Here is a 71243-nt window from a genome sequence, read left to right on the forward strand (position 1 = left end):
ACCTCTATGAGGAAGAGATCATTGTCTCGGGCCGTACGGACTATCTGCTGCACCTCCTTCAGATTCATGGCCATGGGCTTCTCACACAGAACGTTCTTGCCAGCCTGCAGCATGAGCAGGGCAACCCTCAGGTGCTGTGGGTTAATGGTTCCCAGGTAAATGATGTCTGCCAACCGAACAATTCAATGTTAGTCTCGCACAATCCTTTCCCTGCGTGAAGACATTTCCCCTCAAATCCCCTCTAAAGCTTCTACCAATTACTTTAAACTATGCCCCCTGGTTATTGAACCCTCTGCAAAGGGAAATCGATCCTTCCTATCCACTCTATCCATAATTTTATCCACCTCAATCAGGTCTCCCCTCAGCCTCCTCTGTTCCAAAGAAAACAATCCCAGTCTATCCAACCATTCCTCATCGCTAAAATTCTCCAGTCCCAGCAACGTCCTTGTAAATCTCCTCTGTACCTTCACATCTTTCTCCTCTGTACCCTCACCTGTGCAATCACATCTTTCCTACAATACGGTGACCAGAACTGCACGCAGTACTCCAGGTGTGGCCTAACCAGTGTTTTATACAGTTCAAGCATAACCTCCCTGCTCTTGTATTCTACGCCTCGGCCAATAAAGGCAAGTATCCTGGGATCCTATCGAGTGGAGGGTAGCCAATGTAACTCCATTTTTAAAAAAAAAAGGAGGGAGAGAAAACGGAATTATAGACCGGTCAGCCTGACCTCAGTAGTGGGTAAAATGATGGAATCAATTATTAAGGATGTCATAGCAGCGCATTTGGAAAGAGGTGACATGATGGGTCCAAGTCAGCATGGATTTGTGAAAGGGAAATCATGCTTGACAAATCTTCTAGAATTTTTTGAGGATGTTTCCAATAGAGTGGACAAGGAGAACCAGTTGATGTGGTATATTTGGACTTTCAGAAGGCTTTCGACAAGGTCCCACACAAGAGATTAATGTGCAAAGTTAAAGCACATGGGATTGGGGGTAGTGTGCTGACGTGGATTGAGAACTGGTTGTCAGACAGGAAGCAAAGAGTAGGAGTAAATGGGTACTTTTCAGAATGGCAGGCAGTGACTAGTGGGGTACCGAAAGGTTCTGTGCTGGGGCCCCAGCTGTTTACATTGTACATTAATGATTTAGACGAGGGGATTAAATGTAGTATCTCCAAATTTGCGGATGACACTAAGTTGGGTGGCAGTGTGAGCTGCAAGGAGGATGCTATGAGGCTGCAGAGTTACTTGGATAGGTTAGGTGAGTTGGCAAATGCATGGCAGATGAAGTATAATGTGGATAAATGTGAGGTTATCCACTTTGGTGGTAAAAACAGAGAGACAGACTATTATCTGAATGGTGACAGATTAGGAAAAGGGGAGGTGCAACGAGACCTGGGTGTCATGGTATATCAGTCATTGAAGGTTGGCATGCAGGTACAGCAGGTGGTTAAGAAAGCAAATGGCATGTTGGCCTTCATAGCGAGGGGATTTGAGTACAGGGGCAGGGAGGTGTTGCTACAGTTGTACAGGGCCTTGGTGAGGCCACACCTGGAGTATTGTGTACAGTTTTGGTCTCCTAACTTGAGGAAGGACATTCTTGCTATTGAGGGAGTGCAGCGAAGGTTCACCAGACTGATTCCCGGGATGGCAGGACTGACCTATCAAGAAAGACTGGATCAACTGGGCTTGTATTCACTGGGGTTCAGAAGAATGAGAGGGGACCTCATAGAAACGTTTAAAATTCTGACGGGTTTAGACAGGTTGGATGCAGGAAGAATGTTCCCAATGTTGGGGAATTCCAGAACCAGGGGTCACAGTCCAAGGATAAGGGGTAAGCCATTTAGGACCGAGATGAGGAGAAACTTCTTCACCCAGAGAGTGGTGAACCTGTGGAATTCTCTACCACAGAAAGTAGTTGAGGCCAATTCACTAAATATATTCAAAAAGGAGTTAGATGAAGTCCTTACTACTCGGGGGATCAAGGGGTATGGCGTGAAAGCAGGAAGGGGGTACTGAAGTTTCATGTTCAGCCATGAACTCATTGAATGGCGGTGCAGGCTCGAAGGGCCGAATGGCCTACTCCTGCACCTATTTTCTATGTTTCTATGTTTCTATCTCCGTGTCCTGCGCTGCAGGGACCAGTTCCACATCCCAGGCGGTATCCAGGCTGGGAATCAAGTGGCAAAGCTCCACCGTCAGTGCGGCTCATTCATCCACCGGACTGTCAGGGGCCAATCCCCTCCCATATAAAGTCAAATTAATATTTCATTTTATTAATGTAATTTTGCGCACTCACTCTCTCAGACACTCTCTCACACACACCCTCAGACACAGACTCAAACACACTCACTCACACATTCTCACAGACACACACACCCTCACACACTCCTAGTAAAAGATCCTCTCGGAATGAGTGATCACAGTATGGTTGAATTTGTAATACAGATTGAGGATGAGGAAGTAGTGTCTCAAACGAGCGTACTATGCTGAAACAAAGGGGACTACAGTGGGATGAGGGCAGAGTTAGCTAAAGTAGACTGGAAACACAGACTAAACGGTGGCACAATTGAGGAACAGTGGAGGACTTTTAAGGAGCTCTTTCATAATGCTCAACAAAAATATATTCCAGTGAAAAAGGAGGGCGGTAAGAGAAGGGATAACCAGCCGTGGATAACCAAGGAATTAAAGGAGAGTATCAAGTTTAAAAACCAATGCGTATAAGGTGGCCAAGGTTAGTGGGACAACCTTGGCCAAACTAGAAGATTGGGAAAATTTTAAACGACAGCAAAGAATGACTAAGAAAACAATAAAGAAAGGAAAGATAGATTACGAAAGTAAACTTGCGCAAAACATAAAAACAGATAGTAAAATCTTTTACCGATATATAAAACGGAAGAGAGTGACTAAAGTAAATGTTGGTCCCTTAGAAGATGAGAAGGGGGATTTAATAATGGGAAATGTGGAAATGGCTGAGACCGTAAACAATTATTTTGCTTCGGTCTTCACAGTGGAAGACACAAAAACCATGCCAAAAATTGCTGGTCACAGGAATGTGGGAAGGGAGGACCTTGAGACAATCACTATCACTAGGGGGGTAGTGCTGGACAGGCTAATGGGACTGAAGGTAGACAAGTCCCCTGGTCCTGATGAAATGCATCCCAGGGTATTAAAAGAGATGGCGGAAGTTATAGCAGATGCATTTGTTATAATCTACCAAAATTCTCTGGACTCTGGGGAGGTACCAGCGGATTGGAAAGCAGCTAATGTAACGCCTCTGTTTAAAAAAAGGGGGCAGACAAAAGGCAGGTAACTATAGGCCGGTTAGTTTAACATCTGTAGTGGGGAAAATGCTTGAAACTATCATTAAGGAGGAAATAGCGGGACATCTAGATAGCAATAGTGCAATCAAGCAGACGCAACATGGATTCATGAAGGGGAAATCATGTTTAACTAATTTACTGGAATTCTTTGAGGATATAATGAGCATGGTGGATAGAGGTGTACCGATGGATGTGGTGTGTTTAGATTTCCAAAAGGCATTCGATAAGGTGCCACACAAAAGGTTACTGCAGAAGATAGAGGTACGCGGAGTCAGAGGAAATGTATTAGCATGGATAGAGAATTGGCTGGCTAACAGAAAGCAGAGAGTCGGGATAAATGGGTCCTTTTCGAGTTGGAAATCGGTGGTTAGTGGTGTGCCACAGGGATCGGTGCTGGGACCACAACTGTTTACAATATACGTAGATGACCTGGAAGAGGGGACAGAGTGTAGTGTAACAAAATTTGCAGATAACACTAAGATTAGTGGGAAAGCGGGTTGTGTAGAGGACACCGAGAGGCTGCAAAGAGATTTAGATAGGTTAAGCGAATGGGCGAAGGTTTGGCAGATGGAATACAATGCCGGAAAGTGTGAGGTCATCCACCTTGGGGAAAAAAAACAGTAAAAGGGAATATTATTTGAATGGGGAGAAATTACAACATGCTGAGACGCAGAGGGACCTGGGGGTCCTTGTGCATGAATCCCAAAAAGTTAGTTTGCAGGTGCAGCAGGTAATCAGGAAGGCGAATGGAATGTTGGCCTTCATTGCGAGAGGGATGGAGTACAAAAGCAGGGAGGTGTTGCTGCAACTGTACAGGGTATTGGTGAGGCCGCACCTGGTGTACTGTGTACAGTTTTGGTCACCTTACTTAAGGAAGGATATACTAGCTTTGGAGGGGGTACAGAGACGATTCACTCGGCTGATTCCGGAGATGAGGGGGTTACCTTATGATGATAGATTGAGTAGACTGGGTCTTTACTCGGAGTTCAGAAGGATGAGGGGTGATCTTATAGAAACATTTAAAATAATGAAAGGGATAGACAAGATAGAGGCAGAGAGGTTGTTTCCACTGGTCGGGGAGACTAGAACTAGGGGGCACAGCCTCAAAATACGGGGGAGCCAATTTAAAACCGAGTTGAGAAGGAATTTCTTCTCCCAGAGGGTTGTGAATCTGTGGAATTCTCTGCCCAAGGAAGCAGTTGAGGCGAGCTCATTGAATGTATTCAAGTCACAGATAGATAGATTTTTAACCAATAAGGGAATTAAGGGTTATGGGGAGCGGGCGGGTAAGTGGAGCTGAGTCCACGGCCAGATCAGCCATGATCTTGTTGAATGGCGGAGCAGGCTCGAGGGGCGAGATGGCCTACTCCTGTTCCTAATTCTTATGTTCTTGTGACACAGACTCACACACACTAACAGACAGATGCCTCGACCCCGCACCCTCCCCCAGGGCCTGTGTGGTGCAGTGATTGCCGAGGTCCCAGGAGCCCTCACCTATATTGGGATCACACGCCAGCTCCTCATACGAGCCGTAGGATTTGGGGATTTGATGCTGCTTCGCAAAGTCGCGAGCTCGCGATGAGTCCCGAGAGGCCACAGCAACCGCCTGAGAAAAGAGACAATAAATCAGCCCATGGATTACCCCCTGGTCAGGGGATGCCCTGCCCCTCCCCCAGGCACTGGCAGCCACTGGTGCCCACTTTTCCTATGTGAGTCTGGACAGCGAGTGTCAGCAGCACTTTGACTATGGGAAGCATCACATTGGAGTGTGACGGGCCCTCGCCATGTGTACCCTCAGCTGGAGGGCGGCCCATGAACCCGAGCAGGCCCTTGTGGTGCCCAGGACCCTTTGTGACTGGAGCCAGGTGTCTCTCGGTGGGGTCATCGGCCGCCCCCTGATCCTGCGAGACTCCCACCTGATTCAGGCTGGCCCCGGAAAATCGACCCCCTCCTTGGCTTTAACCCCTTCACCGCCATGTGTCTCCTGGCAGTTTCCAAACCTCCCCCGGAATAGGGAACTGGATCAGTGACAGCGTTCCACAAACCCGGGACAGGCTGCCAACAAGCTGCAACATTCATTCCCTCCCTCACTCTGTCCCTCTCTCCCCTTGTCTGTCACCCTCAGTCTCTCTCTCCCTCCCTCTCTCCATTCCCTCCCTCCCTCCCCTTGTCTGTCACCCTCAGTCTCTCTCTCTCCCTCCCTCTGTCCCCTTCCCTCCCTCCCCTTGTCTGTCACCCTCAGTTTCTCTCTCTCCCTCCCCTTGTCTGTCACCCTCAGTCCCTCTCTCTCTCTCCCTCCCTCTCTCCATTCCCTCCCTCCCTCCCCTTGTCTGTCACTCTCAGTCTCTCTCTCACTCTCTCCATTCCCTCCCTCCCTCCCTTTGTCTGTCACCCTCAGTCTCTCTCTCCCTCCCTCTCTCCATTCCCTCCCTCCCTCCCCTTGTCTGTCACCCTCAGTCTCTCTCTCCCTCCCTCTCTCCATTCCCTCCCTCCCTCCCCTTGTCTGTCACCCTCAGTCTCTCTCTCTCTCCCTCCCTCCCTCCCTCTGTCCATTCCCTCCCTCCCTCCCCTTGTCTGTCACCCTCAGTCTCTCTCTCTCTCTCTCTCTCCCTCCCCTTGTCTGTCACCCTCAGTCTCTCTCTCTCTCCCTCCCTCTGTCCATTCCCTCCCTCCCTCCCCTTGTCTGTCACCCTCAGTCTCTCTCTCTCTCTCTCTCCTCTTCTCGCTCTCCCTCCCTCTCTCTACCTGATGGTCTTCGGCCGGAAGGGTTTTCAGAGCCACCGCGAAATCGTTGCAGATTCTGCCGGCGCCGCAGATTCCCCAGCGAGTGGCCATTGACGCTGCCGGGGTTGGGGAGCGGCTGTGGGACTGAGCGGCCCGGCCGGGCCTTTATACTGAGCCGGCTCATTGTCGAGTCAGCACAAGGCACTCAACAGCCGCGTTTCGCATTTCAGATTAATGTCTGATGGGTTAAAGCGGCTTCAGAGTCCAACACATTCAATTCAAATCTGCATCAATGTTTTTGCAAATCCTCAAACACCGACCGCTTGTCGCAACTGCTGAGAATTCCCGGGTTTAATATCCCACCAGTCTCCCCCCTCACTTCCTGTACCCTTTAATATCCCACCCAGTCTCCCCCCCCCCCCCACTCCCTGTACCCTTTAATATCCCACCACTCTCCCCCTCACTCCCTGTACCCTTTAATATCCCACCACTCTCCCCCTCACTCCCTGTACCCTTTAATATCCCACCACTCTCCCCCCCCCACTCCCTGTACCCTTTAATATCCCACCCAGTCTCCCCCCTCACTCCCTGTACCCTTTAATATCCCACCATTCTCCCCCTCACTCCCTGTACCCTTTAATATCCCACCACTCTCCCCCCACTCCCTGTACCCTTTAATATCCCACCCAGTCTCCCCCTCACTCCCTGTACCCTTTAATATCCCACCACTCTCCCCCTCACTCCCTGTACCCTTTAATATCCCACCCAGTCTCCCCCCTCACTCCCTGTACCCTTTAATATCCCACCACTCTCCCCCCCCCCCACTCCCTGTACCCTTTAATATCCCACCCAGTCTCCCTCTCACTCCCTGTACCCTTTAATATCCCACCCAGTCTCCCCCTCACTCCCTGTACTCTTTAATATCCCACTCAGTCTCCCCCCCACTCCCTGTACCCTTTAATATCCCACCAGTCTCCCTCTCACTCCCTGTACCCTTTAATATCCCACCAGTCTCCCCCTCACTCCCTGTACTCTTTAATATCCCACTCAGTCTCCCCCCCACTCCCTGTACCCTTTAATATCCCACCAGTCTCCCTCTCACTCCCTGTACCCTTTAATATCCCACCAGTCTCCCCCTCACTCCCTGTACCCTTTAATATCCCACCCAGTCTCTCCCCCCCTTTAATATCCCACCCAGTCGAATCCCACTCTCCCCCTCGCTCCCTGTACCCTTTAATATCCCACCCAGTCTCCCCCTCACTCCCTGTACCCTTTAATATCCCACCAGTCTCCCCCTCACTCCCTGTACTCTTTAATATCCCACTCAGTCTCCCCCTCACTTCCTGTACCCTTTAATATTACACCCAGTCTCCCCGTCACGCCCTGTACCCTTTAATATCCCACCACTCTCCCCCTCACTCCCTGTACCCTTTAATATCCCACCCACTCTCCCCCTCACTCCCGGTACCCTTTAATATCCCACCAGTCTCCCTATCACTCCCTGTACCCTTTAATATCCCACCCAGTCTCTCCCCCCCTTTAATATCCCACCCAATCTAATCCCACTCTCCCCCTCACTCCCTGTACCCTTTAATATCCCACCAGTCTCCCTCTCACTCCCTGTACCCTTTAATATCCCATCCAGTCTCCCTCTCACTCCCTGTACCCTTTAATATCCCACCCAGTCTCTCCCTCACTCCCTGTACCCTTTAATATCCCACCCAGTCTCCCTCTCACTCCCTGTACCCTTTAATATCCCACCCAGTCTCCCCCTCACTCCCTGTACTCTTTAATATCCCACTCAGTCTCCCCCCCACTCCCTGTACCCTTTAATATCCCACCAGTCTCCCTCTCACTCCCTGTACCCTTTAATATCCCACCAGTCTCCCCCTCACTCCCTGTACCCTTTAATATCCCACTCAGTCTCTCCCCCCCTTTAATATCCCACCCAGTCGAATCCCACTCTCCCCCTCACTTCCTGTACCCTTTAATATTACACCCAGTCTCCCCGTCACGCCCTGTACCCTTTAATATCCCACCACTCTCCCCCTCACTCCCTGTACCCTTTAATATCCCACCCACTCTCCCCCTCACTCCCGGTACCCTTTAATATCCCACCAGTCTCCCTATCACTCCCTGTACCCTTTAATATCCCACCCAGTCTCTCCCCCCCTTTAATATCCCACCCAATCTAATCCCACTCTCCCCCTCACTCCCTGTACCCTTTAATATCCCACCAGTCTCCCTCTCACTCCCTGTACCCTTTAATATCCCACCAGTCTCCCCCTCACTCCCTGTACCCTTTAATATCCCACTCACTCTCCCCCTCACTTCCTGTACCCTTTAATATCCCACCCAGTCTCCCCCTCACTTCCTGTACCCTTTAATATTACACCCAGTCTCCCCGTCACGCCCTGTACCCTTTAATATCCCACCACTCTCCCCCTCACTCCCTGTACCCTTTAATATCCCACCCACTCTCCCCCTCACTCCCGGTACCCTTTAATATCCCACCAGTCTCCCTATCACTCCCTGTACCCTTTAATATCCCACCCAGTCTCTCCCCCCCTTTAATATCCCACCCAATCTAATCCCACTCTCCCCCTCACTCCCTGTACCCTTTAATATCCCACCAGTCTCCCTCTCACTCCCTGTACCCTTTAATATCCCATCCAGTCTCCCTCTCACTCCCTGTACCCTTTAATATCCCACCCAGTCTCTCCCTCACTCCCTGTACCCTTTAATATCCCACCCAGTCTCCCTCTCACTCCCTGTACCCTTTAATATCCCACCCAGTCTCTCCCTCACTCCCTGTACTCTTTAATATCCCACCCAGTCTCCCCCTCACTCCCTGTACCCTTTAATATCCCACCAGTCTCCCCCCCACTCCCTGTACCCTTTAATATCCCACCCAGTCTTCCCCTCACTCCCTGTACCCTTTAATATCCCACCCAGTCTCCCCCCCACTCCCTGTACCCTTTAATATCCCACCCACTCTCCCCCTCACTCCCTGTACCCTTTAATATCCCACCAGTCTCTCCCCCCCCTCCACTCCCTGTACCCTTTAATATCCCACCCAGTCTCCCTCTCACTCCCTGTACCCTTTAATATCCCACCCAGTCTCCCCCTCACTCCCTGTACCCTTTAATATCCCACCCACTCTCCCCCTCACTCCCTGTACCCTTTAATATCCCACCCACTCTCCCCCTCACTTCCTGTACCCTTTAATATCCCACCCAGTCTCCCCCTCACTCCCTGTACCCTTTAATATCCCACCCAGTCTCCCCCTCACTCCCTGTACCCTTTAATATCCCACCCACTCTCCCCCTCACTCCCTGTACCCTTTAATATCCCACCACTCTCCCCCTCACTCCCTGTACCTTTTACTCTCCCCCTCACTCACTGTACCCTTTAATATCCCACCCAGTCTCCCCCTCACTCCCTGTACCCTTTAATATCCCACCCACTCTCCCCCTCACTCCCTGTACCCTTTAATATCCCACCCAGTCTCCCCCTCACTCCCTGTACCCTTTAATATCCCACCCACTCCCTGTACCCTTTAATATCCCACCCAGTCTCCCCCTCACTCCCTGTACCCTTTAATATCCCACCCACTCTCCCCCTCACTCCCTGTACCCTTTAATATCCCACCCACTCTCCCCCTCACTTCCTGTACCCTTTAATATCCCACCCAGTCTCCCCCTCACTCCCTGTACCCTTTAATATCCCACCCACTCTCCCCCTCACTCCCTGTACCCTTTAATATCCCACCACTCTCCCCCTCACTCCCTGTACCTTTTACTCTCCCCCTCACTCACTGTACCCTTTAATATCCCACCCAGTCTCCCCCTCACTCCCTGTACCGTTTAATATCCCACCAGTCTCCCCCTCACTCCCTGTACCCTTTAATTTCCCACACAGTCTCCCCCTCACTCCCTGTACCCTTTAATATCCCACCCAGTCTCTCCCCCCCCCCCACTCCCTGTACCCTTTAATATCCCACCAGTCTCCCTATCACTCCCTGTACCCTTTAATATTCCACCCAGTCTCTCCCCCCCCTTTAATATCCCATCCAGTCTAATCCCACTCTCCCCCTCACTCCCTGTACCCTTTAATATCCCACCCACTCTCCCCCTCACTCCCTGTACCCTTTAATATCCCACCAGTCTCCCTCTCACTCCCTGTACCCTTTAATATCCCACCAGTCTCCCCCTCACTCCCTGTACCCTTTAATATCCCACCCAATCTCCCCCTCACTCCCTGTACCCTTTAATATCCCACCCAGTCTCCCCCTCACTTCCTGTACCCTTTAATATCCCACCCAGTCTCCCCCTCACTCCCTGTACCCTTTAATATCCCACCCAGTCTCCCCCTCACTCCCTGTACCCTTTAATATCCCACCACTCTCCCCCTCACTCCCCCCTTTAATATCCCACCCAGTCTCTCCCCCCTTTAATATCCCACCCAGTCTCCCCCTCACTCCCTGTACTCTTTAATATCCCACCCAGTCTCCCCCTCACTCCCCCCTTTAATATCCCACCCAATCTCTCCCCCCTTTAATATCCCACCCAGTCTAATCCCACTCTCCCCATCACTTCCCGTACCCTTTAATATCCCACCCACTCTCCCCCTCACTCCCTGTACCCTTTAATATCCCACCCAGTCTCCCCCTCACTCCCTGTACCCTTTAATATCCCACCCCAGTCTAATCCCACTCTCCCTCACTCCCCCACCCCCCCCCCCCCCTTTAATATCCCACCCAGTCTGATCCTATTCACTGTTTGCCTTAATTTCCTTCCCTGGGAACCTAATCTTGATTCCATTCCCCTTTTGGGTAAGACCACGGATCCCTCCTGTTTAACTTGTGCCCCCAGGAATTTGAACACTTCAGTGTGAGGAAGTTTCCTTGGATCAGCTTTGTTAATTTCCTTCAGAATCTGAAAAACCTCACTGAGCTTGCCTCAAAGACTCTCCTGCAAACAATTCATTAACTCAACACACGCTCCAGGAAGTGACTGGTCACAGCCAGAAGCTCCAGAACAGGAATGATTGGATGACCACTTGGCTGGAGTCTTGCCCCGAACCACATTCCAGAGAGGCAGCGGCCCACAGCCCAGGCACTGCGCCTGACCACATGGTTCAGCATTAGTTTATCGTTCTAATATTCAATCCCAATATTTGTACGGCTCATATATAATCGAGTTCATTCATTCACCTTTAACTACTTTCACAGAATCTGTTCCACAAACCTGTTAATCTGTGGGGAAAACATTCGTGATCTTGAGACTTTGTTTGAAGTCTGTATCTGCTGATTTTAACCTGTTTAAACTTGCAGAAAATGTACTTGGAGGTCTTGGGGCACCAGCCTGGAAACTGTAGAAGGTAAATTTAACAGCAGGCATCAGGAACACCTTGGAGCTTATTTTGTGGGATTTTAGTCTAGGGTTGGCTCAATCCAACGCAGGAAGACCTGATCGGGGGCTATATAAATGCAAGTCTTTCTTTCAGTGGTTGTAAAGTTAATGTGCCCCATTTGTCTGAAGGGTACAGTTATAGAAAACATGAATTGAAATGTTCAGAATGATTCTCCAATCGAGGACTGCTTTGTTAGTCACCCAGTAGCAGTTGTGGGATGTAAGGCCTTATGCCTGTCATGTCCGATGTTATTTGTGTGTGGGTGGAGTGCTGTTACTTGTTACTAGTTTTTATAAACAAGATTCGAGACTAACGCTGAGGTCCTGTTCCTTGAGCACCTTTGGTATCTTTACCCATGTGGCCATTCTTCATGTTTGAGCCTAGATGGTTAGTATTTCTTTGACCAAGACAGTTACAGTTGAGCCTAATCAAATAATGCAGCAGTCCATTCGGCCCATCATGCCCGTGTCGGCTCTTTGAAATAGTGATCCAATTAGTACCTCTCCCCTGCTCTTTCCCATAGCCCTGCAAGTTTATCCACTTCAAAGTATTCATCCAATTCCCTTGCCAGATGTTGACAGACGCTTTCCAGCAGGTATTACTAAAAGCAGAATTGTGGTGGTAAGGCTGGTGGCAGGGAATTCTACTGGTCCCTCGTCCCTCACCCAGCATCACAGTATCTCATTGCTGTTTGTGGGATCTTTTTCTGTGTAAAATGGGGGGAAAACCACTACACTTCAGGATTATTGTATATGAACAGTTGTTTTCAGACCACAGGAAGGTATACAGTGCTGATCCCCAGGGGTCGGTACTGGGACCACTGCTTTTCTTGATATATATTAATGACTTGAACATATGTATACAGGGCACAATTTCAAAATTAGCAGATGACGTAAAACTTGAGATAGACTTCAGGAAGACATAGACGGGCTGGTGAAATGGACGGACAGGTGGCAAATGAAATTTAATGCAGAAAAGTGTGAAGTGATGCATTTTGGTAGAATGAGAGGACATATAAACTAAATGATACAATCCTAAAGGGGATGCATGAACAGAGACCTGGAGGTATGTGTGTGTCATGTATGTACATGCTGTTTGCAGCCACCAGATGGTGTCATTGTTGGAGGCCACTGAGCAGCACGCACATGGTGCTGCTCTGATATAAAAGTCCAGCCATTTTGTGAGTCAGGCACTTTGGGCCTAAATAAAGCAGAAGCAAGGTTGTACCTTGCTTAGTTAAACAGTACTCAGTTTGAACCTTTATTGCATACATAACATTTGGCAATGAGAATACAAGGACCTTAGTTTGCAAAATGAGCACAATTGGATTTTTAGAGCGGTTTATGGAGGGAGAAGATTGGGCAGACTTTGTGAGCCGTTTGAACCAGTACTTCGTGGCCAACAAAATGAAGGGGGCCGACGATGCAGATCAGCGCCGGGCCGTGTTCCTCACTGTGTGCGGTTCAAAGATCTACAGTCTGATAAAGAATCTACTCATACCTAGTGATCCAACAGAGAAAACGTACGAGGAGCTGTGTACATTGGTTTGGGAGTACTTCAAGCCAGATGATGGCATCATCATCTTGAAATACAGGTTTTATATACACATTCGATCGGAGGGCCAGAGTGCGGCGGAATTTGTTGCTGACCTGAGACGTCTAGAGGGACCGTGCAAGTTCGGGACGGTGTTGACAGATGTGCTGCGGGACTTCTTTGTTATCGGTATCAACCACGAGGTGATCCTGTGCAAACTTCTGGTGGTGGAGGAGTTGGATTTAAAAAGGGCCATCCAGATCGCTCAATCATGTATGAAGATGGACAGGAGTTTAAAGCAAATATTGGTGAAGAACCAAATCTCAGCAAGTGCAGTAAATGCGATAGATTCGGCGTTTGGCAGAGCTGCACATGGCGGGGCCTATCCGGCTGCATTCGCGAATGATTCGGTTCGGTAGATGGCAGAGCCTATCCGGGTGCCGGACACGAAACCGGTGGCTGCCCAAAGTCCGCCAGCGGGAATGTATGCGACTTCTCTGTGTTGGTGTTGTGGGGGAAATCATCGGCACCAGCAATGCCGATTTAAGCAAGATAGTTGCAAAGGCTGTCTGAGAGTGGGGCATCTCCAGTGCAAGCAAGCTGCGAAACACCACGTGGAGGATGAGAGTCAGACTAGCGTGGATCCGGATACACAATCCAAGATGCCAGAGGAGGACGTGTATAGACTGCACTCTTTCGTAACCAAGAGTAAACCAATTTTGATTAATGTGAAGTTTAACGGGATACCGGTATCGATGGAACTGAACACACGGGCGAGTCTATCAATCATGAACGAGAGGGCATTTAATAAGCTGTGGGATATTAAGACTGCGAAGCCCAGGCTGAGCCCTGTTAACGCCAAGCTGCGCAAGTACACCAAAGAACTGATAAAGGTGATTGGCAGTGCACAAATTAAGGTGTCGTATAAGGGTGCAGTTCACGAGTTACCTGGTGTGGATTGTTCCAGGCAATGGCCCAACGCTGCTGGGCAGGAGCTCGTTGCAGAAAATCAGATACGACTGGAACAACATAAAGGGGTTGTCCTCGGAGGAAGATACATGTGACCAAGTACTGAGCAAGTTCCCCTCGCTGTTCGAACCAGGTATTGGCAACTTAACAGGAGCCAAGGCAGATCCACATGGATTCAGATGCAAGACCCGTCCATCATAAAGCTCGGGCAGTGCCGTATATGATGAGGGTGAAGGTCAAAATTGAACTGGACAGACTCCAACGTGAAGGGATCATTTCACTGGTCGAATTTAATGAATGGGCCAGCCCCATTGTTCCTGTGCTGAAAAGTGATGGCACAGTCAGAATCTGTGGAGACTACAAGGCTACAATCAACAGGGTTTCAAAACAAGATCAGTACCCGTTACCGAAGGCTGATGACTTGTTTGTGACGCTCGCCGGAGGGATGTCGTTCACAAAACTGGACTTGACGTCGGCCTATATGACGCAGGAATTGATTGAGACGTCGAAGAGACTTACGTGCATTAACACGCACAAAGGACTGTTTATTTACCACAGGTGCCCGTTTAGAATTCACTCGACTGCAGCAATATTTATGGAAAGTCTACTGAAGTCCATTCCCAGAACTGTCATGTTCCAAATTGACATCCTGATCACCGGTCGTGACTCCAAGGAACATCTAAACAACTTGGAAGAGGCTCTACTGCGTTTGGACAGAATGGGACTCAGACTTAAATGCTTAAAGTGCATCTTCATGGTACCGGAGGTCGAATTCCTCAGGAAGAAAATCGCCGCTGATGGCATCAGACCTACTGACGTGAAAACCAAGGCCATCAAGAATGCACCCAAGCCGCAGAATGTGACGGAGCTGCGTTCGTTCCTGGGTCTACTCAACTACTTTGGTAACTTCCTACCTAAATTGAGCACCTTACTAGAACCACTGCAAATGCTATTGAGAAAAGGCAACAACTGGGTGTGGGGCGCATTGCAAGACAGAGCTTTCGAGAAAGCCACCAATCTGCTTTGCTCGAACAAGCCGCTGGTACATTATGACCCATGTAAACATTTAGTTTTGGCCTGTGACGCATCGTCATATGGAATTGGTTGCATGTTACAACAAGCCAATGAGTCGGGGAAACTTTAACCTGTCGTGTATGCATCCAAAAGTTTGTCTAAAGCAGAAAGAGCCTACAGTATGGTAGAAAAAGAATCTTTAGCGTGTGTACAGTGTTAAAAAGATGCATCAATATCTGTTCCGTCTGAGGTTTGAATTAGAGATCGATCACAAGCCGCTCATTTCATTGCTTTCCGAGAGCAAAGGTATCAATACCAACAACGCTTCATCACACATCCAAAGGTGGGCGTTGACATTACCTGCCTATTATGTCATTCGCCACAGACCTGGCACAAAGAATTGTGCCGATGCTTTAAGCCGGTTGCCATTGCCCACACCGGAGGTGGAAACGCCACAACCGACAGATTTAATGTTAATCATGGATGCTTTTGAGAGTGAAGGTACGTACCCCTGTCACGGCTCAACAAGTTAAGACCTGGACCAGCCAGGACCCGATATTATTGGTGGTAAAGGGTTGCATCCTCAAAGGGGATTGGTGTGCCATACCTAAGCAAATGTGCGAGAAGGCCTAACAGTACATTTGTCACAAGGACGAACTGTCTGTTCAAGCAGATTGCATATCGTGGGGCAATCGAGTTGTAATGCCTAAGAAAGGGAGAGAGAAGTTTGTGCGTGAGTTACACAGCACACATCTTGGTATAGTGATGATGAAGGCCATCGCCAGGTCCCTTGTATGGTGGCCAGGAATTGATTCTGAGCTGGAAGCATGCGTGCATCAGTGCAACACCTGCATGTAGCTCAGCAAAGCTCCAGCGGAATCGTCGCTGAGTCTGTGGTCTTGGCCATCCAAACCTTGGTCCAGGATCCATGTAGATTTTGCAGGTCCCTTCCTGGGCAAGATGTTTTTAGTGGTGGTGGATGCTTATTCGAAATGGATAGAATGTATAATCATGCCATCCAGTACGTCCACGGCAACCATAGAGAATCTCAATGTCATGTTCGCAATACATGGTCTGCCTGACATAGTGGTGAGCGACAATGGGTCGTGCTTCACCAGTCAGGAGTTTATAAAACTTAATGGCATAAAATATGTAAGGTCAGCACCGTTCAAGCCTGTGTCCAACGGGCAAGCAGAACGTGCAGTACAAATGATCAAGCAAAGCATGAGGAGAGTAACCCAAGGGTCACTGCAGACCCGCTTGTCTTGCATACTGCTGAGTTACAGGACAAGACCCCACACACTCACAGGGGTCTCGCCTGCTGAACTCATGATGAAAAGAGGTCTTAAGACCAAGTTATTGCTTGTACACCCGGATTTAAGTAATCATGTTGAATACAGAAGACAGAGTCAACAAGGGTACCACGATCGCACAACTGTGTCACGTGAGATTTCTGTTAATGATCCTGTATATGTGTTGAATTATGGTCAGGGTCCCAAATGGATTGCTGGTATGGTCATAGCTAAGGAGGGCAACAGAATATTTGTTATTAAGCTCAAAAATGGGCAAACTTGCAGGAAACACATGGATCAAACAAAGCTGAGGCACACAGACGAGCCAGAGCAGTCGGACGAAGAAACCGTCGACGACCGGCCAACCTACCAGCAGCCTTCAGTGGACTCGAGGGTCATCAGTGAACCCGGAATTTCCATCACGGACTTACAATCCCTGACATGGCCACTGTCACCCCAACAAGTCAGCCATCCAGCCATTAGCCATAACAGACTCTGCACATTCACCCAAGGCCGGAATCGAACTGAGACGGTCAACCTGGGAGTGTAAAGCACCGGACCGTCTCAACCTGTGAAAGACTGTGATAAGATCTGAGCGGAGGATATTGTCATGTATGTACATGCTGTTTGCAGCCACCAGATGGTGTCATTGTTGGAGACCATTGAGCAGCAGGCACATGGTGCTGCTCTGATATAAAAGTCCAGCCATTTTGTGAGTCAGGCACTTTGGGCCTAAATAAAGCAGAAGCAAGGTTGTACCTTGCTTAGTTAAACAGTACTCAGTTTGAACCTTTATTGCATACATAACAGTGTGCACAAATCATTGAAGGTGGAAGGCAGTTTGAGAAAGCAGTTAAAAAGGCTTACAGGATCCTGGGCTTCATAAATAGAGGTATAGAATACAAAAGTGTGGAAATTAAGATGAACCTGTATAAAACACGGGTTCGGCCCCAGCTGGAGTATTGTGTCCAATTCTGGGCACCGCACTTTAGGGAGGATGGGAAGGCCTTAGAGAGGGAGCAGAAAAGATTTACGAGAATGGTTCCAGGGATGAGGGACTTCAGTTACGTGGATAAACTGGAGAAGCTGGGGTTGTTCTCTTTGGAGCAGAGAAGGTTTAGAGGAGATTTGATCGAGGTGTTCAAAATCATGAGGGGTCTGGACAGAGTAGATCGAGGGAAACTGTTCCCATTGGTGGAAGGGTCGGGAACCAGAGGGCACAGATTTAAGGCGATTGGCAGAAGAACCAAAGGCGATGCAAGAAAAAAAAATTTTACGCAGCGAGTGGTTGGGATCTGGAATGCATGGCCTGAGAGGGTGGTGGAGGCAGACATAAGAGCATATGAAATAGGAGCAGGAGTAGGCTATTTGGCCCCTCAAGCCAGCTCTGCCATTAAATAAGATCATGGCTGATCTGATCCTGGCCTCAACTCCACTTTCCTGCCCGCTCCCCATAACCCTTGACTCCCTTATCGTTCAAAAATCTGTCTATCTCCACCTTAAAGACACAAATTTATCCTTTAACAGGGAGTTGGATAAGTACCTGAAGGAAAAGAATTAGCAGGGCTATGGGGAAAGGGCAGGGAAGTGGGACTAGCTGAGAGTCGGCACGGGCTCAATGGGCCGAATGGCCACTTTCCGAGCTGTAATCATTCTATGAAACTCATTCTGTGGCGAGTGACTTAAAGGGGAAGAAGCAGTGATATTAGCGGGGTGACTGTCAGATTTCAGTGTTCAGTTCCATTCACAACTCTTGATAATGAAGCAGTCCATGGCAACCTACAGTGAGACTTGGATGCTTGTGCTGCTAAGTGGCAGGTAACATTTGTACCAGGCGACGACCATATAAACAAGAGAAGGCCCAGCCATTTCCCCTTGACTTGGAATAGCAGCATTGCTTGGGGGGCACTTCCTGACTCCTCAAAGCCTATCCACCATCTACAAGGGTCAAGTCAGGAGTCTGATGGAATACTCACCATTGTCTGGGATGGGTGCAGCCATAACAGCACCCAAGCTCGAAAACATCCAGTACAGAGTAGTTTGCTTGATCGGTGATCCCATCATGTAATTAATATCCACCCCCTTCGCAATGTGGCTGAATTATGTCCCATCTACAAGATGCACTGCAGCACTGGCCAAGATTACTTTTGACAGCAGCTCCCTCCCCTGTGACCTTTCTCCCATGACAGCCAAGAGCAACAATCGCGAGAACGTCATTGCCTTTAAATACCCCTCCAAGTTATACATGGACACAGCTCTTCATTGTCACTGGGTCAATCTCCTGGAATTCCCGATTTATCATTCTGAGGGCACCATCAGCCCAAGGACTCCAGCAGTTCATACTGAGGCCCACAGCTACCTCTCGGCACCGACAAATGGGCAAAAAATGGAGCCTTTCCAATGCCTCCCACAGCCCGAGAACCAATTTAAAAAACAAGATTATTGAGCAAAAATAAAGGTTAAAAATAACTCACTGAGTTCAGATTGGAAAAAAAGACTTCCATTTCTATAGCACCTTTCACAACCTCAGGTCATCCTAAAGTGCTTTACAGCCAATGAAGTACTGTTTGAAGTGTAGTCACTGTTGTAATGTAGGAAACACAGCAACCAATTGCGCACAGCAAGCTCCCACAAACAGCAATGTGATAATGACCAGATAATCTGTTTTAGTGGAGTTGATTGAGGGATAAATATTGGCCCCAGGACACCAGGGATAACTCCCCTGCTCTTCTTCGAAATAATGCCACGGGATCTTTTAGGTCCACCTGAGAGAGCAGACGGGGCCTCGGTTCAGTGCTGGTAAACAGTTTGATGATTTCACTGTTGTAAGGATTTCATTGTGTTCAGAATGGTTCTAATTTCCTTCTGCACAAACACAGAAGCATTAAGCATATGTCTAGAGATAGCGCAGGGCACTTTAATACAATGTATCGGTCGTATGATGAGCTTTCAAATCAAATATCACTGCTTCACTGCACTCTTCTCGTTGCATCAAGTTCTCCATTTTGCTGTTGTGCTCAATATGACAGGATAACAAGACAGATGGGAATGAAGACAGCGTTCCAGCCTGGATAGCTTCTCCATGCAGAAAGAGCCCAGTGTCCCCCCATCACAGTACCCAAGGTGGAGTCCATGCCGTGTGTGGAGTTGGCGGAGGGGAACAGCGGCTTGACACATCCCAACAAGGACGGAGGAGATTCCCTGGGCTGCACGACTTGGCTCACTAGCAAGAGAAGGCTGGCCCCCTGTCCCGCTGATCGGCCAGGATATGCTGCACCCAAGGACATTCAAGCAAAAATACACAATGGCAGAGTTGGTGTACGGTAAAGCAGTCACGTGACAGGACAGGAGTGTAAATTCTTTCATGTTTACCAAGTGTGATGGAACAGCAGTGTATCCCTAACCCGAACCTCCAACACAAACCATAACCCCAACCTCCAACACAAACCATAACCCCAACTTCCAACACAAACCATAACCCGAACCTCCAACACAAACCATAACCCGAACCTCTAACACAAACCATAACCCAAACCTCCAACACAAACCATAACCCGAACCTCTAACACAAACCATAACCCAGAACCTCCAACACAAACCATAACCCCAACCTCCAACACAAACCATAACCCCAACCTCCAACACAAACCATAACCAGAACCTCTAACACAAACAGATCAGCAGTAGCCTTAAAATGAGCCCAAGGTATATTTAGAAGCACCTCTCTGAGAAATTACTTGACATTTTTCCTGCAGTTTCAGCACACATCTGCTAAACTACTTCTCAAACCCTGTGTGCGATTCGTTGCCAACCTGCTCCCCATACACCCACTCTCCAAAACACAATCTCCATTCAGCTCGACTCGCTGACTTTTTCCTTCAATTCATTCTCCACCTTCCCAAATAAACAAATGTACCTCCTCCTCTGCCTGTCAATCACCTCCTCTGTCAATCAATGTCTGTTGTAATTAATGTCCGATATGTAACAGGATCCCGTCAAGTGATGGACCCTATCCTGTGACCTGAAGCAAAGACATTTCTGCAAACACAAACTCAGCTCCTGGACATTTTTTAGCCCCCTATTGATGTGTCCCATCTACCGGCGGCCCCTGGCTGCAGTGTTTACCATCTACAAGATGCACTGCAGCAACTCGCCAAGGCTTCTTCGGCAGCACCTCCCAAACCCGCGACCTCTACCGCCAAGAAGGACAAGGGCAGCAGGCGCATGGGAACACCACCACCTCCACGTTCCCCTCCCAGTCACACACCATCCTGACTTGGAAATATATCATCGCTGGGTCAAAATCCTGGAACTCCCGCCCTAACAGCACTGTGGGAGTACCTTCACCACACGGACTGCAGCGGTTCAAGGAGGTCTTGCCAGCGATGCCCACATCCCGAGAATGAATAGATTTTTTTCAAAGCTGATTGGATTCAGTCCTGTTCTGATTCTGTAACTCCTGATTCTCCAACCTTTGAATGACAATCACATTTCCAGCCTAATTTAGCTCAACAGAAGCTCGAGGAACAACACCTCATTTACCTATTAGGCACTCGATCATTCCCGGCTCAACACTGAGTTCAACAACTTCAGATCAGAACCACTGCCCCCATTTATTCAGACAGTAGTTGTTGGTAATGATCCTGCTATTGCCATTTACATCTAGATCCATCTTTTGTTTCTTAACGGGATTACCATCCCGTTTGCCATTCAATCTCTCCTGCCGTCCACCCTATCACAGACCTTCCCTTTTGTTCTTTCCCCTTTATTGCTGCACCTGTACTTGCTTAAAACCTGTCACATTTCTAACTTTTTCCAATTCTGATGAAAAATTATCGACCTGAAACATTCTCTCTTTCTCTTTCCACAGATGCTGCCTGACCTGAGTATTTCCAGCATTTTCTGTTTTTAATTTAGCTCATCTCCTGCTCCCTGTTAATTGCTTATAACAATATATATATATAATGATTATTTTTTAATAATGATATATATGATTATTTTTTTAAATCCCAGTTTAGTGCAATTTACTAAATTTAGTGCAAATGAGTTCTGAATTCTGGGCAGTTTTTCACGGAGGGCTCAGGGACCGCTGGGATCAGATTTGTGAGCATCAAACCCGGCCAGGGCCCGACAGCCAGTGGTTGAGGAGACCCTTACTGCAACATGCTGGGCAGAGGTGAAAGTTCAATGTCTGCCCAGTGCTGGGGGGAGAGGCTGCCCAGCGGTAACTAGAAGGGTCATTTCATCCTGTGGAGTCTCTGGTGAGGCAATGATCCCTGATTCCTGTAGGTTTCATCCCCAGGGAACTTGGGATGTGAGAGTGGGAATGGAACAAATTCATCCATTCAACATTTAAAGAAGGAATTCCCTGGAACCAGAGACTAATACCAAACTCCTCCCCACTGCTGTCTAAAGCCAGCGGTTTACTGTCCTATTTCACAATGAACTGATTACCAGACCCTCTCCCGAATCTGGGCTGATCCTGTGATCACTCGGTCACCAATATGTAACATTGGAAATTGATCAATACTGTTGAAATGTCTGATTCCATTTGGTCCTGAGGTCAGGACACGCGGAGTGACCTCTCACCAGTAGCCGACAGTGAGTGAGTGAAGTAGGTGATTGCAGATCGTTGCTCTAGTACTGGTGTGATTGGTCTCTGTGTCCTTCCTGTCCTGTCTACCATGTTATTAAAATGCTGCTTTGCCAAAGTTTGCCGTCTGATTGAGGTGGAGCCGCCATGAATTTGCGAAGAGTCCAAGGCTGAGTAATGAAGCCCCCCCCCCGTGGTGATTGGATGAGTCCCTTGGTGTCAGGGACACCTCCCTGCAGCAGTCAGTGAGAATGGGCTGAGCTAGTCCCCACTGAACTCTCACAGCCTGGCCCTATCTCAGACACAGTCTGGCTACGGCCTCGTTTCTTAGACCCTCTTCGACAAGCTCCTCCTGGGCCAGCCGCAGATCCGAGTAATCTTCCACCACAATTAGACTAATGTTACTGAGCGCTCTGCCTGTCAAACTCGCATTCACTCTCCCTCCATCTTGTGGGGAGTCCAGATTGGGGGACTTTTTGTGCTCTCCCAACTTGAGATTGGCTGGTTCTACCTCTAGTGTTGAACTTGGATTGGTCGGGCTGTTTTCCTTTGGAGATCGGTTGGTTCTTTCTCTTTGGTTATTTTGCGCTGAACCCGGATTGGCTGTTTCTTGATGATATCCTGAGTTTGGATTGGCCGTCGCTTTGTGGGGTCCTAAATTGAAGATGAGCACATTTTTCTGCAGCTTTGATTGCGACTCGGTGTTGTCAGATTGTGCGGAGTCCCTGGCACTCTGACTGTCCGTCACCTCTCCCTGTTCCTGCAACTCGGCTAAAGCTTTAGCTAAAAGGAAAATAACACAAACAGACATCACATTTGGGATTGAATCTGGTCAAACAATGAACTATTACAAGATCCAAACATTTCCCTCTGCATCAAGCCTCTGCCTCACATCTAACATTCTATGTACACTCTAATTCATCTTCTCATTTTTGCATGTTGGAGCAACTTTACAACTGAGTGGCTGCCCAACTATTTCATAGCAAATCACACAGTGTGGGACGGGAGTCACATATAGGCCACACAGGGTGCCTTTCCCTGAAGGACATTACAGATCCAGTTGGAAGCTTTCATGTTTACTTTTCTGGTGCCAGCCATAAATGACCAGACTCACTGAATTCAGCTTCACAACTCAGCCTGGTGGGATTTGATCTCAGCACCTCCCCCTCCATCTAGTCCAGTAAGTAGCATCACCACTCTGTATCTAACCCGTGCTGTACCTTCCCTGGGAGTATTTGATGGGACAGTGTAGAGGGAGCTTTACTCTGTATCTAACCTCCTGTACCTGCCCTGGGAGTGTTTGATGGGACAGTGCAGAGGGAGCTTTACTCTATATCTAACCCCCTGTACCTGGCCTGGGAGTGTTTGATGGGACAGTGTAGAGGGAGCTTTACTCTGTATCTAATCCCCTGTACCTGCCCTGGGAGTGTTTGATGGGACAGTGTAGAGGGAGCTTTACTCTGTATTTAACCCTGTGTTGTACCTTACATTGAAATGAAAATATTCTGGCTCCTGCACATTAGGTTGGTCCCACTTTCTAGTGATGTGCCTGTTATTTATAATTGGGCACTTTCTTGCCAAAGGTCAGATAGAGTCAATGGGTACATTGTCAATGGCACAGTGTGAATGGGTAGTGATTCAGATAAGAATCCCACCAATATTACATCAATATCAATGAGTATCTGTAGGGTTGGAACAGAAAGAGGAAGTGAAGTTTGATTCACACCTGAGGTCATCAACCAGAGACTCATGCCATAGTCCATCTCCGACGTTATTGTGAGAAAGGAAATTAGTAAATGGTTCTTTTTTGACATCATTCACTTAGCAACTTGGAATAACCAATCATCTTGCTATTATTTGCGTAACAAAAAATGTTCATAAGGCGACCATGTGTTCGGTTTTGGTGCAAGGATTGGCTGTCTGTAAATATCCCAAACTGAAGCAGACACCAGACATTGTCATTCCTCGTCCCGCCATGTGGATTTCAGTGATTCAGGAGTCCAGTGTGTTTTCATCAGTAGCAGGATCAGCCGAGAGATCCGGGCAAGTATTGTTGGTTGTGAAGTGAGCATCTTAATCACTTGTATTGCCAGACACGCAGCAACAGTTGGATGTTGGACAGTAAATGTGACAGGGTCAGAAGCCGGTTAGCAGAAGCCAGTTAGCAGAAGCCGGTTAGCAGAAGCCGGTGAATTTGGCCGTTAGTTCTGCGTATTTTACCTGCCATGACTTTGCTGCGGTGAGATGCTTCAGTCGCGAGAGCATACGACAGATTAATAATCCGATCCCTCTCTCTTTCTCCCCGGTGCATGGCTTGGTCTGAAGGGGCCCAGCTCCCAGCTACACTAGGACTAAAATTACAAAGAAATAGACATTTACCTTCTATGAACTCCTGTCCTGAACGGATCGACCCGGGCAGGAGAGACTCCGAGATCCCGAGGCTCAGGTTACAAATAGAACTGGGGTAACCGGGGCAATGAGGCATCACAGGCAACACTGACACTCACCAACTAACAGGTTAAACCACCCTGAACACCAGTAATAGTGGGTACAGGTCCCACCCTGAACCCCAGTAATAGTGGGTACAGGTCCCACCCTGAACCCCAGTAATAGTGGGTACAGGTCCCACCCTGAACCCCAGTAATAGCGGGTACAGGTCCCACCCTGAACCCCAGTAATACTAACTGGTTTGGGAGTCTGATGTTCCACAGGGATAATATAAGAGGCACTTCTGATCACAAAATCGCTGTGCAGGATCAGGAGGCCTTGTTGGCACTGTAGCCATGAGGAATGAGCCGAGGCATGAGTGTATGTGTTTGTGCAGCTAATCAATGGGTGAGTTTGAGCAGCTTATGGTGCTGTGGTTCGTGTCCGCTGGAGGCCGGACTGAGGTGTCGGATTGCCCATCAGATTGGGGAGAGGCGAATCGATTGGTGTTTGTTATATCAGGGGATCAAACTCTAATGGAACACAAAAATGAGCAGATGGGAGTCAGTCTGAAGGCCAACATCTAATACAAATAAGAAATGTTTCTAAGGCCTCGTTTTGTGAGGCAAGTGATTGGATTAGAGCACGTTATACAGATCGGCCTTCCCACTGACCCATTGTTGTGGCTAGTGAGACTCACAGAATCAGCCCTCATACAGAGACACCGCACAGATCATTAGCATTTGGACACAAATAGTAAAACAGATTAGACGGTTAAACGGATTGGCCATGGATTGACCCACAGCCATGGATTTATCCTCGGCCAGGGATTGACCCTGGGCCATGGATTGACCCTGGGCCAGGGATCGACCCTGGGCCATGGATCGATCCTCGGCCATGGATGGACCCTGGGCCATGGATTGACCCTGGGCCAGGGATTGACCCTGAGCCATGGATTGATCCTCAGCCATGGATTGACCCTGGGCCATGGATTGACCCTGGGCCATGGATTTATCCTCAGCCAGGGATTGACCCTGAGCCATGGATTGACCCTGGGCCATGGATTGACCCTGGGCCATGGATTGACCCTGGGCCATGGATTGACCCTGGGCCATGGATTTATCCTCAGCCAGGGATTGACCCTGAGCCATGGATTGACCCTGGGCCATGGATTGACCCTGGGCCATGGATCGACCCTGGGCCATGGATCGACCCTGGGCCATGGATCGACCCTGGGCCATGGATCGACCCTGGGCCATGGATTGACCCTCGGACATGGATTGACCCTCGGACATGGATTGACCCTGGGCCATGGATTGACCCTGAGCCATGGATTGACCCTGAGCCATGGATCGACCCTGAGCCATGGATTGACTCTCGGACATGGATCGACCCTCGGACATAGATTGACCCTCGGACATAGATCGACCCTCGGACATGGATTGACCCTCGGACATAGATTGACCCTCGGACATGGATTGACCCTGAGCCATGGATCGACCCTCGGACATGGATTGACCCTGGGCCATGGATTGACCCTGAGCCATGGATTGACCCTGAGCCATGGATTGACCCTGGGCCATGGATCGACCCTGGGCCATGGATTGACCCTGGGCCATGGATTGACCCTGAGCCATGGATTTATCCTCAGCCAGGGATTGACCCTGAGCCATGGATTGATCCTGGGCCATGGATTGACCCTGGGCCATGGTTTGACCCTGGGCCATGGATTGACCCTCGGCCATGGATTGACCGAGAGCCATGGATTGACCGAGAGCCATGGATTGACCGAGAGCCATGGATTGACCGAGAGCCATGGACTGACCCTGAGCCATGGATTGACCCTGAGCCATGGATTGACCCTTGAGCCATGGATCGACCCTCGGACATGGATTGACCCTGGGCCATGGATTTATCCTCAGCCAGGGATTGACCCTGAGCCATGGATTGACCCTGGGCCATGGATTGACCCTGGGCCATGGATTGACCCTGGGCCATGGATTGACCCTGGGCCATGGATTTATCCTCAGCCAGGGATTGACCCTGAGCCATGGATTGATCCTGGGCCATGGATTGACCCTGGGCCATGGTTTGACCCTGGGCCATGGATTGACCCTCGGCCATGGATTGACCGAGAGCCATGGATTGACCGAGAGCCATGGATTGACCGAGAGCCATGGATTGACCGAGAGCCATGGATTGACCCTGAGCCATGGATTGACCCTGAGCCATGGATTGACCCTTGAGCCATGGATTGACCCTGAGCCATGGTTTGACCCTGAGCCATGGATTGACCCTGAGCCATGGTTTGACCCTGAGCCATGGATTGACCCTGAGCCATGGATTGACCCTGAGCCATGTATTGATCCTCAGCCATGTTTTGATGCTGGAATTGTTCGCCTTAGAGCAGAGAAGGTTAAGTGCGGTGGAAGTAGATTCAATAATAACTTTCAATTGAATTGGATAAATACTTGAAAGGAAAAAATTGCATGGTTATGGCATAGGAGCGGGGTGTGGGACTAATTGGAGAGCCAGTACAGGCAGGATGGGCTGCCTGGCCTCCTTCTGTGTTGTAAGATTCTGCACTCCTCACCTTGTCTTCGCAATCATGGTCTTGATTTTCTCCAATGTTCTTTGCTTCTCCTGTAGTTGTTCTGGGCTGAGGGGAGTATTGGGATCCACATCGAGATATCGTGTCGTTATGATGACTTTACTCGGTTTGCACTGTAAATAAAGTAAAGTTACTCATTGCATTTATTGAGCAGGTCTCGACTCGGTGAAAATCAATAGGTCCATCTGCACACGTTTACTTCTTCACACTCCCCCCACCCCCCACCCCCCCCTCTCTCTCTCTCCCCCTCCCACACTCTCCTCCTCTCATTCACTCCCTCCCACTCCCAGACCATTTATGGCTTAGGGGCTAACCCTATGAAGTGGTGTAACAGTCATTGCTGTCAATGTTCTGTGACCCACAGCTCCATCAGTGCCTAATGGGCACTGGCATCAGTTGGTGAGGTACTGAGACACACACACCACAAGGTTCCAGGGTCTATCCTACCCGGAGCTGCGTCAGCCCATCTCAGTTGGAGTTCCTGCCCCTAAATATGTCCCACTGCCTCCAGCTGGTGAGTGTGGGTGTTGGGTGAAGGCAGAAGTATGGGAACAAGCTGCAGAACACGGGCCCGATCGTCACCAAACTCGCACCTCTTTCCTTACAACGCGAATATTTTCTCGGGACTGGCTCTCTGTCCTCCCCGGCGGTGCCGATATCATTGTCACCAATTTGTTTGATGCGGTCACGTGTTGTGTTATAGGCGTCTCTGGTGCAGCCGTTGGTCTTGTGGTAACAGTTGTGGTGTTTGCTGCTCTGGTCTGAGAGGCCACTACACTGGCAGTGAGATGGGCACCAGCTGAACAGCTGGTCAGTGGTCTGTTGGTCAGAAGGGTCCCAGAGCGCAGTCTTGGTGTCCCTGTCGCCTGCTCTGTCGATGCTGCTCTCTGAGAAGTCAACACACACAGTCTGAATGTGAAGCCAATGTTACTCACTCTCGATCATGTGTTAAAACTTCCTTACTGATCTTGCTCTAGATTAAGAAGATCCAAACCAAGGTATAATACATAGTCGTTCTTCATTTCTGTAAACAATAACTTATATTTATACAGCGCCTTTAACGTAGTAAAACGTCCCAAGTCGCTTCACCGGAGCGATTACGAGACAAAATTTGACACCAAGCCACATAAGGAGATATTAGAGCAGATGACCAAAAGCTTGGTGAAAGAGGTGGGTTTTAAGGAGCGTCTTAAAGCAGGAGAGACAAGTAGAGAGGCGGAGAGGTTTAAGGAAGGAATTCCTGAGCTTAGGACCTAGGCAACAGAAGGTACGTCTACCGATGGCGGAGCGATGGAAATCGGGGATGCTCAAGAGGCCAGAACTGGAGGAGTGCAGAGATCTCAGAGAGGTGTGAGGCTGGAGGAGGTTATAGAGATAGGGAGGGGCGAGGCCATGGAGGAATTTGTAAACCAGGATGGGAATTTTAAAATCGAGGCGTTGCTGTAAACAGTAATTCTGCTGTGCAGCTCCAGTCTAATTTCTCGCTCAACCATTAAAATAGCTGGCAGGGCTCTCGGAAATCGTGCAGGAAGGACTGGCCATCCTACAGTATAGAGTTATAAATATAGAGGCAGCAAGGTGAGTTCAGCTGATGCAACTCACTGGATATCAGCTGAAAGCAGGGAGTGAACAATATAAACACCAACCACTGGGGCAGGAGCAAGTTAACAAAGCTACAGTTTATTTCCCGGGTTCAGGTAATACTTGGTAAATATTCAAGATTGCTTTTCTCTCAAATATAATAAAGAAAGAGATTTTCACCTCAGTGAGATGGATGTATATAACTTCATACTATCAGCACAGACTGGAGACGCAAACAGTCACTACAATCACCCTGTTAGGGACGATGTAACCCAGGAGGTACTCACCATTATTGGTGACACTGCCACACTTCTTTGGGTCAGGGTGGCTGTCCTGGGCTTCTCCTTGAGCTGTGCTTCCTGGTGTCGCTTCATACGTTCCAACTGCTCCTCCGCACTCATCTTTCCTTTCCTGTTTATGCCCCCGACAATCAGTGTATGTTGCCCCTGGCGATACATAGACAGAACAATACAGATTTCACCTCATTTGCTGCAGTGTCCCTCCTGTAATAGCACTCAGACCTTTCTTTTCTTTTATTGTTCTGTGACAAGGAAAATTTGTTAATTTCCCACTTTTATTTGACAAAGATAAGCAACGAGAATGATTCCAGTGGAGAGACTGGAGAAGCTGGGGCTGTCCTTAGAGCGGAGAAGGTTAAGGGGAGATTTAATAGAAGTGTTTAAAATAATTAACAGTTTTGATAGAGTAAATAGGGAAAAAATTCCACTGACAGGAGGGTCGGTAACCAGAGGAAGCACATTTAAAGTCATTGGCAAAAGAACCAGAGGTAACATGAGGAGAGATTATTTTACACAGCAAGTTGTGATCAGCAACACGCTGTCTGCAAGGGCAGTGGGAGCAGATTCAATAGTAACTTTCAAAAGGGAATTGGATATGGGGAGAGAGTGGGTAGGTGGGGATATGGGGAGAGGGTGGGGTTGGGGGATATGGGGAGAGGGTGGGGTTGGGGGATATGGGGAGAGGGTGGGGTTGGGGCTTATGGGGAGAGGGTGGGTTTGGGGCTTATAGGGAGAGGGTGGGGTGGGGGATATGGGGAGAGGGTGGGGCTGGGGGATATGGGGAGAGGATGGGGTTGGGGGATATGGGGAGAGGATGGGGTTGGGGGATATGGGGAGAGGGTGGGGTTGGGGATATGGACAGAGGGTGGGGCTGGGGGATATGGGGAGAGGGTGGGGTTGGGGGATATGGGGAGAGGGTGGGGTTGGGGGATATGGGGAGAGGGTGGGGTTGGGGGATATGGGGAGAGGGTGGGGTTGGGGGATATGGGGAGAGGGTGGGGTGGGGGATATGGGAAGAGGGTGGGGTTGGGGCTAATGGGGAGAGGGTGGGGTGGGGGATATGGGGAGAGGGTTACCTTGTAGGTTCCATTTGTCACTGGGTCATACGGGAGATCACCTTTCTTCTCTCCCAGCTGATGTTTCTCTTCAGACTGGGCTGTAGGTGATGGTGTTTCAGTCTCAGCGTGTTCTGATGTACTCCGCTCAGCTTGATACAATAGGTGGGGGAGGGGTGGCCTGCGAGGGGCATTGTCCGCAGCCTTCAGAATAAACCATAAAATAACAAAATTAGGCTGAACAAACCCAACCCTTCTCCCCATACCCCTCACCCTCACCTACCCACCTACTCCTCATATTGCTCAACCCCACCTGTAGTGTATGAATAAAGGGTCTGACCAGATACAGTGAGCTCAAAGTGAGGTGTGACCATAGTCCTTTATTACGGTTCTCCAGAGTGCCTCTCCAGCCTGTGAGGCCTCCTTATGTACAGGTGCTCCCAAGGGATTGTGGGATCCCTTGGGACTCCAGGGGATGAGCTCTCTGGTGGTTAAACAAGGTATTTACAGGTTTATATATATAACAACACTCCCCCTCCCCCCACCCCCCTCCAAAGTCAATAGTGTAACTATTTACAATGTGAATTGATCTGGGGTCTTCCTTTCCCTGGTTGATCGTCTCAGTGCAAATGCTGGTTTTGATGAGTCATTTGTTGGGCTGCTGTGCAGCTGGCCTTGCTGGGCTGCCTGGTGTGGTGATGGGTTCTGCTTCGTGGTCAATTGCTGGGTCGGTTGCCACTGGTGTGTGTGTTGGAGGGTCAAAAAAGGTAGAGTCTATTGTGGGTTGCTCTGGATAGTCCGTGAATCTTAGTTTGGTTTGGTCCAAGTGTTTCCAGTAGATGAGTCTATTTGAAACTTTGACCAGAAACACCCTACTCCCCTCTTTGGCCACGACAGTGCCGGGAAGCCACTTGCTCTCTACCTGTTCGTGTAGATCAGGGTGGACTAAAAAGAGCCTTGCCTTAAGTGCCCTTTTCATGAGCAGTTCAGTGGGGGGAACCCCAGTGAGTGAGTGGGGTCTCGTGCAGTAACTAAGCAGGACTCGGGATAGGCGAGTCTGCAGTGAGCCTTCAGTTACCCTCTTCAAGCTCTGCTCGATTGTTTGCACTGCTCTCTCTGCCTGACCATTGGACGCTGATTTAAACGGGGCAGATGTGACATGTTTGGTCCCATTGCGGGTCATGAACTCTTTGAATTCGGTACTGGTGAAGCACGGCCCATTGTCACTCACAAGGACGTCAGGCAGGCCGTGCGTGGCAAACATTGCCCGCAGGCTTTCAATGGTGGCAGCGGACGTGCCTGCCGACATTATCTCACATTCAATCCATTTGGAGTACGCATCTACAACCACTAGGAACATTTTTCCCAAGAATGGGCCTACATAGTCGACATGAACCCTAGACCATGGTTTGAAGGGTCAAGACCATAAACTTAGTGGTGCCTCCCTGGGTGCATTGCTTAACTGTGAACATGTGTTATGTTTGTGCACACAGGACTCTAAGTCTACATCGAAACCGAGCCACCACACGTGGGATCTGGCTATCGCTTTCATCATTACAATGCCTGGGTGGATACTGTGGAGGTCACTAATGTAAGTGTCCCTGTCCTTTTTTGATACCACTACCCGATTACCCCAGAGAAGGCAGTCTGCCTGTATAGACATTTCATCTCTGCACCGCTGGTACGGCTTTATTTCTTCCTGCATCTCTAACAGGACACTAGACCAACTCCCGTGGAGCACACAGTTTTTTTTACTAAGGACAGTAAATGGATAAATGTGAGGTTATCCATTTTGGGGGCAAAAACACGAAGGCAGAATATTATCTGAATGGCGGCAGATTAGGAAAAGGGGAGGTGCAACGAGACCTGGGTGTCATGGTACATCAGTTATTGAAGGTTGGCATGCAGGTAAAGCAGGCGGTGAAGGCGGCAAATGGTATATTGCCCTTCATAGCTAGGGGATTTGAGTATAGGAGCAGGGAGGTCTTACTGCAGTTGTACACAGTCTTAAGTGAGGCCTCACCTGGAATATTGTGTTCAGTTTTGGTCTCCTAATCTGAGGAAGGACGTTCTTGCTATTGAGCGAGTGCAGCGAAGGTTCACCAGACTGATTCCAGGGATGGCTGGACTGACACATGAGGAGAGGCTGGATTGACTGGGCCTGTATTCACTGGAGTTTAGAAGGATGAGAGGGGATCTCATGGAAACGTATAAGATTCTGACGGGACTGGACAGGTTAGATGCGGGAAGAATGTTCCCGATGTTGGGGAAGTCCAGAACCAGGGGACACAGTATTAGGATAAGGGGTAGGCCATTTAGGACTGAGATGAGGAGAAACTTCTTCAGTCAGAGTTGTTGACCTGTGGAATTCCCTGCCGCAGAGAGTTGTTGATGCCAGTTCATTGGATATATTTAAGAGGGAGTTAGATATGGCCCTTACGGCTAAAGGGATCAAGGGGTATGGAGATAAAGCAGGAAAGGGATACTGAGGGAATGATGAGCCATAATCTTATTGAATGGTGGTGCAGGCTCGAAGGACCGAATGGCCTACTCCTGCACCTATTTTCTATGGGCCCAAGTTTCGGCATCTGGTGAAAACGGCGCACCTCCGAGACTTACGTGACCTGCCTGGGCTTGAAGGTGCGCTGGAATATTCTGCAGCAATTCTCCGGTCCTCCTGGTCTCCCTGGGGAGGAGCCTGCCTGCAGGGGGGCGGGGCTAGGGATCATGCCTTCTTCTCAGAGCCGGCAGCGTTGTGCAGGTGTGCTGGAGCATGCGCGCCTGCGCAATGGCTCGCGAGGGCGTGGATACCAGGAGGGGGGGGGCTTGGATACCGGGAGCGGGGGGGTGTGTGGATACCGGGGTGGGGAGGGGGGGAGCTTGGCAACCAGGGATGGAGGAGCGTGGGTTGGGGGGCACTCAATGATCGAAGGGCCGGAGGAGAGAGCAGGGGTGCCTCCTTCCAGCCTCTCCCCCACACACACACCCCCCCCCTACACACACATCCACCCACACACACACCCCCTCCCACCCCCACACACACAAACTCCCCATACCACCCCCCCCACACACACCCCACATACACACACTCCTCCCATCCCCCCACACACAGCCCCACCACACACACACACCTCTCCCATCCCCCCCCAAACACCCCCCCCACACACACACACACCCATCCCCCCCCACACACACCCCCACCCCCCTACACACACCCCCACACTCACCCCCTCCCACACACACACAGACACACACCCACACATACCCCACACACACTCACTCCCCCATCCCCCCCCCACACACACACCCCACCGTGCCCCCCCCACACACACACACTCCTCCCATCCCCCCACACACACCCCCACCACACACACCCACACCCCCCCCCCACCACACACACATACCCACCCCCCGCACTCCCACACATACACAGACCCCCCCGCACCCCTCTCTGTCAGATACAGAGAGAGAGAGACACTACAGAGAGAGACACTGACAGTGATACCTTTCCTTCACATAAAGGTAGGACTTCTATTTTTTATTGATTGATTACTTATTACTTTGGTCTTGGTGCTTTAGGTGCAGGGTTCCTTCTATTTTTTATTAATTAATTGCTTATTACTTTTTGTGCTTTGTTTAGTGCTTTAAATGTACTTTGCTTCTTTAATGTTGTTGTGAAGGTGTTAATGGAAAATCCTCTAACTTCCCTTACCCCCCCCGCTGTTGTGATGTTGATGGGTCCTTTGTGTTTAAAGCTTCCCACCCCCGTCTCTGGCTGTGCCTGCACTAAACTTAACTCTAGGTAAGGTTTTTCAGAACTTACAAAAGTGGACACTTACTCCATCCTAAGTTAGTTTGTAGTAAGTTTTCACTGCTGAAACTTGCAAAACAGGCCTGAGTGGCTGGACACACCCACTTTTGAAAAAAAAAGTACCTTACCTAAAGCCAACCTAAACTAACTCACTCGAACTGGAGCAAACTAATATCAGAGAATTACAATTTCTAACATACTCCAAACTAAACTAGTTGCTCCAAAAAACTAGGAGCAACTCCACCCGAAACTTGGGCCCTATGTTTCTATGTACCCAGATGGTTTCACTTTCCCATCAAATGGACGAGCAGAGATATCCTCCTCAGCTGCTGAACAGTGGAAGAACATTCATCAGAGACTGGGCTGAGAACAGGAGCTTGAAAGAAAGTAAAGAAAGGCTTGCATTTCTACAGCACCTTTCACCACCTCAGGACGTCCCAAAGCGCTGTACAGCCACTGAAGTACTTTTGAAGTGTAGTTACTGTTGCAATGTCGGATATACAGCAGCCAATTTATGCACAAGAAGCTCCTACAAACAGCAATGTGATCATCACCAGATAATCTAGTTTTAGTGATGTTGATTGAGGGATAAATATTAGCCAGGACACCGGGGAGAACGCCCCTGCTCTTTTTAAAAATAGTGTCTTGGTTTAACGTCTCATCCAAAAGGATTGGTGCAATTAACAGAGCAAACCTGGCCCCCACTTTGCATTCCACAGGGTTCGTGCACCAGCTGACTACGACTGGGATCTGTGGTACACAAACATTGTTGTAAAATTATACAGAAGTATCTGACTAAAGGGAGATTGGCCACTTGGGCGGTACCTGGAGTACGTTGCGGAATTACCACTCAGCGAGAATCAACACATTTGGAGAGGACAGAAGTCGGATTCCTTCATCCAGTACACATCTTTCATTCCAATAAAACACTGAACACTACTTGCATATGGAGGACTGAATCTTCCATCAATTCCTCAGAGGCCTGGGGCAGGTGGGAAGGAAATGTGATCAGGATATGAGCTACCACATCCCCACACATTGTCACACACTCTGTCTCCGGGAGTGATGCAGACTAAATTCCTCCACTCTCAGGTGAGTTTAAATAATTGATGCTGCTGTGTCAGTGTTTGTACTCGGGGCAAAAACAGAGAAACGACTTCTGCAGTAAAAGACAGCAGCATGTAATTTTGGCAACTTTGTGAACGAAGATTAAGTAAGTGAGGGAAACACTTTGTTGTCATCTCAGGCAAGGACCGGCAAGCAAACGGATGAGTTTGCAGCCTATGTATAAACATGAGCACCATCCTGGCTGAAATAAAGAAAAATGAACTCCTACTGGGAGAAAGGTCAGAGCACAACGGGAAGAATACACGAAGCTTCAGAAAAGTGTTAAGTATGAGAGGGAAATGGGGAACTTGTAATCACGGAACAGCAGCAAAACTATCAGAAGAGATGAAAGTTTTAAGGATATTAACTGGGAGAAATCTGAGGACAAAGAACCACTAGTGAAAAATGTCAACTATTTCCCATCAAGGACTGTTGCATAGGGACTCACAGCACAGAATGAGGCTATTTGGTCCATCGTGTTTATACTGGCTCTTTCAATTAGTCCCACTCTCCTGCTCTTTCCCCATAACCCTGCAAATTTTTCCATTTCAAGTATATATCCAATTCCTTTTGAAAGTTATTTGTGAAACTGTTTCCACCACCCTTTCAGGCAACGCCACATCACAAATCGCGACTCGCGCAGCTGTGCCCCTCCGTTACCGCTCACACGGTTGTGTCTATCGTGTAAAAGGCACCTTTATTTGAGCCAATCACATTACAGGATATAAAGCAGTATAAATGATGCAGCTCTAAATAACAGGTGATGAAAGGGTTAAACACTCTGGTGGGAACATAGTCTAAGGATAAGGGGTAGGCCATTTAGGACTGAGATGAGGAGAAACTTCTTCACTCAGAGTTGTGAACCTGTGGAATTCCCTGCCGCAGAGAGTTGTTGATGCCAGTTCATTGGATATATTCAAGAGGGAGTTAGATATGGCCCTTATGGCTAAAGGGATCAAGGGGTAGGGAGAGAAAGCAGGAAAGGGGTACTGAGGTCAATGATCAGCCATGATATTGAATGGTGGTGCGGGCTCGAAGGACTGAATGGCCTACTCCTGCACCTATTTTCTATGTTTCTATGCTTACACTTTTTCGATCGTGCTGTAGGCCCTCTGGGCCTTGGACAGACTTCTGGATGCATAAGCAACCAGTTGCAATTTTCCAGATTGATTGGCTTGTTGCAATACACACCTGACACTGTATAAGAACATAAGAATTAGGAACAGGAGTAGGCCATCTAGCCCCTCGAGCCTGCTCCGCCACTCAACAAGATCATGGCTGATCTGGCCGTATGACGACGCATCACATGCTAGTACCAAACGCTTACATGGATTATACAACACAAGCAATTTGTTTGAGCATAACAGTTTTCTAGCTTTTACAAAGGCAGTTTCTTGATTTTTATCCCATACCCATTCATCTCCTTTACGCAGTAAAGAGTGCAGTGGTTCTAACAGTGTGCTAAGACCCGGTAAGAAGTTACCAAAGTAGTTCAGGAGTCCTAGAAACGACCGTAGCTCTGTCACATTCTGTGGTCTCGGTGCATTCTTGATTGCTTCCGTCTTCGAATCGGTGGCCTGATGCCGTCTGCCACGATTCTTCTCCCAGAAACTCCACTTCAGGCGCCAGGTAAACGCACTTCGAGCGTTTTAACCTGAGCCCCACACGATCAAGCCGACTAAGAACCTCCTCCAGGTTCTGCAGATGCTCGACGGTGTCCCGATCTGCAACCAAGATGTCGTCCTGGAAGACCACGGTGCACGAGACCGACTTCAGTAAGCTTTCCATGTTCCTCTGGAATATCGTCGCGGCTGATCGAATCCCAAACGGGCATCTGTTGTAAATGAAGGGACCTTTGTGCGTGTTGATGCAGGTGAGGCCCTTCAATGATTCCTCCAGCTACTGCGTCATGCAGGCCGAGGTCAAATCCAGCTTTGTGAATGTTTTTCATCCCGCCAGTGTCGCAAATAGGTTGTCTGCCTTTGGTAGTGGGTATTGATCCTGCAGGAAGAAACGATTGATAGTTACTTTGTAATCACCACAGATTCTGATGGTGCCGTCTTCCTTGAGGATTGAAACAATTGGACTGGCCCACTCGTTGAATTCGATCAGCGAAATGATGCCCTCTCGTTGCAGCCGGACCAGCTTGATCTCCACCCTCTCTCTCATTATGTAGGGTACCGCTCTCGCCTTGTGATGGATGGGTCGCGCCCCCGGAATCAGGTGGATCTGCACTTTTGCTCCTTGGAACTTCACGATGCCTGGTTCGAACAGCAAGGTGAACTTGTTTAGGACCTGGGCACATGAAGTGTTGTCAACGGACGAGAGTGCTCGGATGTCGTCTCAGTTCCAGCGCATCTTCCCCAGCCAGCTCCTGCCGAGCAGCATGGGACCATCGCCCAGTACCACCCAGATTGATAACTTGTGCACCGTTCCATCATAGGAGACCTTTACGATAGCACTGCTGATTACGGGAATCAGTTCCTTTGTGTACATCCACAGTTTTGTACGAATGGGAGTCAGGACTGGCCTTGAGGCTTTGCTGCACCACAATTTATCGAAAGTCTTTTTGCTCGCGCCCATGTCCAGCTCCATTGTCACTGGGAGTCCATTTAACTCAACCTTCAGCATTATCGGGCAACACTTTGTGGTAAATGTGTGCACCCCATATGCCTCTGCCTCCTCAGTCTGAGGCTCTGGTTCGTTGTGATCCACCGTGGGTCTGACCTCCTCTACAACATGGTGGTTTGTAGGATTAGCAGGGTTTGCAACTTGCCTGCACATACGTTGGAGGTGTCCCACTGTTCCACAGCCCTTGCAAACATATCCTTTGAAGCGGCATGAATGGAAACGAAGATCACCCCTGCAGCATTCACCACCTTTGATGGTGGACTCTGAGACATCTGCGGACGTGCAGCTGGAGGCATGTGAGGCCTGCCCAGTACGTTACGATTCGACTGGGAGTTCACTGGAGTTCAGAAGAATGAGAGGGGACCTCATAGAAACGTTTAAAATTATGATGGGTTTAGACAGGTTAGATGAAGAAGAATGTTCCCAATGTTGGGGAAGTCCAGAACCAGGGGTCACAGTCTAAGGATAAGGGGTAAGCCATTTAGGACCGAGATGAGGAGAAACTTCTTCACCCAGAGAGTGGTGAACCTGCGGAATTCTCTATCACAGAAAGTTGTTGAGGCCAATTCACTAAATATATTCAAAAAGGAGTTAGATGAAGTCCTTACTACTAGGGGGATCAAGGGGTATGGCAAGAAAGCAGGAATGGGGTACTGAAGTTGCATGTTCAGCCATGAACTCATTGAATGGCGGTGCAGGCTCGAAGGGCCGAATGGCCTACTCCTGCACCTATTTTCTATGTTTCTATGAAAACAACATTACTTTGTTCACAGTACTTGCAGCAGCACTCGTGTGCTGAGAGATTTGTTTGGTATTGTCACTGCTGGCGATGAACACCTGGGCTATTGCTATGGCTTTACTCAAGGTTGGGGTCTCTACAGTCAAAAGTTTGTGAAGTATTACTTCATGGTCAATGCCAAGTACAAAGAAGTCCCTGAGCATATGCTCCAAGTGTCCTTCAAATTCGCAATGTCCTGCAAGGTGCCTTAGCTCGGCGACGTAGCTCGCCACTTCCTGGCCTTCAGACTTCTTGTACATGTAGAACCTGTACCTCGCCATCAGAATGCTTTCGTTCGGGTTTAGATGCTCCCGGACCAGTGTGCACAATCATCATGACTTCTCCGTGGGTTTCGCTGGAGCAAGCAGATTTTTCATGAGGCCATACGTTGGTGCCCCACAAACAGTGAGGAGGATCGCCCTTCATTTGGCAGCATCGCTTCTCCTTCCCGCTCGTTGGCCACGAAGTATTGGTCGAGTCGCTCCACGAAGGTTTGCCAATCATCTCCCTCCGAAAATTTCTCCAGGATGCCCACTGTTCTCTGCATCGTTGCGGTGGGGTTCATCATCTGTATCTCGTCACCAGTTGTTAAGTATTGAATAAAGAGTCTGACCAGATACTGTGAGCTCAAAGTAAGGTGTGACCGTAGTCTTTTATTACAGGTCTCTAGAGTCCCTCTCCAGCCTGTGAGGCCTCCTTATATACAGGTGCTCCCAAGGGATTGTGGGATCCCTTGGGACTCCAGGGGATGAGCCCTCTAGTGGGTAAACAAGGTATTTACAGGTTTACATATATAACACCACCTACCCATCTTCTCCTCATATCCTTCAACCGCACTTACCCACCTTCTCCCCATAATCGCTCAACCCCCATCTACCCACCTTCTCCCCATATCCCTCAACCCCTTCCACCTTTTCAGATAAAGCAGTAAATCTCGTTAATACGCAATAAGGATCAATTGGTGAAGGAGCAATCTGCAAAGCCGGTCCCATTCCTTCCAGCTCTGAGGTCTCACTCACCTGTGGAGGCTCACTGTGGGGTGTGGACTGTCTTGAGGTTGGCGAGGGCAGTGGTGATGACTCGATTGGAGTTTGCAGGGAGTCTCTCTGTAAAGCAGAGTGATGATCGAGGACAGGGGAGGTTGCAAATGGCATTACTGGGGAAGGGGGAGGGGCAAAAGCAAAATAGGTTGTTTAAAAGAGCATACGTACAAAACATTCAATTCATGATATTCAACATAACACACAACGTGAGGAGAATGGGTTCCACAGGGCATGGGTACACGGGGCATGGGTACTTTAGGATATGGATACCATGGGAAATGTAGAGGGGTACGAGAGGTATGGGTTCTACAAGCATATGGACGCCATGTCGTATGGATCTATGGGCTATGAATTCAGTGGTATCAGTGCCTGTGGAACCCATACCCCAGTGAGAGTCAATGCCTGTGGAACTGTACCGCAGTGAAAGTCAGTGTGTGTGGAACCCTTACCCCAGTGAGAGTCAGTGTGTGTGGAACCCGTACCCCAGTGAGTGTCAGTGTGTGTGGGACCCATACCCCAGTGAGAGTCAGTGTGTGTGGGACCTGTACCCCAGTGAGAGTCAGTGTGTGTGGGATTGTATCCCAGTGAGAGTCAGTGTGTGTGGGACCTGTACCCCAGTGAGAGTCAGTGTGTGTGGGATTGTATCCCAGTGAGAGTCAGTGTGTGTGGGACCCATACCCCAGTGAGAGTCAGTGTGTGTGGGACTATACCCCAGTGAGAGTCAGTGTGTGTGGGACCTGTATCCCAGTGAGAGTCAGTGTGTGTGGGACTGTACCCCAGTGAGAGTCAGTGTGTGTGGGACCGGTACCCCAGTGAGAGTCAGTGTGTGTGGGACCCATACTCCAGTGAGAGTCAGTGCCTGTGGAACTGTACCCCAGTGAGTCAGTGTTTATGGAACTGTACCCCAGTGAGAGTCGGTGTGTGTGAAAGCTGTAGCCCAGTGAGAGTCAGTGTCTATGGAACCCGTACCCCAGTGAGTCATAAGAACATAAGAAATAGGAGCAGGTGCAGGTCATTTGGTCCCTCGAGCCTGCTCCGCCATTCAATAAGATCATGGCTGATCTGATCATGGACTCAGCTCCACTTCCCCGCCCGCTCCCCATAACCCTTTATTCCATTATCGCTCAAAAATCTGTCTATCTCCACCTTAAATACATTCAATGACCCAGCCTCCACAGCTCTCTGGGGCAGAGAATTCCATAGATTAACAAGCTTCTGAGAGAAGAAATTTCTCCTCATCTCAGTTTTAATTGGGCGGCCCCTTATTCTGAGATTATGCCCTCTAGTTTTAGTTTCCCCTATAAGTGGAAATATCCTCTCTGCATCCACCTTGTCGAGCCTCCTCATTATCTTCTTTGTTTCAATAAGATCACCTCTCATTCTTCTGAATTCCAATGAGTATAGGCCCAAACTACTCAACCTATCTTCATAAGTCAACACCCTCTTCTCCAGAATCAACCGAGTGAACCTTCTCTGAACTGCCTCAAATGCAAGTATGTCCTTCCTTAAATACCGAGACCAAAACAGTATGCAGTACTCCAGGTGTGGCCTCACCAATACCCTGTACAGTTGTAGCAGGACTTCTCTGCTTTTATACTCTATCCCCTTTGCAATAAAGGCCAACATTCCATTTGCCTTCCTGATCACTTGCTGTACCTGCATACTAACTTTTTGTGTTTCATGCACAAGGACCCCCTGGTCTCTCTGTACTGCAGCACTTTGTAATGTTTCTCCATTTAAATTATAATTTGCTTTTCTATTTTTTCTGCCAAAATGGATAATCTCACATTTTCCCACATTGTACTCCATCTGCCAAATTTTTGCCACTCACTTAGCCTGTCTATATCCTTTTGTAGATTTTTTGTGTCCTCCTCACAATTTGATTTCCCAACCATCTTTGTATCATCAGCAAACTTGGCTACATTATATTAAGTTCCTCCCTCGCCATAGCAAGCCCCTTGATTATCCACTATTGAGATGTTTTTAGTGTCAATGTGTGTGGAACTGTATCCCAGTGAGAGTCAGTGTGTGTGGGACCCGTACCCCAGTGAGAGTCAGTGTGTGTGGGACCCGTATCTCAGTGAGAGTCAGTGTGTGTGGGACCTGTACCCCAGTGAGAGTCAGTGTGTGTGGGACCCGTATCTCAGTGAGAGTCAGTGTGTGTGGGACCCGTACCCCAGTGAGAATCAGTGTGTGTGGGACCTGTACCCCAGTGAGAGTTAGTGTGTGAGGGACCTTTACCCCAGTGAGAATCAGTGTGTGTGGGACCCGTACCCCAGTGAGAGTCAGTGTGTTTGGGACCCGTACCCCAGTGAGAGTCAGTGTGTGTGGAACCCGTACCCCAGTGAGTGTCAGTGTGTGTGGGACCCGTACCCCAGTGAGAGTTGGTGTGTGTGGAACTGTACCCCAGTGAGAGTCAGTGTGTGTGGGACCCATACCCCAGCGAGAGTCAGTGTGTGTGGGACCTGTACCCCAGTGAGAGTCAGTGTATGTGGGACCTGTATCCCAGTGAGAGTCAGTGTGTGTGGGACCGGTACCCCAGTGAGAGTCAGTGTGTGTGGATCCCATACCCCAGTGAGAGTCAGTGTGTGTGGAACCCGTACCCCAGTGAGTGTCAGTGTGTGTGGGACCCGTACCCCAGTGAGAGTTGGTGTGTGTGGAACTGTACCCCAGTGAGAGTCAGTGTGTGTGGGACCCATACCCCAGCGAGAGTCAGTGTGTGTGGGACCTGTACCCCAGTGAGAGTCAGTGTATGTGGGTCCTGTATCCCAGTGAGAGTCAGTGTGTGTGGGACTGTGCCCCAGTGAGAGTCAGTGTGTGTGGGACTGTACCCCAGTGAGAGTCAGTGTGTGTGGGACTGTACCCCATGAGAGACAGTGTGTGTGGGACCCGTACCCCAGTGAGAGTCAGTGTGTGTGGGACTGTACCCCAGTGAGAGTCAGTGTGTGTGGGACCCATACCCCAATGAGAGTCAGTGTGTGTGGGACTGTACCCCAGTGAGAGTCAGTGTGTGTGGGACCGGTACCCCAGTGAGAGTCAGTGTGTGTGGGACCCATACCCCAGTGAGAGTCAGTGTGTGTGGGACTGTACCCCAGTGAGAGTCAGTGTGTGTGGGACCTGTACCTCAGTGAGAGTCAGTGTGTGTGGGACCTGTACCCCAGTGAGAGTCAGTGTGTGTGGGACCCATACCCCAATGAGAGTCAGTGTGTGTGGGACCCGTACCCCAGTGAGAGTCAGTGTGTGTGGGACCCGTACCCCAGTGAGAGTCAGTGTGTGTGGGACCCATACACCAGTGAGAGTCAGTGTGTGTGGAACCCGTACCCCAGTGAGTGTCAGTGTGTGTGGGACCCGTACCCCAGTGAGAGTCAGTGTGTGTGGGACCCATACCCCAGTGAGAGTCAGTGTGTGTGGGACTATACCCCAGTGAGAGTCAGTGTGTGTGGGACCTGTACCCCAGTGAGAGTCAGTGTGTGTGGGACCCATACCCCAGTGAGAGTCAGTGTGTGTGGGACTGTACCCCAGTGAGAGTCAGTGTGTGTGGGACCCGTATCTCAGTGAGAGTCAGTGTGTGTGGGACCGGTACCCCAGTGAGAGTCAGTGTGTGTGGGACCCATACCCCAGTGAGAGTCAGTGTGTGTGGGACTGTACCCCAGTGAGAGTCAGTGTGTGTGGGACCTGTACCTCAGTGAGAGTCAGTGTGTGTGGGACCTGTACCCCAGTGAGAGTCAGTGTGTGTGGGACCCATACCCCAATGAGAGTCAGTGTGTGTGGGACCCGTACCCCAGTGAGAGTCAGTGTGTGTGGGACCGGTACCTCAGTGAGAGTCAGTGTGTGTGGGACCCGTACCCCAGTGAGAGTCAATGTGTGTGGGACCCATACACCAGTGAGAGTCAGTGTGTGTGGAACCCGTACCCCAGTGAGAGTCAGTGTGTGTGGGACCCATACCCCAGTGAGAGTCAGTGTGTGTGGGACCCATACCCCAGTGAGAGTCAGTGTGTGTGGGACCCATACCCCAGTGAGAGTCAGTGTGTGTGGGACTATACCCCAGTGAGAGTCAGTGTGTGTGGAACCCGTACCCCAGTGAGAGTCAGTGTGTGTGGGACCCATACCCCAGTGAGAGTCAGTGTGTGTGGGACCTGTACCCCAGTGAGAGTCAGTGTGTGTGGGACCCATACCCCAGTGAGAGTCAGTGTGTGTGGGACTGTACCCCAGTGAGAGTCAGTGTGTGTGGGACCCGTATCTCAGTGAGAGTCAGTGTGTGTGGGACCTGTACTCCAGTGAGAGTCAGTGTGTGTGGGACCCATACCCCAGTGAGAGTCAGTGAGTGTGGGACCTGTACCCCAGTGAGAGTCAATGTGTGTGGGACTCGTACCCCAGTGAGAATCAGTGTGTGTGATACCCGTACCCCAGTGAGAGTCAGTGTGTGTGGGACCCGTACCCCAGTGAGAGTCAGTGTGTGTGGGACCCATACACCAGTGAGAGTCAGTGTGTGTGGAACCCGTACCCCAGTGAGTGTCAGTGTGTGTGGGACCCGTACCCCAGTGAGAGTCAGTGTGTGTGGGACTATACCCCAGTGAGAGTCAGTGTGTGTGGGACCTGTACCCCAGTGAGAGTCAGTGTGTGTGGGACCCATACCCCAGTGAGAGTCAGTGTGTGTGGGACTGTACCCCAGTGAGAGTCAGTGTGTGTGGGACCCATACCCCAGTGAGAGTCAGTGTGTGTGGGACTGTACCCCAGTGAGAGTCAGTGTGTGTGGGACCGGTACCCCAGTGAGAGTCAGTGTGTGTGGGACCCATACCCCAGTGAGAGTCAGTGTGTGTGGGACTGTACCCCAGTGAGAGTCAGTGTGTGTGGGACCTGTACCTCAGTGAGAGTCAGTCTGTGTGGGACCTGTACCCCAGTGAGAGTCAGTGTGTGTGGAACCCATACCCCAATGAGAGTCAGTGTGTGTGGGACCCGTACCCCAGTGAGAGTCAGTGTGTGTGGGACCCGTACCCCAGTGAGAGTCAATGTGTGTGGGACCCATACACCAGTGAGAGTCAGTGTGTGTGGAACCCGTACCCCAGTGAGTGTCAGTGTGTGTGGGACCCGTACCCCAGTGAGAGTCAGTGTGTGTGGGACCCATACCCCAGTGAGAGTCAGTGTGTGTGGGACCCATACCCCAGTGAGAGTCAGTGTGTGTGGGACCCTTACCCCAGTGAGAGTCAGTGTGTGTGGGACCCATACCCCAGTGAGAGTCAGTGTGTGTGGGACCCTTACCCCAGTGAGAGTCAATGTGTGTGGGACCCTTACCCCAGTGAGAATCAGTGTGTGTGGGACCTGTACCCCAGTGAGAGTCAGTGTGTGTGGGACCTTTACCCCAGTGAGAGTCAGTGTGTGTGGGACCCATACCCCAGTGAGAGTCAGTGTGTGTGGGACTATACCCCAGTGAGAGTCAGTGTGTGTGGGACCTGTACCCCAGTGAGAGTCAGTGTGTGTGGGACCCATACCCCAGTGAGAGTCAGTGTGTGTGGGACTGTACCCCAGTGAGAGTCAGTGTGTGTGGGACCCGTATCTCAGTGAGAGTCAGTGTGTGTGGGACCTGTACTCCAGTGAGAGTCAGTGTGTGTGGGACCCATACCCCAGTGAGAGTCAGTGAGTGTGGGACCTGTACCCCAGTGAGAGTCAATGTGTGTGGGACCCTTACCCCAGTGAGAGTCAATGTGTGTGGGACCCTTACCCCAGTGAGAATCAGTGTGTGTGGGACCTGTACCCCAGTGAGAGTCAGTGTGTGTGGGACCTTTACCCCAGTGAGAGTCAATGTGTGTGGGACTCGTACCCCAGTGAGAATCAGTGTGTGTGGGACCCGTACCCCAGTGAGAGTCAGTGTGTGTGGGACCCGTTCCCCAGTGAGAGCCAGTGTGTGTGGGACCCGTACCCCAGTGAGAGTCAGTGTGTGTGGGACCCGTTCCCCAGTGAGAGCCAGTGTGTATGGGACCCGTACCCCAGTGAGAGTCAGTGTGTGTGGGACTGTACCCCAGTGAGAGTTAGCACCCCTAGAGTTGTATTTAGATCCATATCAGGGATGGTCATAGTCTGGGATGATCAGTTTAGAGTCAGTCAGCGAGAGTCAGTGTGTGTGGGACTGTACCCCAGTGAGAGTCAATGTGTGTGGGACCCTTACCCCATTGAGAATCAGTGTGTGTGGGACCTGTACCCCAGTGAGAGTCAGTGTGTGTGGGACCTTTACCCCAGTGAGAGTCAATGTGTGTGGGACTCGTACCCCAGTGAGAATCAGTGTGTGTGGGACCCGTACCCCAGTGAGAGTCAGTGTGTGTGGGACCCGTTCCCCAGTGAGAGCCAGTGTGTGTGGGACCCGTACCCCAGTGAGAGTCAGTGTGTGTGGGACCCGTTCCCCAGTGAGAGCCAGTGTGTGTGGGACCCGTACCCCAGTGAGAGCCAGTGTGTGTGTGGGACCCGTACCCCAGTGAGAGTCAGTGTGTGTGGGACCCGTACCCCAGTGAGAGCCAGTGTGTGTGGGACCCGTACCCCAGTGAGAGCCAGTGTGTGTGGGACCCGTACCCCAGTGAGAGCCAGTGTGTGTGGGACCCGTACCCCAGTGAGAGTCAGTGTGTGTGGGACCCGTACCTCAGTGAGAGCCAGTGTGTGTGGGACCCATACCCCAGTGAGAGTTAGTGTGTGGAACCCGTACCCCAGTGAGAGCCAGTGTGTGGGACCCGTACCCCAGTGAGAGTCAGTGTGTGTGGAACCCGTACCCCAGTGAGAGTCAGTGTGTGTGGGACCAGTACCCCAGTGAGAGCCAGTGTGTGTGGGACCCGTACCCCAGTGAGAGTCAGTGTGTGTGGGACTGTACCCCAGTGAGAGTTAACACCCCTAGAGTTGTATTTAGATCCATATCAGGGATGGTCATAGTCTGGGATGGTCAGTTTACAGTCAGTCAGTGAGAGTCAGTGTGTGTGGGACCAGTACCCCAGCGAGAGTCAGTGTGTGTGGGACTGTACCCCAGTGAGAGTCAGTGTGTGTGGGACCCATACCCAAATGAGAGTCAGTGTGTGTGGGACCCGTACCTCAGTGAGAGTCAGTGTGTGTGGGACCCGTACCCCAGTGAGAGTCAGTGTGTGTGGGACCCGTACCTCAGTGAGAGTCAGTGTGTGTGGGACCCGTACCCCAGTGAGAGTCAGTGTGTGTGGGACCCGTACCCCAGTGAGAGCCAGTGTGTGTGGGACCCGTACCCCAGTGAGAGTTAGTGTGTGTGGGATCCGTACCCCAGTGAGAGCCAGTGTGTGTGGGACCCGTACCCCAGTGAGAGTCAGTGTGTGTGGGATCCGTACCCCAGTGAGAGCCAGTGTGTGTGGGACCCGTACCCCAGTGAGAGTCAGTGTGTGTGGGACCCGTACCTCAGTGAGAGCCAGTGTGTGTGGGACCTGTACCCCAGTGAGAGTCAGTGTGTGTGTGGGACTGTACCCCAGTGAGAGTCAGCACCCCTAGAGTTGTATTTAGATCCATATCAGGGATGGTCATAGTCTGGGATGGTCAGTTTACAGTCAGTCAGTGAGAGTCAGTGTGTGTGGGACCAGTAACCCAGCGAGAGTCAGTGTGTGTGGGACTGTACCCCAGTGAGAGTCAGTGTGTGTGGGACCCATATCCCAATGAGAGTCAGTGTGTGTGGGACCCGTACCCCAGTGAGAGTCAGTGTGTGTGGCACCCGTACCCCAGTGAGAGTCAGTGTGTGTGGGACCCATACCCCAGTGAGAGTCAGTGTGTGTGGGACCCATACCCCAGTGAGAGTCAATGTGTGTGGGACTGTACCCCAGTGAGAGTCAGTGTGTGTGGGACCCGTAACCCAGTGAGAGTCAGTGTGTGTTGGACTGTACCCCAGTGAGAGTCAGTGTGTGTGGGACCCGTACCCCAGTGAGAGTCAGTGTGTGTGGGACCAGTACCCCAGTGAGAGCCAGTGTGTGTGGGACTGTACCCCAGTGAGAGTCAGTGTGTGTGGGACTGTACCCCAGTGAGAGTCAGCACCCCTAGAGCTGTATTTAGATCCATATCAGGGATGGTCATAGTCTGGGATGGTCAGTTTACAGTCAGTCTGTGTCCAGATGGTCAGTTTCTTGAAGTCTGTGCCCAGGTGGTCAATGTCTGGTGGTCAGTTTCGGGGTCAGTTTGTGTCTGAGTGGTCAGTTTCCAGTCAGTCAGTTTCTGGTCGGTCTGTGTCTCGATGGTCAGTTTCTAGTCAGTCTATTCCATGGACAGTTTGTCTGCTTCTTACCTGGGTGTCGAGTTGATCCTATAGCAACCTGGAAGCTCTTCTTGTTGTTGCTGAGGCCCAGCATCACATCCTCCATCATCCACAGGTCCCGCTGTGCTTCTCCTCGCTCCTGAACGGTCAAAGCAACATGTGTATTAGAAATGGGGGCAGTTACTGTGCCAGTTGCAATCACCTCAAATAACCACACAGCATTCAATGGCCAAACTGTTCTTAGACGATGCACAGACCTCCATCGATCCCTCCCCATCACACTGAGCCATTCTAATCTACCAATCACACCGAGCCATTCTAATCTTCCAATCACACCGAGCCATTCTAATCTACCAATCACGCCGAGCCATTCTAATCTACCAATCATGCCGAGCCATTTTAATCTACCAATCACGCCGAGCCATTCTAATCTACCAATCAAACTGACTCATTCTAATCTACCAATCACACCGAGCCATTCTAATCTACCAATCAAACTGACTCATTCTAATCTACCAATCACACCGAGCCGTTCTAATCTACCAATCAAACTGACCCATTCTAACCTACCAATCAAACTGACACATTCTAATCTACCAATCAAACTGACCCATTCTAATCTACCAATCACACCAACCCATTCTAATCTACCAATCAAACTGACACATTCTAATCTACCAATCAAACTGACTCATTCTAATCTACCAATCACACCGAGCCATTCTAATCTACCAATCAAACTGACTCATTCTAATCTACCAATCACACCGAGCCATTCTAATCTACCAATCACGCTGACCCATTCTAATCTACCAATCACGCTGACCCATTCTAATCTACCAATCACACCGACCCATTCTAATCTACCAATCACGCTGACCCATTCTAATCTACCAATCAAACTGGCCCATTCTAATCTACCAATCAAGCTGACCCATTCTAATCTACCAATCACACCAACCCATTCTAATCTACCAATCAAACTGACCCATTCTAATCTACCAATCAAACTGACCCATTCTAATCTACCAATCACACCAACCCATTCTAATCTACCAATCACGCCGAGCCATTCTAATCTGCCAATCACACTGACCCATTCTACTCTACTAATCACACCGAGCCATTCTAATCTACCAATCACACCGAGCCATTCTAATCTACCAATCACACCGAGCCATTCTAATCTACCAATCAAACTGACCCATTCTAACCTACCAATCAAACTGACACATTCTAATCTACCAATCAAACTGACCCATTCTAATCTACCAATCACACCAATCCATTCTAATCTACCAATCACGCTGACCCATTCTAATCTACCAATCACACCAACCCATTCTAATCTACCAATCACGCTGACCCATTCTAATCTATCAATCAAACGGACCCATTCTAATCTACCAATCACGCTGACCCATTCTAATCTACCAATCACGCTGACCCATTCTAATCTACCAATCAAACTGACCCATTCTAATCTACCAATCACGCTGACCCATTCTAATCTATCAATCAAACGGACCCATTCTAATCTACCAATCACGCTGACCCATTCTAATCTACCAATCACGCTGACCCATTCTAATCTACCAATCAAACTGACACATTCTAATCTACCAATCAAACTGACACATTCTAATCTACCAATCACACCGAGCCATTCTAATCTACCAATCAAACTGACTCATTCTAATCTACCAATCACACCGAGCCATTCTAATCTACCAATCAAACTGACTCATTCTAATCTACCAATCACACCGAGCCATTCTAATCTACCAATCACGCTGACCCATTCTAATCTACCAATCACACCAACCCATTCTAATCTACCAATCACGCTGACCCATTCTAATCTACCAATCAAACTGACCCATTCTAATCTACCAATCACACCAACCCATTCTAATCTACCAATCACGCCGAGCCATTCTAATCTGCCAATCACACTGACCCATTCTACTCTACTAATCACACCGAGCCATTCTAATCTACCAATCACACCGAGCCATTCTAATCTACCAATCACACCGAGCCATTCTACTCTACTAATCACACCGAGCCATTCTAATCTATCAATCACACCGAGCCATTCTAATCTACCAATCAAACTGACCCATTCTAACCTACCAATCAAACTGACACATTCTAATCTACCAATCAAACTGACCCATTCTAATCTACCAATCACACCAACCCATTCTAATCTACCAATCACGCTGACCCATTCTAATCTATCAATCAAACGGACCCATTCTAATCTACCAATCACGCTGACCCATTCTAATCTACCAATCACGCTGACCCATTCTAATCTACCAATCAAACTGACCCAATCTAACCTACCAATCAAACTGACACATTCTAATCTACCAATCAAACTGACCCATTCTAATCTACCAATCACGCTGACCCATTCTAATCTACCAATTAAACTGACCCAATCTAACCTACCAATCAAACTGACACATTCTAATCTACCAATCAAACTGACCCATTCTAATCTACCAATCACGCTGACCCATTCTAATCTACCAATCAAACTGACCCATTCTAATCTACCAATCACGCTGACCCATTCTAATCTACCAATCACACCAACCCATTCTAATCTACCAATCACGCTGACCCATTCTAATCTATCAATCAAACGGACCCATTCTAATCTACCAATCACGCTGACCCATTCTAATCTACCAATCACACCGACCCATTCTAATCTACCAATCAAACCGAGCCATTCTAATCTACCAGTGAGCGTGAATGTTAGTATGTGTGTGCATTTGTGTGAATGTTTGCGTCTGTGAGTGTGTGTGGGAGAGTGTGAGAGTGTGTGTGTGTATGTGCGTTGAGTGTGTGAGTTTGTGTGTGTGTGTGAGTGAGTGAGTGCGTCTGTGAGTGAGTACATATGTGAGTGTGTGAGCGAGAGTTTATGCATGTGTAAGTGCGAGTGTGCGGTGAGTGTGTGTGAGTGAGGCAGAAGTGTGGTTGTTGTGTTTGAGTGTGAGTATATGTGTGTGAGTGTTAGTGTGTGTGGGATGCAGGAGTGTGTGATTGTGAGTGAGTGCAAGTGTGTGATGCAGAAGGGTGAGTGTGAGTGAGTGTGTGGGCTGCAGAAGTGTGAGTGTGACTGTGTGTGTGAGTGAGTATGTGGGGTGAAGAAGTGTGAGTGAGTATGTGTGGAGTGCAGACGTGAGAGTCTGTGGAATCCCTGCTGCCTTTCCCTTCATGCATCTGGGGATCGAGCCAGGAATCCCAAGTCAATGCATCATGTGATGCCAAAGCTGAAAGGAGATTGGTGGCTGCAGTGCGCAGAGGGCTTGTGTGCCAGACACCTGAGTGATGGTTCCTGGACAATGTTCTTGATCGGAGGTGCAGGAAGGACGTGCGGGTTGTTTCAACAAGGCCCAGCTTTTGAAGTGAAATAAGCAAACTGTGGAAGTACCTGCGGAGACCCACACCTGCTGACCAGCTCCCGAGGGGCTCTGAGCCGCTGCAACTCCTTCTCCAGAAATTCATATTCATTCCAAGATCGTTCCATTTCCTGTCTCAGAACAGAAATAAGGTTCAGCACCTTTAGTGTAAGAGACAGTAGCCTGGAGATGGGTGGATGACTCAAACACGCAGGCCATCTCTGACAAATTTAGTGTGCACTGATAATGGAAATGACGCGGATGTTGTGTTTATGAATTTTAAAAAGGCATTTGATAAAGTGCCACATGGGAGGCTTGATCATAAAAGGTTGTTAAGGCAGTGGGGCAGCCTGGATAGGAAATTGGTTAAAGGTCAGAGAGTAGGGGCTGGTCTTCCTCACCTTCGTCTCCGGACTCACCTGTTCCACACATTCCCACATGGAGACCCGTGATATCATGTCTCTGCCCCTTTATGTTGTTCTAATGCTCGTCAAACAGCTGGAGTTGGAGCTGTACAGGAAACTGGGGTGCGGGGGGGTGGAAGAGAGACTCTACCCCGACCTCCCCTCAGTCTCTGGGGCTCAGGGTGTCTGGATTTGTGGGTAGGGTGCTCTCGGAGGCTGGGGGCGAGGTTGTGCTGGAACTTTCTCAGATCAGAGTCTGTGAGGGGATCTTGCAGTGAGTGGGAAAGAGCTCCAAGATCCGGGGGGTGGGGGGGGGGCAGTTTAATTGCCATGCTGGCCCAGACGGCCACTGCTCTCCAACAGCAATTAGATGTTCCCAGGCTGGTGACTGGGTCCCAAGAGACTCCTGCGATCCTGTTCACAATGCTAAACCATGCAGGGATTGCAGCTGACCGCAGTAATGGTACCGGAACCCAGACCCGAGGCACCAGGCTCGTTTGTATGAGGTTAGGCCACAGTTAGAATATTCTGTCCAATTTCAGGTGCCCTACGTTAGGAAGGATGTCGATTGCCTGGTGGTGGAGTTCCCGCCACAGCGCTGGTGGGTTATTGCCGGCAGGGAGAATTGTGCCCACCTTGTGCCAGCCAATTCAAGGCTGACTTTCTCACTGTTGGGCTGGTTTTGCAGTTTGAGGAGGTTGTAATTTCTGTAAGTGTCCCGACTGTATTGGGTACCACTCGGTCAGCGCTGAGTAAATCGGTGAACACCAACATTCTGCCACCAATGCTGCAGTACGCTCGAGTACAGTGACGAGGGATCACTGCTCAGATCTGAGGTCTTTCTACATTTTCCCGAGACACTGAATGAGCAACGAGCTGTAACGGAGGAAGCACGATCGCTCACGGGAATGATCAGCGACACTTGGGGCTCTGTATCATTCGCCGGAGCATGGGGACGGCGGGGGCGGGGCAGGGCCTAGGCTTAACATCCCATTGGGCCACAGGCCGCTCGGCATGCAGCTCTCCCTCAGCACCTCAGAGCGGAGAGGGAGACTGGCTGAAAGTGTTTAATGAGGTTACTGTTCCATTTCCCAGCATTCTGCCTTCCAAAACTCAAACAGCACAATGATGCTGAGCGGCTGCGACTGGGCGCTTACCATGGACAGGTCACAGAGTTTGGCTCGGATTTGGATCAGATCCTCCTGCAGAATCCTCTGCTGGTACGCTAACTGCTCCACAATGTTCTGCTGTCCACCAAAGTTCAACATCTGGCATCGCGTCACTTCCAAAACACCTTCCAGTTTGTCCTGGAGAAAGTCCAACAGGCACATCAGGAACATCCTGCACGCATTATCAGTTTAGTAAAAGCACGTTGGACATCCCTATCCCTGTAACCTCCTCCAGCCCCTACACCCCTCCCTATTCCTGTAACCTCCTCCAGCCCCTACACCCCTCCCTATCCCTGTAACCTCCTCCAGCCCCTACACCCCTCCCTATCCCTGTAACCTCCTCCAGCCCCTACACCCCTCCCTATCCCTGTAACCTCCTCCAGCCCCTACACCCCTCCCTATCTCTGTAACCTCCTCCAGCCCCTACACCCCTCCCTATCCCTGTAACCTCCTCCAGCCCCTACACCCCTCCCAATCCCTGTAACCTCCTCCAGCCCCTACACCCCTCCCTATCCCTGTAACCTCCTCCAGCCCCTACACCCCTCCCTACCTCTGTAACCTCCTCCAGCCCCTACACCCCTCCCTATCTCTGTAACCTCCTCCAGCCCCTACACCCCTCCCTACCTCTGTAACTTCCTCCAGCCCCTACACCCCTCCCTACCTCTGTAACCTCCTCCAGCCCCTACACCCCGCCCTACCTCTGTAACCTCCTCCAGCCCCTACACCCCTCCCTATCCCTGTAACTTCCTCCAGCCCCTACACCCCTCCCAATCCCTGTAACCTCCTCCAGCCCCTACACCCCTCCCAATCCCTGTAACCTCCTCCAGCCCCTACACCCCTCCCTATCCCTGTAACCTCCTCCAGCCCCTACACCCCTCCCTACCTCTGTAACCTCCTCCAGCCCCTACACCCCTCCCTACCTCTGTAACCTCCTCCATCCCCTACACCCCTCCCTACCTCTGTAACCTCCTCCAGCCCCTACACCCCTCCCTACCTCTGTAACCTCCTCCAGCCCCTACACCCCTCCCTATCCCTGTAACCTCCTCCAGCCCCTACACCCCTCCCTATCCCTGTAACCTCCTCCAGCCCCTACACCCCTCCCAATCCCTGTAACCTCCTCCAGCCCCTACACCCCTCCCAATCCCTGTAACCTCCTCCAGCCCCTACACCCCTCCCAATCCCTGTAACCTCCTCCAGCCCCTACACCCCTCCCTATCCCTGTAACCTCCTCCAGCCCCTACACCTCTCCCTATCCCTGTAACCCCCTCCAACCCCTAGATCCCTCCCTATCTCTGTAACCTCCTCCAGCCCTACACCCCTCCCTATCTCTGTAACCTCCTCCAGACCCTACACCCCTCCCTATCTCTGCAACCTCTTCCAGCCCCTACACCCCCCTATCTCTGTAACCTCCTCCAGCCTTACACCCCTCTCTACCTCTGTAACCTCCTCCAGCCCCTACACCCTCCCTATCTCTGCAATCTCCTCTAGTCCCTACACCCCTCCCTATCTGTGTAACCTCCTCCAGCCCCTACACCCCTCCCTATCTCTGTAACCTCCTCCAGCCCCTACATCCCTCCCTATCTCTGCATCTCTGCCCTCCTCCAGCCCCTATACCCCACCCTATCTCTGTAACCTCCTCCAGCCCCTACACCCCTCCCTATCTCTGTAACCCCCTCCAGCCCCTACACCCCTCCCTATCTCTGTAACCTCTTGCAGCCCCACAATCCTCCGAGATCTCTGCGCTCCTCCAATTCTTGCGCATCCCCTATTTTCATTGCTCCACCATTGGTGACCGTGCCTTCAGCTGCCTGGGCCCCAGGGTCTGGAATTCCCTCCCCAAACCTCACCGCCGAAAGTGGGGAAGAGGAAGGGGAGGTGAGAAGGGATGTGAGGGGAGGGAGTGGGAGGGGCAGGAGGATTGGTTTGCACGAGGTGTGTTTGCTCACATACCTTCTGTGCTTTGAGCTGACTTGTTTCAACCACCAGCCCCTGTAGGACTCTGTCTTGCCCACACAGCCTGGTCAGCAACACCTGGAGACACAGAGTGAGGAACATCAGAAACAAACATTACAGGGAGAGCATGTCTCTCCCTTGTTTAACCTAAACTCTCTCTGTCTAACCCCCTGTACCTGCCCTGGGAGTGTTTGATGGGACAGTGTAGAGGGAGCTTTACTCTGTATCTAACCCGTGCTGGACCTGCCCTGGGAGTATTTGATGGGACAGTGTAGAGGGAGCTTTACTCTGTATCTAACCCGTGCTGGACCTGCCCTGGGAGTGTTTGATGGGACAGTGTAGAGGGAGCTTTACTCTGTATCTAACCCCGTGCTGTACCTGACCTGGGAGTGTTTGATGGGACAGTGTAGAGGGAGCTTTACTCTGTATCTAACCCCGTGCTGTACCTGACCTGGGAGTGTTTGATGGGACAGTGTAGAGGGAGCTTTACTCTGTATCTAACCCCGTGCTGTACCTGACCTGGGAGTGTTTGAATCTGAGAATGGTTGTCTCTCTCTGCTTCTCTATCTCCCTCCACCTTCCTCTCTATCTCACCCCTTCTCCCTCGCCCTCTCTCTCCCTCCCTCTATCCCTATCTCTCTCCCTCCCCATGTCTCCTGTTGTTTGCTGAATGCTCTGATTATATTTTGTACTGATGAGGAAAAATCCTTGAAAGTGGAATAAAAGAAGCTCAAAACGAGACTTACGTCAACTTCGCTTTCAGCCATTCTGACAGGCTCTGCTGTAATTTCCTGGTACATCTCCCGACCACACATCTGCAAGAGAGAAACAGCGCTTTGATAACCTACACGGTATCCTGCACACGGTATCCTACACACAGCACTCTATGCTCTCCCTCTCTCCGTTTCTCTCTCCCTATCTCTATCTCCCTCTCGCTCCCTCTCCTCCCCCCTCTCTCTCTTTCTCTCTCTCTCACTGTCACCCTCCCCCTCTCTCTCTCTCTCTCTCTCTCTCACCGTCACCCTCCCTCTCTCTCTCACCGTCACCCTCCCTCTCTCTCTCTCTCACCATCACCCTCCCTCTCTCTCTCTCCGTCACCCTCACCCTCCCTCTCTCTCTCTCCGTCACCCTCACTCTCTCTGTCTCTCTCTCTCTCCGTCACCCTCCCTCTCGCTGTCTCTGTCTCTCTCTCTCCATCTCCCTCCCTCTCTCCCTGCCCCTCTCTCCCTCCCTCCCATCTCCTGTTTGACAAATGCTGTGATTATATTTGCGGAAGGAGCGATCGACAGTCTCCTGACAGTTGGCAGCAGAGGACTGGGGCTGGGTCGAGGTGAGGTTGGGGGGCGGGGAGGAAGTTGAGCAATGCTGGAACTGCTTCCCTGTGAAGGAAATGTGAGAGCGTTAGAGGAAAATCCCCAGAAACTACATTCAGTACAGAGTGTGAAATATAAACACATGCCATGTTACACCTTATCCTCATTTTCTCTCCTCCTCTGGTGTAATAGCCCTTCGCACCACCCCTCCCCCTCCGCCTCTCCCTCCCCTCCCTGCCTATCCCCGCCTCATCCCCCTACCCTCGCCTATCAACCCCCCCCCGCCTAACCCCTCACCTCTCCCCCACCTATCCCCGCCTCTGCCCCCTACCCTGGCCTATCCCCTCTCCTCTCCCCCACCTATCCCTGCCTCTCCCCCTCCCCCTTACCCCCCCCCCCCCCCCGCCTGTCCCTGCCTCTCCCCCTACCCACCTCTCTCTCCCTCCCTGTAAGGGATATATATAGAATTGTAGCAGGCAAAGAGCAGACAGATAGGTGGTCAGAACACAATGCTGAAGGTAGTGAACTAATCAGTATAAGGAGGGTCTGAGGAATAATTGCCTATGTATGTAACACTTGCTTATGTCGGTATAGCACACTTATAACGCAATAAAACTGTATGGTTAATCTTAGTAACACTTAACAAAACAGCCGAAGTCAGCATTTGCAAAGTTTCATTAGAAGTCTCTGAGAAAGAGATAAGTATTTTGGAACAGTTACTTCAGGCGAATTACAGACTGTGGCAAAGTGCAAATCACAGAACAACACAATTAACATATGATGGGAGATGGACAACTGCATGTCCACTCGGAGCCGGCTGCTAAGAGTCGACAAATCAGTGTAACTCCACTGATAGCAATAGACCTATCGATGATTTTGTGGCAGGGTAGCCCCTCTCCAAAACCTGTACAAATTATACTCGAAACCTCTTGTACTTTGACGGTTCCACGATTGAACCCTCCCTTGCATTTGCTCGAAATAAAGCCGGTTGAACCTAAGGTTTTGTTTGTTTAATTCCATGGTCGTTATACAGAGGGCAAAGGGCCAGGTGTCGATTACCTATATCAGCTAGTCCTTTCCGAGGAAGAGAAGCCTTCCTTTTACTCTCCCTTCCCTGCCTCTTTCCTTCTCTCCCTCCCCCCCTCCCTGTTTTTACAGTCTCTGGGCCCAGCCTGTGTTTACACTGTCCACGGGCCCAGCCTGTGTTTACACTGTCCACGGGCCCAGCTTGTGTTTACACAGTTCCCAGGCCCAGCCTGTATTTACACTGTCCACGGGCCCAGCCTGTGTTTACACTGTTCCTGGGCCCAGCCTGTGTTTACACAGTCCCTGGGCCCAGCCTGTGTATACACTGTCCCTGGGCCTGTGTTTACACAGGCCCCGAGCCCATCCTGTGTATACACTGTCCCTGGGCCTGTGTTTACACAGTCCCCGGGCCTGGCCTGTGTTTACACAGTCCCTGTTTATCCGTGAGCTCCGTGCAGCTGTGTGGCAGTTTTGTACACCCATTCCATCGAAACAAATCCCACCTAATGATCAGAAACATTTAAAAAAGGAATCCTTTGAACTCACCATTTTTCCAGATAGTCTCAGAGTGCTGCCCATTCGTGAGATATAAGATGGAGGAGGTGGAAAGCTTCTACTTTGGTAGGTCAGAGGCTGCTTAATATCAGAGAGAGAAGGGGGAGAGAGAGAGAGGGGGACAGAGAGAGACAGAGGGAGGGGAGAGAGAGAGACAGAGAGAGAGGCAGATAGAGAGACAGAGAGAGTGAGAGAGGGACAGAGAGAGAAAGATGTAGAGAGAGAGAGGAAGACAGAGAGAGAGAGAACGAGAGAGAGAGAGGACGAGAGAGAGAGGACGAGAGAGAGACAAAGTCAGAGACAGAGAGAGGGAGAGAAAGATGCTATAGTTTATTCTCATTAATGATGAGTTGAGACAATTGAGTTGAGTTATCTAAACATCTTCCAATTTCATTAAGGATTATTCATCATTGTATACATTACCCGTATGCCTGGTGCCCTGTGTCTGCCAACAGACATCTCGGTGTGACGGTCTTTGCAAGGCAGAACGGTCACTCTCTCCACTGGGGTGTGTGGTCTGTAATGCAGTCTCGGACTAGTCCCGTAAGGCCTGCTTGGTAACGTGGCACTCAAGCCCTCGATGTCCCTTTCCTCCAGAGGTATCAAAGTCAATCTTTCAAATGGTCCCGGCGACCGTTGCTGGCTTCTGAATGTGCCGTGAGATATGCTCGACAGGAAAGTGTAATGTTCCTCAGAAGGCAGCACATCGAGCCGATTGGAGGGAGTTTGTGGCCTTGAATGCGGCCTGTTCAGTGTTTGGCCTCGAGCTCTCGCGGATGTTGTAGCCACGTAGTATTCTCCAGGCCGTTCCTCTATGGGTAGCACAGTGACATTGGCCGACAAACTGTGGCTTCCTGTGGTCAGCCGTGGAAGCTGGAGGTAGCTGCTTCCTGTCACCGGAGATACCTGTTGGGACGGGAGGATGTCGATTCTTCCAATTGGTGTGTGAGGCCTCATCAGAGACCGGCTGGCCTCGTGGGATGAAGCCATGTGATAGATGTCTTCACGGGAGCTGGTTTCTGATCTCTCCAAGGGTGACTGGGCCCTTTGTGAAGACCCTGAGAATGGGGTGTTGGTTTTTGACAACACTGGGGAATGCTGGGTTACTGGGGTGCACGACCTCTCCAGTGACCTCTGGGAAACTCTCTCAGATGGAGTTTCAATAAAATGGTGCCCATGTTGTCCCTCTGATAGGATCACGTGCCGGTCATCTGGGGTGTGAGATCTTCGCAGGACCTGGTACCTTGGAGTCTCAGATGTGATGGGCAGGGAATTCGAGCGCAGTGACCTGATGGATCGAGAGCTGATAAGGTCTGGAGTGCCGGATGGGAGAATTCTGGTCTGATAGACGGTGATTGGTGAGGGGGCTTCGTGCCGCAATCTCTTCTCCGGCAGCCACTGCTGATTCACTCGCTCCTCCTGCCCTTGAGCTGACAGACTGAGGTAGTAGCTGTGGTCTTGTTGCTGCCTGTGTTCGGTGCTGAGACTGATGGGGCTGGAGTGTTCAGCATGGATCTGGGAGTTGACTGATGATATTGGGTAACCATCGATGAGGCATTCGTACACGTGGCCAGACTCGGTCTTCACAAGATATTGCCTGTTACAAAATAGAACCAATGAACAAGAGCTGACCTCTTTTTGTTCCTTGACCATCACCAACCTTCCCTGTCCAGTGATGTTTCACCAATTAGATCCCTTGAGGTTTGACTATGAGAGACCTGGGCTCCAAATCTCAGGGTACGGTGGAGAGTTGATGCTATTTAATGTTAGCCAGACAGTAATGAGAGCAACACAGCTGGCCTCAGTGAGGGAGGGGAAGGGCAGATACATCATTCCTGGTCACTAACCAGTGATGCCTGCTGGGAGATGTGGACAGAAGCTGCCTTGCTCGTGATGCACCTCATGGTCAAACAGTCCCTTACCCTCTGTTCACATGTATAGAATGGGCACTTGGGTAAAGTACACGAGGAAGCAGAACTGTGGAACCCACAGCCGAGGAATGGGAGCAGGAAAACGCAAGAATCTGTCGCTGTCCTACAATGAAGTACAGTAATATTAACTGCCACTGTCCTGCTCTCTCACCTACATTGGAATAAAGTCACTGTTTGTGACATTCAGGAATGTAAACCCTTGAAGCAATCTTTAATGTTTTAATTGCTCAGTTATTCAGAGATGAGGCCAGCACCAAACCAAGTGACTCTGGGCATATTATAATGATTGTGGACAACAGTTCACTGGAGTCAGCGCGCTGTGAATTGTTATGTAGGAGTAACCCCTTCAATCAATCCACTGGTTAGTGATGGTCAGTAACCATTGATAAACCGGTCCGTCAGTAAGAGTAACCCCTTCAATCAACCCACTGGTTAGTGATGGTCAGTAACCATTGATAAACCGATCCGTCAGGAAGAGTAACCCCTTCAATCAATCCACTGGTCAGTGATGGTCAGTAACCATTGATAAACCGGTCCGTCAGTAAGAGTAACCCCTTCAATCAACCCACTGGTTAGTGATGGTCAGTAACCATTGATAAACCGATCCGTCAGTAAGAGTAACCCCTTCAATCAATCCACTGGTCAGTGATGGTCAGTAACCATTGATAAACCGGTCCGTCAGTAAGAGTAACCCCTTCAATCAATCCACTGGTTAGTGATGGTCAGTAACCATTGATAAACCGGTCCGTCAGTAAGAGTAACCCCTTCAATCAATCCACTGGTTAGTGATGGTCAGTAACCATTGATAAACCGGTCTGTCAGTAAGAGTAACCCCTTCAATCAACCCACTGGTCAGTGATGGTCAGTAACCATTGATAAACCGATCCGTCAGTAAGAGTAACCCCTTCAATCAATCCACTGGTTAGTGATGGTCAGTAACCATTGATAAACCGGTCTGTCAGTAAGAGTAACCCCTTCAATCAATCCACTGGTCAGTGATGGTCAGTAACCATTGATAAACCGGTCTGTCAGTAAGAGTGCTACAATTAGCCACAGCACCCCGAGCTCGGGAGGCAATCGCCTCTCCCATGGTCGAATACTGTGCTGAGGCTCAAGGTGTGTGCGGAGAGGCGAGTTTCAGTGAACAGTGGAGAAAACAAGGAGAATGTAAATCATATAGTGAGTTAAAGAGGTTATTGCTGGAATTGCTGCTGAGGACCTGGTAGTTACAGGATAATCTGTGAACTTTAGAACACTGGCTTAGAACAAACCTTCGACCTGTAATGGGTAAGAACATTCCGGACAGGACGTGACTGATGAACAGCAATGATTTACATGGTGGTGAGATTCTGGGCAATGGGATTAAATCTGTTCCCAACTAGATGGGTCTGTGAGGACTTCAGTTACTTGTAGTCATTCTCGGGTTGTGGGAGACGCTGACGAGCCACATTTATCACCCAGCCCTAGTTACTCTGACCAGGCCTTCCAACAATGATGGCTCTCTGCTTGCTGGACCAGGGTGATCCGAGTCAGTCAGGCACGGTTTCAATATGGTCAATGGACCACATCCTTCCCTGAAGGATGAAGGAACCCGTTGCTGTTGAATGGTGGGAATTGAACTCACAACTTGGTCCTTCTTCAGACAACCCTCATCCCTCACTCAGCCCTCACTTATCCCTCACTCAGCCCTCACTTATCTCTCACTCAATGCTCCCGCAGACTCCCTCACATTGCTTCCTTCAACCACCCTTGGTATGCCGAGTGTGGTTGGGGACAGTCAGTGCCCAGTGTTTGGGTACAGTCTGTGCCCAGTGTTTGGGTACAGTCTGTGCCCAGTGTGGTTGGGGACAGTCAGTGCCCAGTGTTTGGGTACAGTCTGTGCCCAGTGTTTGGGTACAGTCTGTGCCCAGTGTGGTTGGGGTACAGTCTGTGTCCAGTGTGGTTGGGTACAGTCTGTGCCCAGTGTTTGGGTACAGTCTGTGCCCAGTGTGGTTGGGTACAGTCTGTGCCCAGTGTGGTTGGGGGACAGTCAGTGCCCAGTGTGGTTGGGTACAGTCTGTGCCCAGTGTGGTTGGGTACAGTCTGTGCCCAGTGTTTGGGTACAGTCTGTGCCCAGTGTGGTTGGGGGACAGTCAGTGCCCAGTGTGGTTGGGGTACAGACTGTGCCCAGTGTGGTTGGGGTACAGTCTGTGCCCAATGTGGTTGGGTACAGTCTGTGTCCAGTGTGGTTGGGTACAGTCTGTGCCCAGTGTTTGGGTACAGTCTGTGCCCAGTGTGGTTGGGTACAGTCTGTGCCCAGTGTGGTTGGGGGACAGTCAGTGCCCAGTGTGGTTGGGTACAGTCTGTGCCCAGTGTGGTTGGGTACAGTCTGTGCCCAGTGTGGTTGGGTACAGTCTGTGCCCAGTGTGGTTGGGGTACAGTCAGTGCCCAGTGTGGTTGGGGTACAGTCAGTGCCCAGTGTGGTTGGGGTACAGTCAATGCCCAGTGTGGTTGGGGTACAGTCAGTGCTCAGTGTAGTTGGGGTACAGTCTGTGCCCAGTGTTTGGGTACAGTCTGTGCCCAGTGTGGTTGGGTACAGTCTGTGCCCAGTGTGGTTGGGTACAGTCTGTGCCCAGTGTGGTTGGGTACAGTCTGTGCCCAGTGTGGTTGGGTACAGTCTGTGCCCAGTGTGGTTGGGTACAGTCTGTGCCCAGTGTGGTTAGGGTACAGTCAATGCCCAGTGTGTTTTTTGGACAGTCTGTGCCCAGTGTGGTTGGGGACAGTCTGTGCCCAGTGTGGTTGGGGTACAGTTTGTGCCCAGTGTGGTTGGGGTACAGTTTGTGCCCAGTGTGGTTGGGATACAGTCAGTGCCCAGTGTGGTTGGGTACGGTCTGTGCCCAGTGTGGTTGGGTACAGTCTGTGCCCAGTGTGGTTGGGTACAGTCTGTGCCCAGTGTGGTTAGGGTACAGTCAATGCCCAGTGTGTTTTTTGGACAGTCTGTGCCAATGTGGTTGGGGTGCAGTCGATGCCCGGTGTGGTTGGGGTACAGTCTGTGCCCAGTGTGATTGGGGTACAGTCTGTGCCCAGTGTGATTGGGGTAGAGTCAATGCCCAGTGTGGTTGGGGTACAGTCAGTGCCCAGTGTGGTTGGGGTACAGTCTGTGCCCAGTGTGGTTGGGGTACAGTCAATGACCAGTGTGGTTGGGATACAGTCAATGCCCAGTGTGTTTGGGATACAGTCAATGCCCAGTGTGGTTGGGTACAGTCTGTGCCCAGTGTGGTTGGGGTACAGTCTGTGCCCAGTGTGGTTGGGTTACAGTTAGTGCCCAGTGTGATAGGGGTACAGTCATTGCCCAGTGTGGTTGGGGTACAGTCTGTGCCCAGTGTGGTTGGGGTACAGTCAGTGACCAGTGTGGTTGGGATACAGTCAATGCCCAGTGTGGTTGGGATACAGTCAGTGCCCAGTGTGGTTGGGGACAGTCTGTGCCCAGTGTGGTTGGGGTACAGTCTGTGCCCAGTGTGGTTGGGGTACAGTCAGTGCCCAATGTGGTTGGGGTACAGTCAGTGCCCAGTGTGGTTGGGGTATAGTCAATGGCCAGTGTGCTTGGGATACAGTCAATGCCCATTGTGGTTGGGGACAGTCTGTGCCCAGTGTGGTTTGGGTACAGTCTGTGCCCAGTGTGGTTGGGGTACAGTTTGTGCCCAGTGTGGTTGGGGTACAGTCTGTGCCCAGTGTGGTTGGGTACAGTCTGTGCCCAGTGTGGTTGGGTACAGTCTGTGCCCAGTGTGGTTAGGGTACAGTCAATGCCCAGTGTGTTTTTTGGACAGTCTGTGCCCAGTGTGGTTGGGGACAGTCTGTGCCCAGTGTGGTTGGGGTACAGTCTGTGCCCAGTGTGGTTGGGTACAGTCAATGCCCAGTGTGGTTGGGATACAGTCAGTGCCCAGTGTGGTTGGGTACGGTCTGTGCCCAGTGTGGTTGGGTACAGTCTGTGCCCAGTGTGGTTGGGTACAGTCTGTGCCCAGTGTGGTTAGGGTACAGTCAATGCCCAGTGTGTTTTTTGGACAGTCTGTGCCAATGTGGTTGGGGTGCAGTCGATGCCCGGTGTGGTTGGGGTACAGTCTGTGCCCAGTGTGATTGGGGTAGAGTCAATGCCCAGTGTGGTTGGGGTACAGTCAGTGCCCAGTGTGGTTGGGGTACAGTCTGTGCCCAGTGTGGTTGGGGTACAGTCAATGACCAGTGTGGTTGGGATACAGTCAATGCCCAGTGTGGTTGGGATACAGTCAATGCCCAGTGTGGTTGGGTACAGTCTGTGCCCAGTGTGGTTGGGGTACAGTCTGTGCCCAGTGTGGTTGGGTTACAGTTAGTGTCCAGTGTGATAGGGGTACAGTCATTGCCCAGTGTGGTTGGGGTACAGTCTGTGCCCAGTGTGGTTGGGGTACAGTCAGTGACCAGTGTGGTTGGGTACAGTCTGTGCCCAGTGTGGTTGGGGGACAGTCAGTGCCCAGTGTGGTTGGGTACAGTCTGTGCCCAGTGTGGTTGGGTACAGTCTGTGCCCAGTGTGGTTGGGTACAGTCTGTGCCCAGTGTGGTTGGGGTACAGTCAGTGCCCAGTGTGGTTGGGGTACAGTCAATGCCCAGTGTGGTTGGGGTACAGTCAGTGCTCAGTGTAGTTGGGGTACAGTCTGTGCCCAGTGTTTGGGTACAGTCTGTGCCCAGTGTGGTTGGGTACAGTCTGTGCCCAGTGTGGTTGGGTACAGTCTGTGCCCAGTGTGGTTGGGTACAGTCTGTGCCCAGTGTGGTTGGGTACAGTCTGTGCCCAGTGTGGTTAGGGTACAGTCAATGCCCAGTGTGTTTTTTGGACAGTCTGTGCCCAGTGTGGTTGGGGACAGTCTGTGCCCAGTGTGGTTGGGGTACAGTTTGTGCCCAGTGTGGTTGGGGTACAGTTTGTGCCCAGTGTGGTTGGGATACAGTCAGTGCCCAGTGTGGTTGGGTACGGTCTGTGCCCAGTGTGGTTGGGTACAGTCTGTGCCCAGTGTGGTTGGGTACAGTCTGTGCCCAGTGTGGTTAGGGTACAGTCAATGCCCAGTGTGTTTTTTGGACAGTCTGTGCCAATGTGGTTGGGGTGCAGTCGATGCCCGGTGTGGTTGGGGTACAGTCTGTGCCCAGTGTGATTGGGGTAGAGTCAATGCCCAGTGTGGTTGGGGTACAGTCAGTGCCCAGTGTGGTTGGGGTACAGTCTGTGCCCAGTGTGGTTGGGGTACAGTCAATGACCAGTGTGGTTGGGATACAGTCAATGCCCAGTGTGGTTGGGATCAGTCTGTGCCCAGTGTGGTTTGGGTACAGTCTGTGCCCAGTGTGGTTGGGGTACAGTCTGTGCCCAGTGTGGTTGGGGTACAGTCAATGCCCAGTGTGGTTGGGGTACAGTATGTGCCCAGTGTGGTAGGGGTACAGTCAATACCCAGTGTGGTTGGGGTACAGTCTGTGCAGAGTGTTGTTGGGGTACAGTCTGTGCCCAGTGTGGTTGGGGTACAGTTTGTGCCCAGTGTGGTTGGGGTACAGTCTGTGCCCAGTGTGGTTGGGTACAGTCTGTGCCCAGTGTGGTTGGGTACAGTCTGTGCCCAGTGTGGTTGGGTACAGTCTGTGCCCAGTGTGGTTACGGTACAGTCAATGCCCAGTGTGTTTTTTGGACAGTCTGTGCCCAGTGTGGTTGGGGACAGTCTGTGCCCAGTGTGGTTGGGGTACAGTTTGTGCCCAGTGTGGTTGGGGTACAGTTTGTGCCCAGTGTGGTTGGGATACAGTCAGTGCCCAGTGTGGTTGGGTACGGTCTGTGCCCAGTGTGGTTGGGTACAGTCTGTGCCCAGTGTGGTTGGGTACAGTCTGTGCCCAGTGTGGTTAGGGTACAGTCAATGCCCAGTGTGTTTTTTGGACAGTCTGTGCCAATGTGGTTGGGGTGCAGTCGATGCCCGGTGTGGTTGGGGTACAGTCTGTGCCCAGTGTGATTGGGGTAGAGTCAATGCCCAGTGTGGTTGGGGTACAGTCAGTGCCCAGTGTGGTTCGGGTACAGTCTGTGCCCAGTGTGGTTGGGGTACAGTCAATGACCAGTGTGGTTGGGATACAGTCAATGCCCAGTGTGGTTGGGATACAGTCAATGCCCAGTGTGGTTGGGTACAGTCTGTGCCCAGTGTGGTTGGGGTTCAGTCTGTGCCCAGTGTGGTTGGGTTACAGTTAGTGCCCAGTGTGATAGGGGTACAGTCATTGCCCAGTGTGGTTGGGGTACAGTCTGTGCCCAGTGTGGTTGGGGTACAGTCAGTGACCAGTGTGGTTGGGATACAGTCAATGCCCAGTGTGGTTGGGATACAGTCAGTGCCCAGTGTGGTTGGAGACAGTCTGTGCCCAGTGTGGATGGGGTACAGTCTGTGCCCAGTGTGGTTGGGGTACAGTCAGTGCCCAATGTGGTTGGGGTACAGTCAGTGCCCAGTGTGGTTGGGGTACAGTCAATGCCCATTGTGGTTGGGGACAGTCTGTGCCCAGTGTGGTTTGGGTACAGTCTGTGCCCAGTGTGGTTGGGGTACAGTCTGTGCCCAGTGTGGTTGGGGTACAGTCAATGCCCAGTGTGGTTGGGGTACAGTATGTGCCCAGTGTGGTAGGGGTACAGTCAATACCCAGTGTGGTTGGGGTACAGTCTGTGCAGAGTGTTGTTGGGGTACAGTCTGTGCCCAGTGTGGTTGGGGTACAGTTTGTGCCCAGTGTGGTTGGGGTACAGTCTGTGCCCAGTGTTGTTGGGTACAGTCAGTGCCCAGTGTGGTCGGGGTACAGTCTGTGCCCAGTGTGGTCGGGGTACAGTCAGTGCCCAGTGTGGTTGGGGTACAGTCTGTGCCCAGTGTGGCTGGGGTACAGTCTGTGCCCAGTGTGGTTGGGTTACAGTCAGTGCCCAGTGTGGTTGGGGTACAGTCAGTGCCCAGTGCGGTTGGGGTACAGTCAATGGCCAGTTGCTTGGGATACAGTCAATGCCCAGTGTGGTTGGGGACAGTCTGTGCCCAGTGTGGTTGGGGTACAGTCAATACCCAGTGTGGTTGGGGTACAGTCTGTGCCCAGTGTGGTTGGGGTACAGTCAACGGCCAGTGTGCTTGGGATACAGTCAATGCCCAGTGTGGTTGGGGAGTCTGTGCCCAGTGTGTTTGGGGTACAGTCAGTGCCCAGTGTGGTTGGGGTACAGTCTGTGCCCAGTGTGGTTGGGTACAGTCTGTGCCCAGTGTGGTTGGGTACAGTCTGTGCCCAGTGTGGTTGGGGTACAGTCTGTGCCCAGTGTGGTTGGGTTACAGTCAGTGCCCAGTGTGGTTGGGGTACAGTCAGTGCTCAGTGTGGTTGGGGTGCAGTCTGTGCCCAGTGTGATTGGGGTACAGTCAATGCCCAGTGTGGTTGGGGTACAGTCTGTGCCCAGTGTGGCTGGGGTACAGTCAATGACCAGTGTGTATGGGATACAGTCAATGCCCAGTGTGGTTGGGGACAGTCAGTGCCCAGTGTGTTTGGGGTACAGTCAGTGCCCAGTGTGGTTGGGGACAGTCTGTGCCCAGTGTGGCTGGGGTACAGTCTGTGCCCAGTGTGGTTGGGGTACAGTCTGTACCCAGTGTGGTTGGGGTACAGTCAGTGCCCAGTGTGGTTGGGGTACAGTCAGTGCCCAGTGTGGTTGGGGTACAGTCAGTGCCCAGTGTGTTTGGGGTACAGTCTGTGCCCAGTGTGTTTGGGGTACAGTCAGTGCCCAGTGATTTGGGGTACAGTCAGTGCCCAGTGTGGTTGGGGACAGTCTGTGCCCAGTGTGGTTGGGGTACAGTCTGTGCCCAGTGTTGTTGGGGTACAGTCAGTGCCCAGTGTGGTTGGGGTACAATCAGTGCCCAGTGTGGTTGGGGTACAGTCAGTGCCAAGTGTGTTTGGGGTACAGTCTGTGCCCAGTGTGGTTGGGGTACAGTCTGTGCCCAGTCTGGTTGGGGTAAAGTCAATGCCCAGTGTGGTTGGGGTACAGTCAGCGCCCAGTGTGGTTGGGGACAGTCTGTGCCCAGTGTGGTTGGGGTACAGTCTGTGCCCAGTGTGGTTGGGGTACAGTCTGTGCCCAGTGTGGTTGGGGTACAGTCAGTGCCCAGTGTGGTTGGGGTACAATCAGTGCCCAGTGTGGTTGGGGTACAGTCAGTGCCCAGTGTGTTTGGGGTACAGTCTGTGCCCAGTGTGGTTGGGGTACAGTCTGTGCCCAGTCTGGTTGGGGTACAGTCTGTGCCCAGTCTGGTTGGGTACAGTCTATGCCCAGTATGTTTGGGGTACAGTCAGTGCCCAGTGTGGTTGGGGTACAGTCTGTGACCAGTGTTGTTGGGTACAGTCTGTGCCCAGTGTGGTCGGGGTACAGTCTGTGCCCAGGGTGGTCGGGGTACAGTCTGTGTCCAGTGTGTTTGGGGTACAGTCAGTGCTCAGTGTGGTTGGGATACAGTCAATGCCCAGTGTGGTTGGGGACAGTCTGTGCCCAGTGTGGTTGGATACAGTCTGTGCCCAGTGTTTGGGTACAGTCTGTGCCCAGTGTGGTTGGGGTACAGTCTGTGCCCAGTGTTTGGGTACAGTCTGTGCCCAGTGTGGTTGGGGGACTGTCAGTGCCCAGTGTGGTTGGGTGCAGTCTGTGCCCAGTGTGGTTGGGGTACAGTCTGTGCCCAGTGTGGTTGGGTACAGTCTCTGCCCAGTGTGGTTGGGTACAGTCTGTGCCCAGTGTGGTTGGGGTACAGTCAGTGCCCAGTGTGGTTGGGGTACAGTCAATGCCCAGTGTGGTTGGGGTACAGTCAATGCCCAGTGTGGTTGGTGGACAGTCAGTGCCCAGTGTGGTTGGGGGACAGTCTGTGCCCAGTGTAGTTGGGCTACAGTCTGTGCCCAGCGCTTGGGTACAGTCTGTGCCCAGTGTCTGGGGTACAGTCTGTGCCCAGTGTGTTTGGGGTACAGTCTGAGCCCAGTGTGTTTGGGGTACAGTCTGCACCCAGTGTTTTTGGGGTACAGTCTGCGCCCAGTGTGTTTGGGGTACAGTCTGCGCCCAGTGTGTTTGGGGTACAGTCTGCGCCCAGTGTGTTTGGGGTACAGTCAATGCCCAGTGTGGTTGGGGGACAGTCAGTGCCCAGTGTAGTTGGGGTACAGTCTGTGCCCAGTGTTTGGGTACAGTCTGTGCCCAGTGTTTGGGTACAGTCTGTGCCCAGTGTGGTTGGGTACAGTCTGTGCCCAGTGTGGTTGGGGTACAGTCGATTCCCAGTGTGTTTGGGGACAGTCTGTGCCCAGTGTGGTTGGGGTACAGTCTGTGCCCAGTGTGGTAGGGGTACAGTCAATGCCCAGTGTGGTCGGGGTACAGTCTGTGCCCAGTGTGGTTGGGGTACAGCCTGTGCCCAGTGTGGTAGGGGTACAGTCTGTGCCCAGTGTGGTAGGGGTACAGTCAATGCCCAGTGTGGTTGGGATACAGTCTGTGCCCAGTGTGGTTGGGGTACAGTCTGTGCCCAGTGTGGTTGGGGTACAGTCTGTGCCCAGTGTGGTAGGGGTACAGTCTGTGCCCAGTGTGGTAGGGGTACAGTCTGTGCCCAGTGTGGTTGGGGTACAGTCTGTGCACAGTGTGGTTGGGTACAGTCTGTGCCCAGTGTGGTTGGGGTACTGTCAGTGCCCAGTGTGGTTGGGTTACAGTCTGTGCCCAGTGTGGTTGGGGTACAGTCTGTGCCCAGTGTGGTTGGGTACAATCTGTGCCCAGTGTTGTTGGGGTACAGTCAATGCCCAGTGTGGTTGGGGTACAGTCGATGCCCAGTGTGGTTGGGAGGACAGTCGATGCCCAGTGTGGTTGGGGGGACAGTCTGTGCCCAGTGTGGTTGGGGTACAGTCTGTGCCCAGTGTGTTGGGGGACAGTCGATGCCCAGTGTGGTTGGGGTACAGTCTGTACCCAGTGTGGTTGGGGGACAGTCAATGCCCAGTGTGGTTGGGGTACAGTCTGTGCAGTGTGGTTGGGGTACAGTCAATGGCCAGTGTGGTTGGGATACAGTCAATGCCCAGTGTGGTTGGGGTACAGTCGGTGCCCAGTGTGGTTGGGGTACAGTCAATGGCCAGTGTGGTTGGGATACAGTCAGTGCCCAGTGTGGTTGGGGTACAGTCTGTGCAGAGTGTTGTTGGGGTACAGTCTGTGCCCAGTGTGGTTGGGGTACAGTTTGTGCCCAGTGTGGTTGGGGTACAGTCTGTGCCCAGTGTGGTTGGGTACAGTCTGTGCCCAGTGTGGTTGGGTACAGTCTGTGCCCAGTTTGGTTGGGTACAGTCTGTGCCCAGTGTGGTTACGGTACAGTCAATGCCCAGTGTGTTTTTTGGACAGTCTGTGCCCAGTGTGGTTGGGGACAGTCTGTGCCCAGTGTGGTTGGGGTACAGTTTGTGCCCAGTGTGGTTGGGGTACAGTTTGTGCCCAGTGTGGTTGGGATACAGTCAGTGCCCAGTGTGGTTGGGTACGGTCTGTGCCCAGTGTGGTTGGGTACAGTCTGTGCCCAGTGTGGTTGGGTACAGTCTGTGCCCAGTGTGGTTAGGGTACAGTCAATGCCCAGTGTGTTTTTTGGACAGTCTGTGCCAATGTGGTTGGGGTGCAGTCGATGCCCGGTGTGGTTGGGGTACAGTCTGTGCCCAGTGTGATTGGGGTAGAGTCAATGCCCAGTGTGGTTGGGGTACAGTCAGTGCCCAGTGTGGTTCGGGTACAGTCTGTGCCCAGTGTGGTTGGGGTACAGTCAATGACCAGTGTGGTTGGGATACAGTCAATGCCCAGTGTGGTTGGGATACAGTCAATGCCCAGTGTGGTTGGGTACAGTCTGTGCCCAGTGTGGTTGGGGTTCAGTCTGTGCCCAGTGTGGTTGGGTTACAGTTAGTGCCCAGTGTGATAGGGGTACAGTCATTGCCCAGTGTGGTTGGGGTACAGTCTGTGCCCAGTGTGGTTGGGGTACAGTCAGTGACCAGTGTGGTTGGGATACAGTCAATGCCCAGTGTGGTTGGGATACAGTCAGTGCCCAGTGTGGTTGGGGACAGTCTGTGCCCAGTGTGGATGGGGTACAGTCTGTGCCCAGTGTGGTTGGGGTACAGTCAGTGCCCAATGTGGTTGGGGTACAGTCAGTGCCCAGTGTGGTTGGGGTACAGTCAATGCCCATTGTGGTTGGGGACAGTCTGTGCCCAGTGTGGTTTGGGTACAGTCTGTGCCCAGTGTGGTTGGGGTACAGTCTGTGCCCAGTGTGGTTGGGGTACAGTCAATGCCCAGTGTGGTTGGGGTACAGTATGTGCCCAGTGTGGTAGGGGTACAGTCAATACCCAGTGTGGTTGGGGTACAGTCTGTGCAGAGTGTTGTTGGGGTACAGTCTGTGCCCAGTGTGGTTGGGGTACAGTTTGTGCCCAGTGTGGTTGGGGTACAGTCTGTGCCCAGTGTTGTTGGGTACAGTCAGTGCCCAGTGTGGTCGGGGTACAGTCTGTGCCCAGTGTGGTCGGGGTACAGTCAGTGCCCAGTGTGGTTGGGGTACAGTCTGTGCCCAGTGTGGCTGGGGTACAGTCTGTGCCCAGTGTGGTTGGGTTACAGTCAGTGCCCAGTGTGGTTGGGGTACAGTCAGTGCCCAGTGCGGTTGGGGTACAGTCAATGGCCAGTTGCTTGGGATACAGTCAATGCCCAGTGTGGTTGGGGACAGTCTGTGCCCAGTGTGGTTGGGGTACAGTCAATACCCAGTGTGGTTGGGGTACAGTCTGTGCCCAGTGTGGTTGGGGTACAGTCAACGGCCAGTGTGCTTGGGATACAGTCAATGCCCAGTGTGGTTGGGGAGTCTGTGCCCAGTGTGTTTGGGGTACAGTCAGTGCCCAGTGTGGTTGGGGTACAGTCTGTGCCCAGTGTGGTTGGGTACAGTCTGTGCCCAGTGTGGTTGGGTACAGTCTGTGCCCAGTGTGGTTGGGGTACAGTCTGTGCCCAGTGTGGTTGGGTTACAGTCAGTGCCCAGTGTGGTTGGGGTACAGTCAGTGCTCAGTGTGGTTGGGGTGCAGT

At 50.9% G+C, this 71243-nt stretch overlaps 2 protein-coding genes across 2 annotated transcripts in view; both read right to left on the reverse strand.

Moving 5' to 3' along the window:
- Positions 1 to 6169, reverse strand: part of LOC139230569 (trans-1,2-dihydrobenzene-1,2-diol dehydrogenase-like) — a 9407-nt gene extending 3238 nt beyond the window's left edge. The window contains exons 1-3 of the mRNA XM_070862396.1: positions 6070 to 6169; positions 4819 to 4930; positions 3 to 166 (exon numbers count right to left, since the gene is read on the reverse strand). Coding sequence (XP_070718497.1) covers positions 3 to 166; positions 4819 to 4930; positions 6070 to 6159 — 366 coding nt within the window. The 5' untranslated portion in view covers positions 6160 to 6169. The remainder of the gene's footprint in view (positions 1 to 2; positions 167 to 4818; positions 4931 to 6069) is intronic.
- A 10539-nt stretch (positions 6170 to 16708) lies between these two features.
- LOC139230315 (pleckstrin homology domain-containing family A member 7-like) lies at positions 16709 to 58938 on the reverse strand. The gene is made up of 15 exons (XM_070862140.1): positions 57709 to 58938; positions 57277 to 57363; positions 55663 to 55770; positions 55138 to 55206; positions 54389 to 54469; positions 52427 to 52576; positions 50898 to 50996; positions 47477 to 47585; positions 39184 to 39320; positions 29859 to 30041; positions 28771 to 28929; positions 27496 to 27789; positions 26885 to 27015; positions 24085 to 24215; positions 16709 to 22647 (listed from the first exon to the last, which is right to left on the reverse strand). The coding sequence occupies exons 1-15, from the start codon at positions 58936 to 58938 to the stop codon at positions 22157 to 22159; spliced, it is 3459 nt and encodes a 1152-aa protein (XP_070718241.1). The 3' UTR covers positions 16709 to 22156.
- Positions 58939 to 71243: the final 12305 nt, after the last annotated feature.

The sequence above is a fragment of the Pristiophorus japonicus genome, chromosome 19 (assembly GCF_044704955.1).
Source record: "Pristiophorus japonicus isolate sPriJap1 chromosome 19, sPriJap1.hap1, whole genome shotgun sequence".
Taxonomy (NCBI): Eukaryota; Metazoa; Chordata; class Chondrichthyes; family Pristiophoridae; genus Pristiophorus; species Pristiophorus japonicus.

Coding starts and splice junctions, on each gene's coding strand:
- LOC139230315 (XM_070862140.1), bottom strand. CDS start 58,938: ATGGTCAAGGAACAAAAAGAGGTCAGCTCTTGTTCATTGGTTCTATTT. Junction 47,586..50,897: donor GCAGGTGTGGGTCTCCGCAG/GTACTTCCACAG, acceptor TTGACCGTTCAG/GAGCGAGGAGAAGCACAGCG. Junction 22,648..24,084: donor CCGCAGCAAAGTCATGGCAG/GTAAAATACGCA, acceptor TTTTCCTTTTAG/CTAAAGCTTTAGCCGAGTTG.